The sequence below is a fragment of the Magallana gigas genome, chromosome 2, assembly GCF_963853765.1.
Source record: "Magallana gigas chromosome 2, xbMagGiga1.1, whole genome shotgun sequence".
Lineage (NCBI taxonomy): Eukaryota > Metazoa > Mollusca > Bivalvia > Ostreida > Ostreidae > Magallana > Magallana gigas.
Window position 1 is genome coordinate 24519442 of NC_088854.1, and position 72089 is coordinate 24591530.

At 33.1% G+C, this 72089-nt stretch overlaps 7 protein-coding genes across 8 annotated transcripts; 4 read left to right on the forward strand and 3 right to left on the reverse strand.

Annotated features, from left to right (window-relative positions):
* Nucleotides 1–5297: 5297 nt before the first annotated feature.
* LOC105321225 (palmitoyltransferase ZDHHC12-B) lies at nt 5298–8165 on the reverse strand. Its single transcript, XM_066075790.1, has 6 exons — nt 7948–8165; nt 7622–7758; nt 6960–7099; nt 6705–6875; nt 6292–6458; nt 5298–6012 (listed from the first exon to the last, which is right to left on the reverse strand). The coding sequence occupies exons 2-6, from the start codon at nt 7734–7736 to the stop codon at nt 5691–5693; spliced, it is 915 nt and encodes a 304-aa protein (XP_065931862.1). The 5' UTR covers nt 7737–7758; nt 7948–8165; the 3' UTR covers nt 5298–5690.
* A 247-nt stretch (nt 8166–8412) lies between these two features.
* Nucleotides 8413–13865, forward strand: LOC136272866 (uncharacterized). The gene is made up of 6 exons (XM_066075789.1): nt 8413–8658; nt 9276–9719; nt 9908–10002; nt 10172–10408; nt 10667–10736; nt 12225–13865. The coding sequence occupies exons 1-6, from the start codon at nt 8512–8514 to the stop codon at nt 12318–12320; spliced, it is 1089 nt and encodes a 362-aa protein (XP_065931861.1). The 5' UTR covers nt 8413–8511; the 3' UTR covers nt 12321–13865.
* A 2691-nt stretch (nt 13866–16556) lies between these two features.
* Nucleotides 16557–33771, forward strand: LOC105321223 (tyrosine-protein kinase Abl). 2 transcript variants are annotated; one of them, XM_011419477.4, is made up of 11 exons: nt 16557–16885; nt 23230–23403; nt 25249–25547; nt 25717–25912; nt 26020–26181; nt 26870–27047; nt 27288–27472; nt 29533–29685; nt 29948–30037; nt 30159–30275; nt 30550–33771. In XM_011419477.4, exons 1-11 carry the CDS (start codon nt 16771–16773, stop codon nt 32676–32678), a joined length of 3798 nt encoding a protein of 1265 aa, XP_011417779.3. In that variant the 5' UTR covers nt 16557–16770; the 3' UTR covers nt 32679–33771. The 2 variants fall into 2 exon arrangements, with proteins under 2 accessions (XP_011417779.3, XP_065931863.1); XM_066075791.1 differs by having other exon boundaries at nt 23230–23402; nt 25245–25547.
* Nucleotides 33772–34612: 841 nt separating this feature from the next.
* On the reverse strand, nt 34613–39774 carry LOC105321222 (exosome complex component RRP4). The gene is made up of 8 exons (XM_011419475.4): nt 39609–39774; nt 39406–39510; nt 38046–38181; nt 37049–37114; nt 36435–36503; nt 36127–36303; nt 35174–35302; nt 34613–35065 (listed from the first exon to the last, which is right to left on the reverse strand). Exons 1-8 carry the CDS (start codon nt 39722–39724, stop codon nt 34985–34987), a joined length of 879 nt encoding a protein of 292 aa, XP_011417777.3. The 5' UTR covers nt 39725–39774; the 3' UTR covers nt 34613–34984.
* Nucleotides 39775–39944: 170 nt separating this feature from the next.
* Nucleotides 39945–40988, forward strand: LOC105321221 (N-terminal Xaa-Pro-Lys N-methyltransferase 1). Its single transcript, XM_011419474.4, has 2 exons — nt 39945–40164; nt 40467–40988. Exons 1-2 carry the CDS (start codon nt 40012–40014, stop codon nt 40971–40973), a joined length of 660 nt encoding a protein of 219 aa, XP_011417776.1. The 5' UTR covers nt 39945–40011; the 3' UTR covers nt 40974–40988.
* A 629-nt stretch (nt 40989–41617) lies between these two features.
* Nucleotides 41618–46575, reverse strand: LOC105321218 (F-box/LRR-repeat protein 6). The gene is made up of 10 exons (XM_034443691.2): nt 46263–46575; nt 45753–45923; nt 45448–45634; nt 44889–45020; nt 44134–44247; nt 43491–43634; nt 43247–43350; nt 42897–43062; nt 42603–42757; nt 41618–42443 (listed from the first exon to the last, which is right to left on the reverse strand). Exons 1-10 carry the CDS (start codon nt 46415–46417, stop codon nt 42311–42313), a joined length of 1461 nt encoding a protein of 486 aa, XP_034299582.2. The 5' UTR covers nt 46418–46575; the 3' UTR covers nt 41618–42310.
* A 218-nt stretch (nt 46576–46793) lies between these two features.
* LOC105321217 (2-aminoethanethiol dioxygenase) lies at nt 46794–48836 on the forward strand. Its single transcript, XM_011419471.4, has one exon. It carries the CDS (start codon nt 46879–46881, stop codon nt 47611–47613), a length of 735 nt encoding a protein of 244 aa, XP_011417773.3. The 5' UTR covers nt 46794–46878; the 3' UTR covers nt 47614–48836.
* The last annotated feature ends 23253 nt before the right edge of the window (nt 48837–72089 follow it).

Below are 72089 nucleotides of genomic sequence, written 5' to 3' on the forward strand. Positions count from 1 at the left end.
TTTTTCTTTGGAAGGATAAAAATTGTAATGTTAAGAATATTTTATTGAAAAAAACGATTACGCCCTGTCCTGAAGCTTTAAACTGCACTTATATTGTGACATAAAATAAATGTTTCCTTGTTTATTTCTACAGTACGCACACACACACAATGTACAGGATAAGAGAACTATAATTCAGGAATATTTTCCCTAATAATTTAAATCTGGTAGGGTGTTGATAGATTTAAATATTAAAAGTTAATGTACGGTTCTAGTTCTTGTCAAATTGTACGTAAATTCGTTATATTTACATCTAACGCTGTCTCGTCATTACCTATAATGAAACACAGCCAATATGTACATTCTTCCACCTAGACAGAGTTATGCAGACTCCGAAACGACGTAGTCAACATAGCAAGAATCCGGAAGAAGTTCACTCAATATGTTTACAACTTCCTGCAGCTGTCTTTTTAAAACCCTCATGTACGACATTAAGTGTTTATCAATAGACTGTATTTACTCCAGTTTGGTTTGATATGCTGTTTGATAAATATATTAACCTGCATATTTGTTTTCAAGAGCTGTTTTTTAAGGTGGGTCACTACCCAAATGATGTCATAATTATAACTACGTACATTATACATGTACACTGTATTGAAAATAGGAAAGGATCATTAAAGTATATACGTTGTTTTGATCCTACTGTAGCAGCAGTGCTGACTGTAGTTCTTTTTTAATTGCATGTCTAAATAGTTTTGATTTTCAAATACATTTACTTTCCAAATGTTGCATTGGTACATTATAGTATACATGTATTTACAATCTAACGTCTACTTAGCATGTTTACCTAAATTTCTTACGGAAACTGATTGTAATTCATTTAAACAATAAATGCTTTCATTGGTGATTCATTCGGGATATGAAGGTAGCGACATTGCAGAAAAAATACATAACCCGCGTTAGCGGGTTATATGTAAATTTTTTCTGCAATGATCGCTACCTTTAATACCCGAATGAATCACCAAAGAAAGCATTTTATTCACTAAATCACTGTTAATGTACGTAAGTACGTTAACTAAAAGAAACAGCCAAATCGTCTCCTGTGAGACTTTGAGTCTGACGTCTTCATGATTATTTCGTGCAGTCCGTGATTTTTCCTAGGTTGTTGTAGGTCTCGACCAATCGATAAACTGGACGTGTCAAGTTTGGTCCTGTCACTTTCTTGTCAGTTTCAGCCGCTGTAGATTTCGACCAATCGATAAACGGGGCGTGTAGATTTCAATCTGGCTGTTTCTATAGAGCTATGAATTAACTATAAGTTTCCGTAAGAAATAGAGGGAGTAATACTTGGTAGATGTAAATATATATGAATGACTAGCCAGAAATCTACGCAATCCAAAGCACGAGCTAACTGTCAGCGTAAGAATTATACGAATTCTTCTATGTAATTTTCAAAAACAGTTAAAATGTCAAGTAGCCATTATAAATAATCAATAATTTTTACATCGTTCATTGATGTCCTCTTTTTATAACTTTGGTGCATGTTTATTTGGTTTGATTTTTTCTTGATCGATCAAAACTTAAGCTACATAGAGAGCACGAACTTCACGGACTACACGGGCTGTCCTCAGACTTTCAAGTAGACCGTAGTTACCATGGAAACCGTCACAAATATGGAAAATTTGCTTTTCCTTCTATGTAACAATTTAATCGACAGTGATAATGATAATAAAATGCGTGAAAGTGGGGATGTGGGTTGTTAAACATATTTTCTGTAGAAAAAGGTATTAGCGTTCTTGCAATGTAATATACGATTTCGCCTACAATATAGCGCTTTTCAATGCAAACATCAGACATTTTTCAATATTCTACAATATATAGTTATAGTCTGTCCCAAGATATTTATGCTGCATAGTTGAACGATTTTTATTAAAAACACACATACCTGTGACTGAAGTGCAATTAAAATCGATGAAAGGGAAAATTCCCAAGATAACTTCATTCACACATTATCATTTTTCCCTCGTAAAAATTCACAGGAACGAAAACAGATTTCCTACGGAGATTTATAATGGGGAATGTTGACATCTTTTCTCCATTCGGAAATACTCGGGACACCTCGCGCAATTTTTCAACGTTATCATCCGGGCGTCTTCATCTCCTTGGCAATGGAAAAACCTCGTAGACTTTTTATTTTTAGCCGTGTACTGATACCCGACAAGCTAGAGGGGGCGTTTCAAAGGGGGAAATCTTGGGATTTTTTCATACTATTGAATGAGCATCGTCTGAACCAAGAGGTATTTATAAATATTGAATAATTTAAGAAAATATGCGGCAAAAATATCTTGGGACAGACTATAAAAATATATTCAAAGAAACGCAAAATACACAATTGCCCATGTTCTACTCTGTCCCGAGTTTTTGCTTCCACCACTTTTTGCTTGATATTTCGATAATTATAAATACCTTTGTGCTCAAACTACGTCCATCCACTAACATGAAAAATGTCCAGATTATCTGTTTTGAAACGCCCCCTCTACCGCTTCAGGTTTTAATACACATCCAAAAATAGAAAGTATACGGGGATTTTGCATTGCATCAGCCATTAATAAGCCCGGATGATAATGTTGAAAAATTGCACGAGGTATCCCGAGTACTTCCGAATGGAGAAAAGATGTAAACATTTCCCAATACAAATCTCCGTAAGAAATTTGTTTTCGTTCCTGTGAACTTTTATATGAGAGAAAAATGATAATTGTTCAATAAAGATATCTTGGATATATTCCCTTTGATCGATTTCAGCTGTATTTTTTCCACAGGTATGTGTATTTTTATTAAAAATCATCAAAAAGTGATGGAAGCAATAACTTGGGACAGAAAAGAGCGTTAATTATCATTTCAAATTTTGGGACAGAAAAGAGCGTTACTTATCATTTAAAATTTTCAGATTTTGTTAGGGATATATATAGAAAAAAAATTAGTATGGAATAAAAGTTGGATATTTGACTATATGAACTACTACAAACTAAAGAAACCCGATTAAAATTATGTTCTACAGGTATTGTATAATAGTGTACGTTTACATTGAACTTGATTAATTTTGATCTTCGTACTGAAAATTAGACAAATATTTTAATTTGTGACATTTCGAATACAATCATGCATATAGCAACATATATTAAAAATTAAAGCATCCCTTGAAATAGTTATTTCTGGAATATGAGCACACCCGATAAAACGAGATCTTTTTAATAATACTATAATTTATTTGTACATATATTAATTGCAATTTGCCGGAAGTTATCACGGTTCAGAATATCCACTCTCTACATTGAGTTCTATATTTTCAATCTGACAATCTTGTTACAGGTTTCCTGAATTTATAACAAATAAGTGGTAACAGACACCATATATTAAATCAGTACTTAGGTTTCGAACTCATATTGCGACAGCTACCTGTGTCTATAGTTTTAGTAACAGGTACATTGTAATTCTTGTTCAAACACGAATGTAGGCCAAATGATGGGGAAAGGCGCTACACCTCTCTCCAGTGACATACTCAAACGATTTTAAAGTGCTTTCTTTAGTGATTCATGCGGGATATTAAGTTATCGACACTGCAAAAAAAATAATACATAACCCGCTTACGCTGGTTCTGTATTTTTTTTCAGCAACGATCGCCATCCTCATTACCCGCATCATCAATAAATCAGAAAAATACCATTTTATTCAATGCCAACATCTTTCTTTTCACAAATTAATAAATTGATCGTAAAGAGTAAGTAAAAGTAACTAAAATATTGTTAATGTACATCAGTACGTCAGATAAAATATTTAAATGGGAATTTGTGTCTCCTGTCATTTTCTATTGAACAATGAATTACCACCAATTTTCGTAAGCCATGCAGGGAATCAAACTTAGCTGATGTAAATATATTCTAATAAAAGCGTGTAATACACAATAAATTTTATTTCACGATTGGTTACCCGGAAACAAACGCTTAAGTTCTTCATGTTGATGTCATGCGATGCTATTTCGCAAAGCGGTAACGTACGAGTACTTATCCTCTTGCAACGATCCATTTCATAGCTATTTTTAAATAATTGTAAATGTTTTGAATTTTTTATTCAATATGAAGTTTACTATATCTCTTTAGTTTTTAGGTGACTTAAAATATATGTAAAATTGGTTTGCTTTGTACGGAAGCCCGCACGAAAAAATATTTTATCCGACAGCCGCAAGATAATTTTTGGCGGCCACCATATAATTTTCTGGCGACCGCCAGAAATATTTCTGGAGGCTGCCACTTACCAGTATTTTATCTGGCAGCCACCAAATTAATAGATAGCGACCGCTATATGGTGGTTGTCAGATAATTATGTCAGATAAATTAAGTGGCGCCGCCGGATAAGTAATGTATTGTATTGTATTGTTTATTAGTCAACAGCTGTGCAGCTCATAGACATATACAATTAATATACACATGTTATAATACATATACTGGTCACTTGAAAAAGGCAAGTTTATACATGAAGTTTTCTGATTACAAAAGCATTCTTAATATATTTACCTAAATTGCACAAATCCTTTACATTTTGTGTTGACAATAATAGAATTAATTTTAAGACAGAGGGTTTAATATAATAAAACATATAATGAAACCGCCGCATATTTTTCTTCACCTGGCACTTATGAGCTTTCGTATCTTCGGTAATGTTTTGAGAACTACCAAAAATTAATATTTGCTGAAATATATTATGAATGAAATATGTATACTTCTTATGAGTTTTCTTGGCATGAATAAAATCCCACCAGAAAAGACATTTTTAGCTCTTTGTTTTATTACAGAGAGAGAGAGAGAGAGAGAGAGAGAGAGAGAGAGAGAGAGAGAGAGAGAGAGAGAGAGAGCAAGCAAAATTTCACATTTATATGATTTTTTGTTGTTGAAATAACCAAGTCAAAATATATTTTTTCAATGCGTTTATATTGGGAAAAAAGAACTGTGCATGGTTTGGTAGTTATTTGTGAAAATTTCTTACATGATAGATACTTATTTAATCTATTTGGTTACGACCTCTCTCTCTCTCTCTCTCTTTCAATTTCTGGTATACAGTAATTTCTAGTTTTTGTTTCTTTGTTGTTAATTATTTGTCACTTTTAGCAAAAATGCCGATTGCTCAACATCAGCTCTAAAACATTATAAATTTTATTCTAGTGATGTTTCATATCCTCCTTTTGATGAATGTATTAGCTAAGTATAATTTGTAGGATTAAAATATGTTATGAGATATGGTATACCAATGATTATTAAACAAAATAGAATGATATGTTGTCTTTATTATGCATTAAAGATTTAAACATTTCTTTGGATTCTTTGGATTGGGATATGTCAATATAACAATGAGAAATTTACAACATAAATCTATAATAGGAACATACATGTAGTAGATTAGAACAAGTGAATGCCATATGTATACTATTTAAATTCTGACAAATATTCAATACAACAGACAATTGTACTCATTCTTAAAATAAAAACAATTGGAATATAAAAAAAATTTGAAAACCTACTATACATACTACAGTACAAGACAATGCAACAATATAAAAAGATATTAAATTTAAAGCATGATATGGCAAGTTAAATAAAACAACACAACTGAGAGTATATCTCTTTCTGATAAATAGTTGATTGGTACCACCACTAAGTCTACACCAGTCCATTTTGCTCCACTTTCCTATCATACATACACTCCCATTCTCTGTATTTGCAAACAGTGAGAAAGTTATACATATTCATAAAACACCCTTCATCAAATGGGTGAAAGTCATCACTCAGGTGCTTGAGATAGGTAATGCGCTCCCTGGACACAAGCTCCCAGGTGGTTAGTCCACGGAACATGAGGAACGTGTGGAATCCCAGTAGACCAATCACAGTGAAGCCCCCAAACGACAAAATGACCATGTTTATAAAGAACACCACATTTGTCTTCCACCAGTGCTTCCACTCCTGTTCATATTGGAAGTTTGTCCTATAATGATCAGAAAAGTTTATAAAATTTCCATTTTTAAATAATGTATTTAGTTTCATTAACTGTTAAAATGGTTTTAGACCATCACAAATGTATTATATAAACAAGTACTGGTATTAGATGAAATTCAATTGGAAATATTTTTTTTTTGTATAATTTAAAAAAATTGAACTTAAATATTCAAAACAAATTCCTTGATAGGACTAAGAAGTGCTTGCAATGTTAGCTTCCCATGTGATTGGAATTTGCACATACTGTGTAAATGTAACTTGCACTTACCATGTGATTGCGAAGGTCCAGATTACGAGGACAGAGGTGAGCAACAGGAAGGTCCAGAAGTACTTGTGGTTGCCCTCCCCCACACAGGTGTCCAGCCAGGGACAGTGGTGGTCATGTTTCCGTACACACTGTTTGCAGTCCTCGCAGTGCTTACTTCTCATCGGTTGCTGCCATAGAAAAATAGTACATGTATAATAAACACTGGTTGTTAAAAACTCGAGTTTCTGTAACAGATAATGCCTTGCTTATCCCCCTTAAAAGAAACAAAAGCACCAAGTTTATTACATCAGAATTAAAGATTACAAAATTCTTAAATAAATATTGAAAATCTGCATTGGAATGAACAGATTTAGCGATAACGTACATGTTTAAAACATTGAAATACCATAAAACAACAGAAGTTTGGAGATTACCTCAACTTCACAATAATCACAGTATCTAAACCGCTGCTTCAGAGCCTTCAACCTTCCCTCATTCACTGACTGTTCAATCAAACCAGAACTATCTGACTCTTGCATCATAGGTGTTGTGTCTGATACATCTTCATCTGTGTCCCCATGATCTTCAGGGTCAACTTTTGATGTCTGTAATAATTCATCAAATATCAACAACAATCACCACACTAAAAGAGCAATAACTCTCCTAAAAATGCTAAAACTGTCTCTTACCAGTTTGGAATTTTTTGGTCCAAGATATCCAGGATTTTTCAAACAACTGACATAATAAAAAATCAGGGATGCTAGAACAAGAAGAATATAGCTACATCCATACACTAAGTCTTCTCGCTCAATAAGGGCTTTCTTCAATGCTAAAAATAAACAATATGACACATTAGCATGCAATATTTAATAGTAATAATGACGCTGAGAGGGTTAGTAATATAGATGGGGAATTTGAAATGATAATGAGTTACTAGCTCCACCCTCCAATACTCTGTCCAAAGATATTTACCATATGTAGCACATTTTCTCAAATCATTAGATATTCATATATACCTCAGGGTTCAAATGATTTTATTCAGTTAATAGCATAAAAAAATCCCATGATATCTATTTTGAAATGCCCCCTCTAGCTTGTCAGGTTTCAATACACAGCAAAAAATAAAAAATATATGAGGATCTTCTATTGCATGACATGAAAGTACCCCAGATGATAACGTTAATTTATGTGACTCTGGTGTCCCGAGTAATTTTGAATGGATAAAAGATGTCAACATTTCCCATTATAAATCTCTGTCAGAAATTTGTTGTTATTCCTATGACTTCATCTTGCTTAAATCTTCATTTCTTGGGTAGACGTAATGTTTAGAAGCGTACAACTCTATACTTACAAGTCTCCTTATATAGGAGTGTTGCAGGTACTCCGAGGACAAGTAAAGTGTGAGCTCCTCTTATTAAGATGTGACTACCACATAAAATTCTGCGACCAAAGATTTTCTTCTTCATGTCTTTTCACACTTCAACATCACTATTTCATAAGTTAAAACACATTCAATATCATTATCATGTTACACAAATGAAAATAAAAAAGAAAGATTTAGTTCTTAACACTTTCAGCACCAGATCTTATGAAACTATCATATGGCACTAGAAAGTTTAGACATAGCTGTAGAAATCTCACTTTATCATTCAAATATGTATAGACATGCATTCTTACCTTAAAGGAACCTTTTATTGGTGATAAATATGAGCATATTATTATTACAAATTCCTTTTTCCTTCTGCAACAAGACAGAATTTCGATCCCGACTTTCTATGTTTGGCAGCTTTGCTTACTTTATCTATTCGTAAAGTAATATATATTGTTAACAAATATTATTAATTTTTAACTTAAGCTATATTTACTTTGTATTCAAGCAATTTTTGCCGCTTTCCATGAAATCGTTACTGTTATTTCATTTAAAATCGGGTATGAGATGTCAACGTAATATATTTACTAATCAACGAAAAAAATTGAGAGTCAAAAGAACAGTATTAAAAACCAATAAAAACAATGTTTTACTACACTTCATTAATATGACGTATTATTATGATAGCATGATATAAAATGTGCACTTGAATACTTCTTTATTTCTTTTTACATTGAAAAGAATTTTTGAAAAATCTAACAAGTAATCCTCTTTTTTCGGTTATTAGTTTTCTAATTGACCCACGAGAAACCTATAGAAGAACGACAAGGACAATTTTTAGTTTTGGAGCAACTCCTTGATAGGAGTGACAGATGATGGCATTTCATATGAGATGTATCAGTCAGAGGATACGCGCCTGTAGACCTGCCGTCGATTTCCTACAAACACCTGTCCCTGTCCACACGGACAAACGAGTGCAGAGTGCAGTCACCTGTGTTCAACAGGGGCCTCATGATAGGGTATATTTTTTGTTGTCTTTGAAATTGATGCTTTAGATTATTTTTTTTTTTACTTTTCACATGCTTATTATATTAATCATTGTGGTCAATGTTTTATCCTAACATTTACAGGCCTATAGCAGTGGCATGCAGATGTAGAATCATGAAATTCACTTTAGCAATTTGCATGATTTGTGTATAGTTAGAATGATGTAACGATCCAAGCAATGGGATAGGCTCCCTGAAATGCATAAAACAATACCATTTCATGAAGGAATATTTATAATATCTTATGAAAATTTATATGCATTTACATGTATCACACAATTAAGAAATGGCATTGATATAACTTATTAATTAAATCATGATTTTTTTTTCATAATGTCTCAAGGTCATTTTTCTCTTTGAAAATATATAATTGATAAAACATTGTCTATAAAACAGGTCCCGTGAGTTGTAGAAATTGTTCAATTAATTAATGTCCCAAGCATACAATGTTTTTTTGCAATTTGTTTGAATTTTTTGTCAGTTTGCACTACTGCATTGATTTCATCATTCCTGATAGAAAATTGTAGGGCGCTATCAACAGTTTTTTCCTATATAATGTGTAGTAATATTTACTATTCATATCATTGCAGGTTTCCTTAAATCATTGGGAAAAAATCTGCCTACCTGAACCACCAGCTAATTCTATAAAACAATTGGTGAAAAAGGAAAACCATTTTGGAGCTCCAAAAGACTCTTTTGATTCTGACCCGTTTTTTAGACATGACTTGTTTGTATCAAACAGAAATGCAAAATCAGGAAACAAGAGGTTTGGTCCACACAAGGAATCACATGGATTCACTGGCAATGTTGGTACAACTGATGTGTTGCAAAACTTAGAATCTAGGTTGGGACTCCACTCACATTGGGCTATAGAGAAAAACTTTCAGAAATGCTGTTCAGTCCCACAGGAAGAAAAAGTTCTGTTTTCTGAGGGAGGAAATTCTGGAAGAACTCCTTCAAATTCAGATTTTGAAAAGGAGCGGGCAAAGCGAGAGGAATACCTCATAAAAATGAAGGAATTTTTAGAGAAATCGGTAAGAAGCTTTTGAAGTGAATGTATATGATAATAATTTAAAAAAGGATAAATTCTTGTTGGCCAACTTGGTGCTTTAGATATGCTTCCATAAATGAATATGTTATATATTCTTTTCCCATCTTTTCTGTAAAAAAAACCTCAGAGTATGTTGTGTAATAGTAAATGATTTGTCTTGAATGTTTCCAGCTTCCACCAATCTTTGAAATAGGTATATCTTTTGATGCTTATTCACCCAACATTGTGCTCGAGAACAATTACTGGGTTAAAAAGGAAATAAATCTGTAAGTATACAGAACATTCATGCAAATAAATATTCATGCAAATACATATTCATGCTAATACATGTCTTTGTTTTTGTATTTTAGAATAACAATACATGTTCACATAATATATACATAAAATTTAAATTACTATTTCATTATTTTATGAATCAATTGAATTTTTTTTCAGTGGGCTACAGAACTATAAAATACAAGTTTACAAACTGCGAAGCGTTACTGCATTAAGATTTATACATACAAGGATGTGTTTACTAAGTACCTCGTGTGATTTGGAGGAGAACTTTGTACGAGTCCGATGGAGAGTTCTGGGATTGAAGCAGTTGGCTGCATTACGGCGCCTTCAAACATATGGAAAATTCTGGAAGATTTCAAAAATTCCAGATAGACAACTAGAGAAAGATGCAGTGTATGTAAAAATCACTTTTAGTTTCATAGAAGAGATGGTAACTATGGGAATAAATTGACCAAAATTGATACATAAATTGTAGGTTTTATACTCATTGTAAACACTGCACACAAGAGTAAATATTTTAAAATATCGGTAGTATTACTAAATAATTGAATTATGAACAATTTGCATTATTTTTAGTCCTGTTTATTTTGTGCATTGTTACCGCAAGGTCAAAACCTATAGTAAACAACAAACACATTTTCTTTTCAACAGATGGTATGATGGAATTTCGTATTATTACCTCAATGAAGAGGGTTTAGTTAACAAGCATGTTATCACACGGGTAAGTCTTTTTTAATTATAATCTAAATGCATTAAAAATATTATTTTCCACATGACTTATTTTCTCATGTGCATGACTTTCTTTCTGATGTACATGACATATTATCTTGTCATTCTTGTGCACACAATATATTATCTCATGTGCACAACATTATCTCATGTGCACAACATTATCTCATGTGCATGTCATAATGTCCCATGCACAACTTATATTATTTGCCGAGTGTGTTGCTATGAGCTCAAAGGGTAATAGAATGGATTATAAACTGCATGAGCTCAAAGGGTAATAGAATGGATTATAAACTGCGTCTTTACCAATCAGATTTCAGTATTTAACATGAACAACGAATTGTTACAAGTGCGTAAATTATGCATGTACGGTTTGTCGCAGAATTCTTGTCAAAAAATTTAAAAGCAGTAAAATTTTCTTTAAAATTAAGACAATCATAATAATAAAGATAAATAGTGCCTGTTTTGGAGGGCAACAGTTAAAATTGACACTCCTTGAAAACCATTGTCACCCTCCGCTTCGTGTTGGTTGACAATGCTTTTATTAGGGGAGTGTCAATTTCAACTGTTACCCTCCAAAACAGGCACTATTTGTATAATATGAGGCAAATGGATGAACAATTTCATACATTTTTTTGAAGTTTTCATTTACCATTTTGCAACATATAAATTCATTATTATTTTGTTTCATTCCATTTAACATTTGCAACATAGAAAAAGTAAAACAAAGCAGCACTTTTGACACACTAGATTCTCAGGATAAAGAACGTCAATTAATTAAATCATTAATTATATAATTTACCAGATATTTCAGATACTCATTATGAAATGAGGAAAACATTCATGACTGCAGGGATTTTTTCATAAGTTTCCTTTAAAACTAAGCGCAAACTGTTGCACAGTAGACCATCGGTGTACCAATAATCGAGAGAACACTAAAACCCTTTAAAAAACTGTAATAGTACTTTAAATTTTCATTGAATAATTTAACATTATACAAGTATATCCAGAATATGAAAATAATGTCATATGCTGTTGACAACTTAACAGGTTCAATAACTTGAGTAAACTGTTGGAAAATATATACATAAATGGAATAAATCAAATAAAGATATTTGATTCCATAAAAACATAAATAAGTATGAAATAATACTGTATTCAAAATAAAAAAATTCTCAAATTTTAATTATCATGTTGTGTATTTAGGATACCGGTAAATAATTTTTTTTTTTAAATATGGGCAAATATTATCATGTGTGCATGACATATTATCTTGTGAGAATGACATATAATCTTGTGAGAATGACATAATATCTCATGCATGCAAAATAATATCGTGTCATTGTTTCTATACTTCTATACTAAACCATCAATGAAAAAAAATCGAGTAAAGATGGTTAACAAAGGAGAACTCAAACTTCAGAAGTAATTGTTGTTCATATATTGATGTTGCATACTCATGAATTGTATTTTTTCACAGGTGGAAGAGGATAGCAGTAGCAATGTTGCCCCAGCATTGTCCTTAAAAGAGAAAGTTGCAAGGAAGATGGGAGTCTTGTCCTCTAAGCAGATTTAGATTGTCACTTGTTCTAATCTTAGTGACCAGACAGATGTGTTTACATTATATGTATACAGTCAGTGCATGATTGTTGTTAAGTGCTAAAACATTGTCATATTTAAAAGTGCTCAGACTTTGTGGATGTCATTGCTAATAATAGATACTTAAGCTGCTTTGTTATTGGTTGAAATTCACAATACATTTTACTTCTTTACTGCAAATATTGTGTTTTGATTTTTTTCTTCTTTTCTTCTTTTCTCCAAGTTATTTGAAAAACTGTGGTGTATATAATCAGGATCTAACTTGTGATGCCGATTCAGGAAAATATTTTTGCTAAGAATATCGATAAAAGTTATTGTTTGCGATATCATTGATCAGTCGTGTTCAAGTAAATGTGTATATATGTAACTGTTAAAAATGAATTGGTGAAAAATAGATATGTTTCTCAACTGTCTAATAATTTTTTCAGTAACAGAAAGCATTGAGAACTGACAAAGTGCTAAGCATTGAGAACTGACAAAGTGCTGTTTGCTATATGTAAAAGTGTTATAAAAGTATATATTAACTCGTTTTCTATAATAGACCGATTATATGTGCAAGGGTTGATCAGACCAACATGTATTGGTTTTATGCCATATATGAAAGAAAAACACATTTAAACAGTTTTATGGAGGCAAAATAAGTTAGCAAAACAAAATGGATTTTATTTTATATTATTTGTGAATCTTATTAACTTTTGGGACTGTGCGAATAAACTAGCTTGTTTAATACCTGTAAGAAGTATTACAAAAACAAACCACACAAAACTACAATAAGATGGGTGTTTGTTGCTTGATTGATTTAACTAAACCTTTTAGCTGTGATTTTTTACATAATAGTGTTAGCAAGCATAAATCATTATTGAAGTAGTATGTTATTTAAAATTCTTTACAGTGATACAAAATAATTTGTATAGTACAAATATGGATAAAGCAAAATCATGGATATTGTAAGACATCCCTGTCCTTAATTTTTTTTAATCATTCTTATCTAAAATGTTTCAGGAAACAATAGTGAAATTTTAATTAAATTTAGAATATTTACATTTGCAAATATGCTTCCTGATATGAACCTATAGGATAGCAAAAACATTCAAATCTGTGGGAACTTTTTTATGATATGTCACAATGATCACAGCATGCACTTTTCGCTCAGATTATTTTAAACATGAAATCTCGGTAATTTTAACAATTCTGAACGATTTGCCTTTTTCAAGACAAGGGCTTTATAAGAAATAAACAATGTGAAACATGAGAAAACTAATATTTGAGATCAATTAAGAAATGAACAGCATTGCTAAAAAGTTCAACGGGATATGAACTTGGTTGACGTACTTATTTTGCATGTTGAAATAATAAGTCCAAGTAAATATAATTGTCTAGCATGTTACATTAAGATCTTGCAGACAAACAGTGAAGATAATGTTGCGTCTTTTTTTTTTATGTTATGTTAGAAACTGTCTGGTAATTAAGTTTTCTTTTCCTAAAAACACTTTAAAAAAATAAAAATATTATCTTGCATGTAGACATATTTTTTTGTGTGTATTGACATAAACTATCTTGCATTTAAGGGGCAGAAATGTCCCCATACATTTTTAAACCAAGAATATTCAATAGACATACCGGTAATTTAACATCTTACTATAAAAAAAATGTATTTGTATCATATAATGTATGTTTTTTCATAACTAGCAAAATAGCAACAGAAATCTAGTTTCCTTTTAGGGAGTTGATTTTAATCAACTCTCCTATGCAGTTACTCAGGCAAACCGAAAGTGAAACAGTGTTTGGACCTAAGCACAAATCAACACCGCTGACAACATTTAGTTCTAATCAATAAATTCGATGTAATGAGTTCTTAAGCATTGTTCATCAAGGAAACTCATTTATAGATACCTTGTAAATAGTCAGATTTTAAATGGTACGAACAATTTAGATATTTTTTGAAGTCGTACATTTTATGTATTCCTGCGCCAGACGTTCAACCAGACGCTCGGCTGTCTCCGTAAATCTCCGACAAGCATAGAGTCTCTCTTGCTTGTCGGAGATTAACGGATACAGCCGAGAGTCTGGTTGAACGAGAGTAGAGTTCAATTTTGCTTGGTTCCATACAATTTCTCATAACTATTTCGATTACTAATACACAGTTAGATGGAATAATTCTTTGAATATTACATATCATGATTGTTATTGGGTTTTCACGAAATTCCTGTAGGATTCAGATTATAAAAATGTGCGTAATTCAAAAACTTAAAGGAATTTACTTGCCACGCAAAATAACATATCACATTATTCGTTTATTTTAAAATAAATAACAATCGATAAAATCAACTCCCGTCAGTACTTCAGTACTTTGATTGTTTTTTGTTACAATCAACTACTATAACTGTGCTATAATGAAAACTATGAATTGCTTTAAGCATAACCATAGGGGCCACAATACATGGCACAAAACAATAACAAACTCCATTGCTTTGGCTCATACAAGTCTACTATGTATACATGTAAAAAATGTTTAATGCACTAGTTATCATGCAGTCCATGTAATTTTCTTTGCATGTTTATGAATACACAATACACAATGTATTAACCCTGGATTGTTTTATCTTAAATTTCATGCTTGAAATAAGATTTGGTGTAAACTTGAAAAAAAAAAGATTCTTGAAGCTTCGGAGTATAAAAGGGCTTGGTATAGTTAAATAAAAACCCGGGCCACCGAATCATTTTTTTTCAGCAAACAGTGACATAGCTTGACTGCAGACATAAGGACAAAGGGGTATCACGTACAAGTCAACATAATTAAATGTTCACAATAATCAAAATGTATAGGATCTGGCTCAGAACATATTTATAGTTGATATAGAAAATTGACAAAAAGATTGTTAAAAAAAAATGGTGTTAGGAATTACAACTGCTCTGTAAAATTGGCATATATTACATGAATACAGTATGTTGGATGTTAATTAGTGCAATTTTATTTGGCAAATATACCAGCAGAGCAATCCCAGTTTATAAAGCCAATAACTGATAAATATTTTCAACTGAACATAACACAGACATTATATTTTTTCATAACTTTTATACTGAGAACAATTGAAATGTATATAGATTAAAAAATGAAATCAACTGATTTTTGTTTTGTTTGTGAAATGATATTATAATAGTGAATATGGTACATACCGGTATGTAGGTATGCATGTCTTGAAACATGAAATGAAAAATGGCTACCGGTAATTACATGTGAAACAGGAAAGAGAAGGAGCAATTAATATATTAACTCACCAGAACTAAAGGGACTGAACCTAAATTGGCCACCTTTCCATTGTTGGAAACGTAACTTTTGCAAGGATTAAATAGTAAAAATTATTATCAGTTGTAACCCCCTTCCCCGGTAAGATTCAACATACCGAGATGAATCATCCTTCTCCAATCTCTGTATTGTTCCACTGAGCTTTCATGACCCTGGGCCACAGCATTGATTCTTACAAGAGGGCGGAAAATTGTGAAAAAAAAAGTGGGGCAAAACAAGCATGTACCGGTAGCATCGGAGGGAGAACAGGGGCCTGCCCTAGCTCCTCCCCCTTTTCTCGCAGGAAACATTTTTCTTAAATTTACATATAAATAAATGTGTTATCATGGAGTTGTTGAAGTTGAAGTGAAAATAAGTTAAATAACAGTGAAATTGAAGATTGAATGCCCAATATGTTCATAAACAGAAGTTCTGTTTTTATTACACATAAGTAGGCCTATTTTGTGATACAACAATTCAAGCATGCATCCCGATTATAAAATTTAAACAAAAATTATTACGGAAACAACAAAAATATACATATCAGGAGTTCAAGAAATAAGTACAGTTGCTCAGGTGAGCAATTTGGCCCATGGACATAATGAATATTACTTTGACGCATAACGCGATGTAACAGTCTGTCATATAATAACGTTATATTCTAAATAAAACTTGCTTAGGTAAATAATGACACTTTATTTGCAAACAGTCTTTAGCATCTACGAAAACATAGCGTTAAGAATGATATGTATATTTTAGTAAATGCTCAAAAAATTCTCTACAGTCTGTGACAAAAACATATTTTGAGACGATTGCGCGAATACGACTCGCCGCATCGGACAGTTTCTATACTCATCGTTCTTCTTAAGGCATGTCCGTTCGGGAAAACGAGTTTCGGATGGGATACATTCGTCAATTACTGCCTCGTTTTCGTTTGGAAATAAGACCAACATGGCGGACTCGGAAGGAAGGAAGTGAATACGAGGGAATAGATTATCGACTTTTTCCCTGTTGTGTCAACCATATGAATTTAAGTATTTCCTCCAAATTTGCTACCTACTACTTAACTACAATGACGTGAAGCGGTGCAGACACCATGCAAGGAGAAGGGGGCTAGGGAGTAGAAAACCGTAGGAGAGAGATGGGAGCCCAACAAGGGAAAGAAGGAAATCCTAAACCGGCCAAATCCAAGACAAAGAAGGAACCGCCCCCGGCCAAGATTCCCCAGGGGAACTTTTTCCCTTCTGACCAACCCGGTAAGTGGTAGTTTCCGGACGCGTCCGCAACACGGATTCCATGTTAGATCTAACATAGGAACCCGGAGTACACAATGACTCACCCTACGTCAGCCGTGCTACTGTGTCTGGAGCAGCAGACATAACAAACACAGGGTGGTCAAGCTTCTGAGGGACATTTTCAGTTCAGAATCTCTAGGTTTGCATGAAAAATTGAGATCTCTTGAATTATTGAAAGGAATATTGACCTGTACATGATGTTACTGCACACAATATAGTTTTGTTTAGTTCTTTGTATCTTTTGCCATGTCCTAATGGTAGGCCCCTACCGAAATATTGGAATTTACCAACATGATTTTGAAGATTATTAATCAGTGTCAATAGGAAAGTATGTCAGGATTGATGCATAATACATTGAATATTATGTCCAAGAACATATTCATGATCCAGCTGTTATCTGCATTCAGTTAGCAGGCATTTGAACTACTTCAACTCATGAGGCAGGGATGGCATTATATTATTGTCTATGGAGAAAAATGTCTTTTAATTTAAAAATAACATAACATTTTTGTTTTTGTAATCATATACATGTTTGGGGGAGGTATTCAAGACCAGGCGTTGTTTACACTTGAACATTATTGTTGTGTATTTCAGAAATCCATGATCATGTACTGCTTATGTTTTGATGTAATATCATGAATATTATTAGAAACTGGGAAATCTTGATGAAGTTCAGTGTGTCCGTGAATTACATGGTCTCAAACTACTTTGTTACAAAGTATCATGAGTATGCAGTATCTTTATTTCGATATTTTCAGATCATTGTATTGTAACAGATTGTAAGGGTGTTCACGTGAATGCATAAAATTCATCAAGTCAGTTAGACCCTTTGGTTTATAAAAAATGCTCTGTCAACTGAGCTAAAAGGTTAATTCACTAGTTAGTGACGGTAGAAGCTTGGCAGTTCATAATCCATATATACTCATGACTTTCTTCCTCAGATTCTATTGAATTTCCAAATACATGTACTAATAGAGTCAAACGAAACTTCATTCCAGTCCAGGTGGTTTCAAACTTAAGATCTTTTGACTAATATACAAATGCTCTACCCACTGAGCTAAAAGATTAACCCACCCCAGGCTACCTAGTGGTAGTAGGGTGTAGCAGTAGCCGCAGTACTAAGCCTAAATGTACTGTATTACAGTATGAACATCAGTTGGGGGGGGGGGGGTCTAGAAATGAGAGGTTATTTATAAATAAGATAATGGTAACACATACAAAAAGAATTTTCCATTATTGATAATAAACAACAAAGTGCCAGACTTCAGAACAATACAGGGAAATTTCGATCAAGCTTGTAATTGCTAGAACATGTATTTCATTCATTTCTTATTTTTTGCACCATGACTCAATTTTTAGAAGTATCAACATGTATAAGTACTAAACTGCTTACTGATATTTATTATGCTGAATTCCAGAGGCTAATGAGATAAAAAAGAAGTTCAGATGTTCTCTGTACCAGTCTGCGTTGGTCACACTGGTTAATTGTTGATACTTTATAGTCTTTAATGGGTGAAGAATCAATTAAGAGTTTAAAACTGGTTTAAAGATACCCATCACAGTCTATCACATTTTAATTTCATTCTCAATTTATACTGTTCACTGACATTCGACAGACCATGGGCAAACTGATCTCATATAATATTAAATGTTTTAAATGTAGGCTTAAACTATATTTATAGAGAAAACTACCAATGACTTGCTTGTACTTTATATGTTCTTTGCAATTTTAAGAGCATCTAAGTGACCATTGGCCTGAAGAGGGTCAAGTGTTATCAGGCTCAAGGTTTGAATCTTCATCCAGAACTTCCTGTTTTCCAAGTTTATATGATAATGTCCGACTAAATGACAATTTATTTGCTACATCTAGTCTTCAAGCTAGTGATTGATAAACAGTATTTTGAGGATGGAGGAGTGAACCCACACCTAGATTACTCATCCTAGATCTGTAGTTTACCTCTTTGAATCTATTCAGATATAATGGGAAAGTTGTGTTACAGCTAGTACTTGAATAGATAGTTTTGCTGAAAGATATGTTCGTTTGTGGCTAGTCTATTGTCCAGCTGTTTAGAAAATATTAATCTATCTTGATTTGAATCTTCATTTCATTTCTGCAGGTGCTTGATTTACCACTGATGTTTTCCAATTTCATAGGGATTCTAATCATCATTTGATGTATAAAATACAATTGTGGTCCAGTATACTTGGTTTTCTCTTGCATGGTTCTTCTGACCTGATGATTTCAAACTCAATGTAGAAATACTGAAATAGCATATTAGACATGTTCAATGTGTTGAGGGTTAAGTGAAAGATTTTGCTAAGCTTTTGTTTCAACAATCCATTAAAGAATTCATGAGGCAGCAAGTGCACATTTTATTCAGTTTGACTGGATGAGTAGACATTTTTGCATGTTGTGGAAAAATCCAGCATTTGTCCTCCATGTCTCTTGGCTAGTCTTTAGGAGTTGCAGCTTGCAGCTTATTTTGGTTAATTAACCGTATTATACATTTAGCTGTTGGGATAGATGCCACTTGCATATCTTTGTTGTTACAGAATTTCAACCATGGAATTTTCAATTTTTCAATTATACAACTGAGCCATGTGCAGAACAGATATGCTGAGGACCTTAATTCATGTTTGAAGTTTCTTGAATGTTAGATTTTCTTCAATACACATTCTTGAAGAGGTTATGTAGAGTGCTCGACCCTTTTTCTACGTTTTATGTTTAATAATACAGATGTGTATTCAATGTTGGATGTCTATTTATGACATGTGGTTATTTGTGGCCTTATGGATAAAGGTATATATTGTAATATGAACTTGATGTTTACAATGGTCACTTTTAAGAGGAATTTGAGCGATTGTGTATTTAATAAGCTATTGTCAAGGGCAATGGCTTTGTTGAGTAATAACTTCAAAACCACAAAACCTCACAAGTGTACATATATCCTGATATGTGCTCGGTTTTATAAAGGGTTCAAGAACTTGTTACATATTTTCATTAAATGTTGTGTAATACCGTTAATTGAAAGGCAAATCAATGCACAAATACGTACATGCAAAACTTGTAATTTTACAATTTGTCTTACTAAAGTATTAGTGATGTTGGTCCAACAAGTACAAATACAGACAACCATCCAGCATGTCATAATGTGAACTGAAGTAAACATTTTAAATACTCTTTTAATACCATAACATCTTAAACAAATTATAACAATTTTGTTATTATATTATGATGAGGTAAATTTTTTTTTATTAAAACTTGATTTTTCCTTTGCCTAAAAATTTTGTTACATTTATTTCTGAATCAAAAATAAATTACACTTGTGGGGTTTACTGTATGCATGTAAATTGTACTTTGTGATTCAGAAAGAGGGATTCATTTTCAGTTATTGGTTTGTTTTCTCCATAAATGTGTGGTTACTACTTAGAATACCTGATACAGGACTTTGTTTGAGCTTGGAGGGATAATTAATATGTGGTGTTTTATTCCCTCCCTCACATTTCAGGCTTTTTAAATCAAACTAAGGTAATTTATTCATTAATTGAGGAGAGTTTTGCACCTAGTGACTGTCAAGTTTTGATAACATCATTTCATTCAAGGATTGAGAGAATAGGTCAGCAAGTAGAGCCATATATTTGAGACAAGCCCTGTATAACACTAAAAGTACTTGATGGTGATCGAGATTTGTTGATTGATTATCACAGGTAGTCAATTTTCTAAGGTAAATCTGTGATATGAAAATGTTGAATCTATCACAGGTGTGCTTAGTGTAACACCTGAGCTGCGATGTACACAGGTGACATGATCTTTCTTATTCATTTTAAACGTACAGGTATACACTACATGTAGATGTGGATAAACAGAGAGTTACTGGAAGGTGTTTACTTTGTCTAACAATCATGGTTTAAAGGGCAACTTTTGGAATCTTATGACCTAGTTCATAGAAAGAAATTTCCACTGTCGGCAAATTAACAGCATTTAGAAGAGCGTCTTGCCAGCTATTGCATATCGCTAAATATCGTATATGTCAATTTGAGATTTAAGAGTAAGTGGTAAATTCAGGAATATCTTAGTTTCACCCCAGCTACACAGCAGGGAAAAAACAAGTCTGATTTAGTCACAGTAGGAGTCGAACTGCCTAAAGGAACGAAGAAAATTGCTCAACAATAAAAAAGATACAAAAATGTATTGTTAACCTTTTTATGTTTAATGATGAGACTGGTTTTGGAGCTTGGTGTATTTGGCATATCATCAGCATGCTGGTCAGCTCTCCTCACCTGGACAGGTGCATAATGACACACCTGTGTATTGTTTGAGCACAGTACATATACACATGTAGTGTATATGGCAGTAGGAGGACTGTCCTGAGTCATGTGATCACTGACATTTAATCCTTCCCAAATCACAAAATTAACCCCATTTTAAAAGCAATAAATGTCATTTGATACACACCTACTGATAAGATCATAATGTTTACATGAAAAAACCTGATTTATAGATTGAGGATGATTTGACTCTAAGCATTGAAGATTTTCTTCTTTCTTTGAGTAACCAATGTATTTATGAATGAGCTGAAACAGCTGCTACATTTTTATGTCTTTGTTGTCACATGACGTACTTGACCTGAAGTTGATGGACAGGGAAGGTGTCGGCCATTAGTGAGTAGTGCAGCCTGATCATTATTCAGAAATAACAGATTGAGAGAGGCAGTGTAGCCAGTGGCCACTGAGACGGAACATTTCTGTGTGTGTGAGGCCTGATGAAGAGAGACACAGAGACGACAGTCTACTGTGTGGTTTGGTAGAGGGTGTGGTCATTTATGTTCTATGAACACAAAAATTAGAAATAAAATGGCATGTAATTATACATCAAAGTGACAGCCTGTTTATATATGGGAGAATTTAAAATGCGACATACATGCAGAGCTTTTGTATTATGAGAGCAAACTTATTTTTTTACTTCACTGATATTGTACATGTAACCAAGCATCAGTCAGCCACTTCCTATTAATGATCTCTTTGTGTAATTCATCAATCACCTTAAAACCTGAAGAAAGAGGTATTAATTGTATGTGGAATGAGAAACCACCAGTGAAATATTGATTTTTTGCTATTTACTGCATGGTGCATGAGGCGCAGGGAATTGATTCTGGTGTAAAGCCTGGATGTGATTTTTTTTACTTTGTTCAGAATATTACTCTGACCTTTCTTCACTGATTGCTTATTAGTATGAGCAAAATTGTAGTACATGTAATAGGTTTTTTCCTGTACAAGATCTGGTCAGAAAAGGAGTGAAAGGTTGCAGAATTTGATGCTTTGATAAAGCCAGTCGAATTCTGACAGTGTAGATAGCAGGTCGGTGACCATCAAGCTTTCCGATGTGTCAGAAGAAAAACCTTGATGTCTGCCATAGAAACAGACAGATTGCTGCAAATAAAACAAGCTTGCCTGAGATCATTTTGATAACTGAAAGGAGCAAGTTTCTTTGTGTAGTATGTTGAAATCTCTGTGTATGTTTTGTATCAGTCGAGATACAATACCAAGTGCTTTCTTGCACTGGAGAGTTTTTTTTCTATACACAAGATTATGTATATGTATTCAGATTATTCCATATGCCTGATTGCCCTGATGAGAGTTTACAGAGTAGTGTGTAATTGAACAACAGACGGGTTTGAATAATGAGAATTTATGTATATGCAGATAATAGAACTCAACTTACAGATAGCTGTGTTAAGGAAAAAGAAAAGTTGATTATGCAGCCATAACTCTCAGATTATGCTTGGCATTCTTATAGGTTTTTATCACAACAATGAGATAATCAGGAGAATTGAATGATGTACATGTCATTATCTGGTTCATGATAGATGTCGCTTAATGAACTGAGTGTCAGTTTATAGGAGAACATTTGATAATTGAAGTGGATATTAATTAACAGTCATTTACCAGTTCATGTACTTTTTCTACATGTTAGATAATCATTCATCCATTGTTCTATAGTTTTAATAGTTAATAGATGTACACTTATTTCCTTAAATTGTGATAAAAACGCTAGAAGAAAAAACTCTACGTTAATTGAATTTGATAATAGAAAAATAGGTGTTCTTTAATATTACCTGTTAAATAATCATACCGGCAATGTACTAGTTTGAATACTTGAAAGTACATGAATGTATTTCCTTGTAATTGAAAAAAAATAAAAGCGGTATAGATATTAATACCAAACTTTTCATGTTGATTTAATCTGATTTTTGTTAATACTGCTTGTTAAAAACAGCTATACTTGACTTTTTGTTGACCTTCAGATACACCGACCTTGACGACCCGGCCTCTACCTCCATCTCCTCTAGGTGACTTCCTGAACACAAAATGGATGTCGAAGGAGAACCTGCTAGCACAGAACGAGGATGATCCCAATTTGTTTGTGGCTTTGTATGACTTTCAATCAGGGGGAGACAACCAGCTCAGCATTATCAAAGGTACCAGTCTTATTAGCCCCAGAACCAAAATATCTTTATGTCGTTTTGATTAAGAATGAATCCAGAAATTTCATTCTCTTTGAATAGTACATTTATTGTCTATCCATGCATTGAGAAGGAATGCTAAAAATACAAAATGTTATCATCTTTATTGACTTTAAATATTATATAACTTCTATGAGTAAGACGGTATACCAGCCTGAGCATGATGCAGGTTGATTGCCACCATAAAAGTACATGTACTTGGATTCTTAAGGGAAATCAGTAATTGAATAATAATTGAAGAATTATTAAAGAATGTTCCAATATTTGGCAATTGTTTTGAGAATAAAAAAAGTTATTGTTAGTTTCTTAAATATGTTGCTGTTGTGAATCAGTTGTTGTTTTTCTGTAGAAAAGAGATAACGATTTGATTGTTGTGTCTCTAAAATTTCTTCAACGTTAGTTTGAATTGTTGAAAATAGAATATGAAGTTGTTGTATCTCTGTATAATTGTGTTGTGTATAGACAAAATAGACCTGGCTTTATCACTTGAAGTTGTATTATCCATTAATTCTTTATCTATTACCTGGCAACAATAAGACATCATCTCAATTATCTGTCTTGTTCAATAAAACAGCATTACAAGAACTGGTATATCAATCAGGAGAATGCACGGCAGAGTGCATGAGGGATATTGATTTTGGCTTGGTCTTCACACTTGCTGTAGGTGTGCTCAGTATAAACACTGCCATGCATCTTAATGCTGCAATACTGATGTTGTCTTATCAATTGTGCAGGAAATCTCTGGCTACAATTGACTTTGCTGTCACTTAACACAATATGGAGCCCTTGTGTGGGGTGATAAGAACTGCATGTCTGTGTCGTTAGATTAATATTAAAATCTGTAGTTTGACAGATAAGGTTTATAATGGGAAAAATATTTAGAAAAAGGGGGACAAAACAAAATGATATTTTGGTTTTCAAGGCATATTTTCAAGTACGGGTATACACAATTGTATTTTTAAAAAAAATATGGATCTGGGAGTGTTTATAAAATTTCTCACCAACTAAGTAACTAAAACTAAAAGTTTGCAGAACGCTAAATGTTTTAAGATGATGTATTTAAAAAAAATTAAATTTGCTGTTAGAGAAATGAGAATTGGAAAGGACATATGATAATGGTAAGAAAAAGGTGTATAAGTTCTATAAATTAAATACAGCATCTCAATTTAGGTTTTAGGGATCCTTTACTGCTATTTTGTTGGCATTAGATTGTTTTTCCTTGCAAAAAGGTTTGTCTAAATTGCTAGCTCAGTGGTTATGTATCAAGACTAGAGAACAGCAGGTTTTGAGTCCAATATGGCTGGGCTTTGTGTTTTACATATTATTCAAAATACCAGGTAATCATGTTTTCAATAAACCCCCCCCCCCCCTCTGCAAAAAGAAAAAATGAATAAATATAAGAAAAAAATTAAAATTTCATTTTCAAAAGCCCATATTTTTGTTTGAAAAGCAATCCTAGAAATCTGGACAAGTTTGACAAATTTGAGAATATCTTTCAGTATGTTGCAGCATCTTTAATAGTCTTTAGATTTTAGATGTACATTGATCTGCAATAAAATACATGTACCAAATAGTGGTAGCTTGTGAAATTTATATCTCAACTGAATGCTTTAATTTTGTGAAATTTCTACTCTGTAGTGTGAAATGAATTAATTTCTTTGCTTTAAATTTATTTCTATATTGTATTTTTATTTTTCAAAAATTATTTTAAATTTTGGTTTGCTTGTGTGTTGTTTGTTATTTATGTACATGCATGTGACTTTCTGCTACATCTTTCTATCACCTTGCACTTTGTTGAAGGGGAACAAATCACAATCTTGGGGTATAACAAGGGTGGCGAGTGGTGTGAGGTCAAGAACAAAGCTGGGGAGATTGGCTGGGTGCCTAGCAACTACATTGCCCCTGTCAACAGTCTGGACAAGTTCTCCTGGTACCATGGACAGATCTCCAGAAATGCCTCCGAGTACCTGCTCAGTAGCGGCATCAACGGCAGCTTCCTTGTTAGAGAAAGTGAAAGTAGTCCAGGTCAAAGGTCAATCTCTGTACGGTTTGAAGGACGGGTCTACCATTACAGAATTAGTGATGACTCAGATGGAAAGGTAAGTTTAGTGTCTTTTGTAATGCTTTAACATACAATTGAACCAAATAAATTACATATTTAACATTTACATGCAGTATTTCCCATAAGCTAGAAGAATAAATGAATGGATTTAAAAAAAAGTTTCTGAGACTGATATGTGTACTAGTTCTGGATGCAATGTTTGTTAGGTTTACGTGACAGCTGAGCACAGATTCAACACTCTAGCTGAACTAGTCCACCACCACTCCATTCACTCTGATGGTCTGGTCACCACTCTCCTGTATCCAGCACCAAAACGCCAGAAACCCACAGTGTTTGGCCTCAGTCCAGAGCCAGATAGGTGGGAGATAGAGAGGACTGAGATTGCCATGAAGCATAGGCTAGGTCAGTAGGTCAGGCTGGGGACAGCAGGATTAAATGGAGCATTTTTTCATTTTCTTTATTTTTGAAGGAGCAACGGATTTGTTAAGATCAAGATTTATTCATTGCAGGTGGAGGACAGTATGGAGATGTGTATGAAGCAATATGGAAGCGCTACAATAAAACAGTGGCTGTCAAAACTCTGAAAGAGGACACCATGGCTCTCAAAGATTTCCTGGAGGAAGCCTGTATCATGAAAGAGATGAAGCACCCCAATCTAGTCCAATTACTAGGTAGGGATTTGTTTTTTCAGAGTCCTTGTTTCCTTTTTTGTGCTGATACATGATGTAGATTCAAAATTCAACTTTGTTTTATCATATTTGAAGTGTTGGTAGGTTTTGAAAACAGGGCTTTGACTGTTCAAGACAACTCCTTCTAAACAAAAGTTTTTGTATTTTAAAATTTAACCAAAGTAGAAATTTTTGTTCTTGATCTGACCTGTGAGCACAAACTTTGTGCTTTTTTTCAAAGAATGAATAGTGTAGAGGAAATGTGTCTGGTAATTTTACAAAGCACAGTTCTTTGCAAATGTTGATGGCCGTAGTCAGTATATTATTTACTGTGGAATCATTAGAATTCGTCGTGGCTCAATTTTCGTGGTATTCGTGGGTATCCCTTCCCCACAAATTTAAATCCTCAACAAAATTTTTTTTTTGGAAAGAGTTATCTTTGTTATTTAAACAGTAACCAACACATCCACGTAATTACATCCCCGCGAACGAGCGAAGAAGTCACAATCCACGAAAATTGGCCCCCATGAATTTAAATGATTCCACAGTATATGAAGTATTTGTATAAAGCAATGAAAATTAATCAAGAAAAAACCCTCATAATATTATGATACAACCGGTAGCCTATAGGATAATTTTCTTCATTTAAAATAAACAAAGACCTTATAATATACAATATATTTTTTTGTAGGTGTTTGTACACGAGAGCCTCCTTTCTACATTGTAACGGAGTTTATGGCCCAGGGTAACTTGTTGGATTACTTGCGTAGTACCTCTAAAGATGACATCGGCCCTACAGTATTGATGTACATGGCTACACAGATAGCTTCAGGAATGGCCTATTTGGAGGCCAGATGCTTCATACACAGGTCAGTGGTCTTATTATACATTGAGGAAAAAAATGAGACAATACTGGAACATGTTACTGCCCCTGCATGTAACATTGCTCAAACGTTTTTTCACTTATTAGCCATATTTTATGATTTTTATGTCTAAATATAAAAACGAATGCATTTATATTCTATCTGTAAATGATGCCAGAAATGGATGATGATATATATTTACCGGTACATTTAATTACAATGTACATTTTTTGTGACCTGTTACAGAGACTTGGCTGCCAGGAACTGCTTGGTGGGCCCAGACCACCTGGTGAAGGTGGCAGACTTTGGTCTGGCACGACTCATGAAGGATGATACTTACACTGCTCATGCTGGGGCAAAGTTTCCCATCAAATGGACTGCCCCAGAGGGCCTTGCCTTCAACAGATTCTCCACCAAGTCAGATGTTTGGGGTATAGTTCACTTCTCAGTTTGTCAGTAGTAACACTCTATCTACTGTAGAAGCGCATATTTACGTTGGGTCGGAATTTCGTTGTTTTTAAATCAAATAAAATTTTGTTGGCATTTAATTTCATCATATCGTAATCTCTTTGTATGGTGGCATATCTCTGCCCCTTGTGTGCAAGTTATTTTTCTATCACATGTCAACATGCAAGATAAATATGTTGACATGCAAGATAATTATGTCGACATGCAACAAAACTATGTTGACATGCAAGAAAATTGCAATTAGATAAAAATTATTCAAAATCTCAAATATCGCCCACCTGTGACATCCTAGATGCTAGATGCTACCTTTTTATGTTGACCTGCAACTTATTTATGTTAACATGCAAGATAAATATGCTGACATGCAACTTATTTATGTCAACATGCAACTTATCTATGTCGACAGGGAAATTATTTATGTCAACGTGCAACTTACTTATGTTTACATGCGAGATAAATATGTTGACATGCAACTTATAAGTTGTATGTCAACATATATTGTAACTTAGTCGGATGTCGACATAAATATGTTGCATGTCAACATATTTATCTTGCATGTTAACATAAATTAGTTGCATGTTGACATAAATAAGTTGCATGTCAACATAAAGAAGTTGCATGTTAACATCAATAGGTAGCGTATCTAGCATCTTGGGTGTCACATGTTGGCGATATTTGAGATTTTTTATAACTCTTATTTGATTGCAGTTTTCTTGCATGTCAACATAGTTATGTTGCATGTTGACATAACCATCTTGCATGTCAACATATTTATCTTGCATGTCAACATATTTATCTTGCATGTCGACATAATTAGTAGAAAAATAACTTGCACACAAGGGGCAGAGATGTGCCACCATATCTTTGTAATCATTAATACTTGGAATAAAAATTCGTCATGGATTTACAGTCGCACCTGTTTTAAGCGGCCACCTGTGGGACAATGCCAAACTGGCCGCTAAAGACAGGTGGCCTCTTATTCCAGGTTTCAAATTAATGGGGAAAAAACATCGAGTATTTTCATTTTGGCTCTATTGGACAGATTTATTAATAGCATCTGTAATGGCGGCGTACACAGAGATGGTGAATGCACAGCTCGGATTGCTAAAAAAACAGTTTATATTAATTTTAAATGGCCATTTTAATTCCATTTATCTATCAAGGGATTAAGAACAAAACATTTTCTGCTAAATACGCCCAAATGATAATTTTCAAGGGATTAAATGCAGTAAACAAACAGAAGTAGCGTTTCCGTACAAAGGCTACTTACTGAACTACGATAGCTGATGTTTTACCTTTTAAAAAAGTATCAAAATTCCATTCTTATATATATTAAGAACCCGTTTTATTATCTCAAAGAAATTTTCTAGGAAAAAAAGTGCATATTACCGGCTAATTGCTGCACATGTTAAGCTGTTCCGCGCAAGACTGGCCATATACAATGACTTTGTAATGAAGTATATAAGTACGTGTCGATATATAAACAACACAAAACAGGTGTTATGATAATCAATTTTGACATTAAATCTCAGCAGACTTCAAATAACACACTCAATTATTTGTCATTAACTCATTATCAGCTTTCGAAGTTTGGCTTCTTTCGATACGGGGTCACATGTCAGATTCAAAAGTCATGTGACAAAACAGACAAAATGGCCGTTGAAAACAGGCATGTTGAAGCCACGGGACCTAAAAACAGTGGCCGCTGGCCGCGTTAGACAGGTGGCCGCTTAAATCAGTTAAAATATAGTGTAAAACTAAACGGGCGGGATTAAAACTGGCCGCTCATGGCGAGTGGCCGCTGATTAAAGGTGGCCGTAACAGCAGGTGCGACTGTAATTTCGTTGATTTATACTGCCAACGAAAATAACGAAATTGAATCCTCAACGAATATTTCTGCTTCTACAGTATAACAAAAAAGTTCTGAAAAGCATATCTTGAACGCAATACAGTACTAGATTTGTGTTTTGAGCTGAAATGGCAATATGCATAATAAAGGGTAAACCTGTTTTGTTTTCTTTAGCATTTGGGGTCCTTCTTTGGGAACTGGCCACCTATGGGATGTCACCTTACCCAGGGGTTGAGCTGACAGAAGTGTATCATCTGCTAGAGAGACAGTATAGAATGGACCGGCCAGCTGGCTGTCCTGCTAACGTCTATGAACTTATGATGAAATGTTAGTACCATTTAATGTGAAAGAGGGTGTCTGTATTATTACACTGTATCTAAAGGTTAATTCATCATGTAATAAGAAAGAAAATAGGTATGTTAATTGCATGTTCTTTACTGGAATTTGAATGATTATATATTCCAAAGATTAGTAAATATTGAAAAATAAGATGTATCATAGATATAATTGATTCAAGGACAGATATTACAAAAATAATTTGTAACTAAACATACCTGTACAAAGGTTATTGAATCTTTCCTCTTAATAGGCTGGCAGTGGGATCCTAAGGACCGACCTACATTTCAAGAGATCCACAACTCCTTAGAACACATGTTTGACAAGTCAAGTCTAAATGAAGGTAAGGCATTAAGCAACTACCGGTAACTGTTTATAAATATATGTAAACATTTTTCATGATTTCCTCAAATGTTTTGGTCATGTATGGATATTGTAGATGTTATTGCTTTCTTCTATTGCAGAAATCGAGAAAGAGTTGGAGAAAACAGACTCCAAGAAAATTCCAATTCTACAGTCCTCCAAGAAAAGGAATGTAGCAGAGAGTGACCTCATAGCAGATGGAGGACAAATGAGTGCTAGTATGTATTGTTCTGTATTCACAAAGGAGTTGTGTTTTGTAAATACTGTTATATGTACAGATAAATTTCATGTTACGATAGGAAGACGTTGAAGAGTAACATTATATGATATTAAATGGAAAAGTAAGATACACATATATTTATTGTTCCAAATGATAAAGTGTGTTATGGAGAAAAGTTGACATCAGATTGAAAAATTTTGTAATCAATTATGATTTGTTACCGTAATTCAAAGTAATTGCAAAATTTTTAACGCCTTTTCTGTCTTTTTTAGGTTCCACACCATTAACTGGAAGAAAGGTTTTACCCTCCAGGAATTCAGATGAATCACTGCGACAGGTGTCTGCTGTATTATCAAACAAGGCCAAGAAAAAGGGTGGGGTGGCACCCCCTCCTCCACGAAGGACCACATCTTGTAAAGAGGAAAATTCAAGTATGGAGAGTGAATTAAAGGCCAAGATGAAGCTTCAAAAAGCCAAGATCGAAAGTTCTGGTAGTAAAGTGGATTTCTATGGCGAGAATGACTTGGACCAATCCTCTGTTAGTGACTTTGGACCAACAATTTCGTTGCAACCATCCAAGCGTTTAGAACTGGGATCACCGAAAACGTTCCAGAGAATGGATTCCAAAGAAGGAATGAGAACTTCAGAGGATGGAAGCATTGGCCAAAACAGTTCCGACAGTGTTAAGCGAGCACCTATAGACAAATCAAAATACATGATTAATGTGGATAGTGCAACTAAATCTCCTTCTCAAGGAGATAAAAACGCTACCCGGAAATTCTCTATTCCTTATCATCGAGAACTAAGACTAGCTTCTGATGTTGAAAACACAAGAAAGTCAGACAAGGAGACCAACACAAATTTCTTAGAGGAGAACAAAGACTTTGGTCAGGTGCAAGTGAAAGGTAGAACGTATCCTAAGAAAGCTCTACCTCTTCCATCACATGCTCTTCAGAGAAAAAAGTCAGGTGAACCATTCAGGAGAGTCGAATCTGAAAAAAGCAGTACAATGGTAGCCAGGAGTTTAGACGCGGAATCTGATCAAGTCACCATTGGTCGATTAGATGTGAACAATGTAACAAAAGCTATAAGTCGTTATGGGACCATTCCCAAAGGCAGGCGGATCGAAGCTTACTTAGCCTCCATGGAAAGCAATGTGGAGCAGCAAAGAGTAGACAACCTTCCCACCGTGGAAGATCACGATTCTGGAACAGACACAGCAAGCATCGCTTCATGTCCGGTGTTGTTACCAGAAAGTGAGAATGGACCAGCTGTTGATCAATGGAGACAAAACCAAAATGTGGTCCCTCCTGATTCTGTAGAAGGAATAAAACCTGAACCTAATGTAAAACCATCTGCTGTTGTTAAGTCACAGTCTCATCATGTGATAGCTGAGAATCAAAATTCTCATTTTAATTCCCTTCTTCAAAGACAGAAATCAGACTTAACACACACTGGTGGTGCTTTAGACTCTTTTTCTAGGCAATATCCTGATCCAGCTCAGAAACCAAAACCTAGTCCACGATTATCCAGAATGTACACTGACCCCCCGGATCAAGAAAACCATCATGATAAGAGCATGGACCAAGTGCCCCCTTCCTCTATGTCCCAGAGTTTGTACAAATCTCTTCCTAGCTACTCTGTAGACAAATCTGGAGACAATGTATTCAATCCCAAGCTTCCCTCAGAAATTAAGAAACAGTCAGATTTTAATTCCCCTAACATGAGGCCACATCTCGCTCAAAAAATGAGGTCAGCATCAATTGGTGATTATCCGTACACTGAGGAGGCTGCTGAGAAGGAAGACAAACAGAGTGCTTCAGTGTTATCAAAAGTAGCAATGTTTCAGTCTGCAGGCCCAGACTTTGGACAGTTTAAACCCTTTGCTAGAGGAGAGCATGATAGGAATTCAATGAGGGAAGGAAAAGCAAGTAACATTGATGACATTATTGGTAGTAAACCAAAACCACCCCCACATAGTATGCAGCAGATGTTTATGTCAAAATCTACATTTGATTCCTTGGAGCCAGTGCATGAAAATTATCCACATGGAGGGGGAAATTCGGATTCGGACCTTCCTGTCGTGTCTCGTGACAGTATTCTTAATTTGTCAGAAGATGTCTTATCTTCTCTTCAAAACTTAACCAGCACAGGAAACAAAAACAGCGCAAACTTTATGATCCTGTATGAAAAAGTTCTACAGTTTCATGACTTATGTTCTCAGTTCTTTGATTCCATGCCCCCTCACGCTAAGTTTCACGCCAAGGAATTATTATCACGCCTACTGACTCAAAGTGAAAATGTCAAAACCATTTGTAGTTCCAACCCCTCAATGGGAATGAAAATTATTAGTGATGTCCATGCCTCTATCCAAGAAACTGTGGATCTGATAAGAAAATGAGCTTTGAACTTGCATGTAAATCCAGTTTTAATCTCTGAACAGTGAAATTTGTCAGGTTGTATTCCTGGGGCATGTGTACTTTTTAATATGACATACATGTATATATGTATTTTTACTTTTAATAGCGTCTCAGTTTATCAAGTGCTGGCATTGCTATTCCACACAAACATTGATTTTTTTTTTTATATGAAATGGCATTATTTTTCACAGCATTGCCAATGTATTACTATACACTAGGTTGTAAGTTGCATTCAGTGGCCTGATAAGGTTGTCTATAGAGTTATGCCCCTTTCTGATTTTAAAAGAGCATGTTCCAGAGATCTTGAGAATCTTCCATGTATTTTAACCAAGGTGTCATATTTTGTGTGAAACTCATTTATTCTCATCTGTAGGGTTTTCATCATTTTTTTCGTTCCTGCTCTGTAGATAGATCACCAGTGTAATACTGCGGCTGATTTCACAACCTTGAGGTTTCTTCTCTACAATCTTTTGATTGGTTAGCTTCTTTATTTGCAATATGAACTGTCGTATACAAGCGTAAAATATAAATTTGGGACAGAGACAAAACAAAATCTTTTTATTGAATACTTTTAATTTCCTGCGATGGACATCTTGAAATTGGACATGATCTAATGGTGCAATATAACAATTATTTTTTGAGTTTGAAAAAAGTAATAGTATCATCATTTTCAAATTTGAAACATAAGGAATTGGTTGTTAAAAAAGAGGTATTAAATGAATATTTTACATCAGAATGATTGTTTTAGTGATTGGCAGTCAATATCCAGTATATTTTGGTTTAAAATAAAACACAGCTTTGCTATGTTTGTACATGTACAAATATTTTCTGTTTATTGTCTGTAGTGTGTGTAGGGTTAGCTCCAATTGTTTTGGAGTACCACATAAATGAGAGAGAATGTGGGATGATTAAGTTATTGGAGAACAAACCGTTGTAGCAATGTGAATGATAGAGGACTTCCATGTTCTTCATACATGTCCAGAAAGCAAGCTTTATTTAACTTCTTTTTAATACTCAAGGTTACCATAATTTGTAAATGAATCTTTTCAATGAAAAATACATTTATATAAGTGATCAATTTGTTTGTTGTTTTATCAAAGTCACTCGTTATTAATTACCGGTAGTCGGAAATATCAGACGTTTGATATAAGATATTTTGGTTAAAAGCCAAAACAGATATTTTAGACAATTTAATAATCTTCAGAAATGGTATGAAGGAGAAGTTTTAATATGAGAGACCTAGTTTTAACTTTTGTATTTTGGAAGATTACTGTAAACGTATTATATTTGGCTTGTACGATATTTAGTTTTTGAACAAATTGGCGTGGATTTGAATTAGACTTTTCTGAATGTGACTATTCTTGTACGTATATTAATGGCATTTAGTGATAAACTTGATTTAGCGGAAGCCGAATTCTGCCAAAAGCGCTAAAAAGAATACACAGCCAAATGTAGTACGTTTACAGTATAAAGGCAAGCTCAAAATTTACATAATCATAAAATAAAAAGCAAAGCTGTTTTAAATTCTTAATCCATTCATAAGGAATTTGATTTTTGAATGAATCACTTTGAGGAACAGTTTGTCATGGGGTGTGGAGGATCCTTGAACTGTAGGCCTATATTCTGAAGACAAACTGATGTTGACAATAAAAAGGGATTAACATTGACAATTCCAAAATGAACGAATCAGCTACTGTACCAAAAGAAAACATCTAGATAGCGCATTACGCAAAATATTTACAATTGTCTTTGAAACTGATGAAAATAATGTATTTGGTAAATAATAAAATAAATGTTGCATACATTGCTGCATAGTGTGTATGCATTTCAATTTTCTAACTGTAATATGTAAACCAATATTAGCAGTTTTATTTTTTTTCAACATTTTTTACTTTCAATCAATAGAAGAAAAGGCCACAGCTCATTGGTTTTATTTTCAGTTCATTAGTCATACATGTACCAGTAATGAAAAAATTGTAGAATGAAAATAAAGGAGTCTTGTATAACAAAGTGCATGTACTATGCATGCATTAACCACATGATTTAACAAAATGAGTAGATTTGTGAGCTTTGCTGTAAAAGATACTGTCCATGTATACATGGAAACAGTACACTTGTCAGGATATATATACATGAACACAGTCTTTGTGGGAGTGTGATCAATTGACTTGCTACTTGATGGTCAGATTCTAAGTTCTGTACTTTGTATTACCGGGTAATAGTGTGGTCTTCCAACCATTCAAATTCCAAAAAGAAAATCTTTCAATGCAAAATTTAAGTCCATTTATCATGTTCCCTCTATTTCCAGTCTATGTTGTGTTTGTTCAAGGATTTCCAACCCAATTTCTGGTTTCAAAATATCCTTAATCTGAAAATAAAAAAATATAGTATTAGAATTAAGTCAATCACATATGAAAAAATACTTGTCAAAAAGTATAAAAGTTATAACATGTCTTACATAATAAAATATATATACCTTAAAATTAAGGGATGCTTCATAGGTATAAAGTACACTGGTGTCATACAACTGCATTTTTTGAGCAGCAAGCAGCTGCACACAATTCCGTAACCTAGCAACCACTTCTCTGTCTGACCTCTGTACCGGCTAAAATTTGAATGATACTAAGTTATATTTACATTTTTTCTTGTAAAGTGTGTGGAAAGCTACTGCATAAATAAAATCATAACAAAGACAGGGTACTAACACGTTAATGAGTTTAATTATGATGACACAAACACTGAATGCTAGCTGTTTTAAAAAGTGCAATGTCACAAGCGAAAACCAAAGTTCACACTTTTGGCTTTCACAGTAGCTCTTCCATTAATTTGAACTTACCCTTATGATAAAACAGGAATTTGAGGTATAAATCACACTTGCAGTCAAACGCAAGAGGTTAAAAAAATGTAAATATTAAAAGCATTAAATCCTAATTTTTTAGATTTAGTCTCGTAACTGCAAAGGAATGTGCAAACAAATTTTCACACTCTTACACACATTATTCACTTTGTTGCAATTATGCAACTAAATCTGTCAAAAAATGAGGATTCAATGCTTAAATGAATAGATTTTATTTCAAATTCAAGGAACATATTACACCCTTTATTGTACATGTCCATAATACCGGTAATTTGAGTCTGTTATGATAAATGTATGCATGATGCAAGTGTCAAAAGGCTTTGCAAATTGAATTATATTTTCTGGGAAAAATGGGCTTATGAAAATATTATAAATAGCATAATAATTTTAATTGTTTATGTAGTTTTGCAAGACAAACAACTCCAATGACATTAAAAGTTAAATTTTTATTAAATGGCAGGGAAATTGAACAGTGTGTGATAAACCAATGATTTTATTAGTAATAAAAAGTAAATTTGCAGACTGAAGTAGAATCCAGACAAGTACATAGATGATGTTTCTACATTTGTTACCTTCAAATTGAGCTCGTAGCCCCCTGTCTGGTCCATCTCTTCTGTTTCCGTCGGACAGATCCACACATAGCCATTGTTTCCCAGAATAATGGTGGCTCCACAAGGTAGGTGATGGAAATGTGTTTTTCTTCGCTTAATCAGAGACGGAGAAACCTGGACCAAAGTTCCTTGTCCAAGCTGTGAAAATTTGTGAATACATGTACCAGTATTTGCAAAAATATATAAACTTTACTAAAACTATATCATAAAGTACAATTTTTATGAGTCAAATACATGATGATTGAAAATTCTCAATAATTTATCCCCACCTTGCCATATTTGAGACTTCTTGTGTGCAATGAGAGGGAGCCATCAGCAAACACAGACTGGACCTCTGCCTGATTATAAAGGTCAAGGACAACAAAAATTTTTTTCCTTCAAATTTTTGAATGCACCGCACTAACATCATCAGATTCAATACTGGTGTGTAAAAGTAACATTGAAGGTCAAAAGTCTCTAGTTTCTCTACATTACTACGGTTACATTAACAATTATACATGAAAGATGTACATATAGATTCCTCTTGATTTCTGATGGGATATTTTTTTTAAGATCCATGCTTTGTATTTTCTTTATGTCTGAGCATAGACATGAGGATAAATCGCAGAATGAATAAAATATATATTTATTTCTCATAACAAGTCATGAAGATTCCTTTCACAATTTTACAGCAAATGAGTTGAAGTCTTGGGAACCTTTGAGTTTCCTTTGTACTACCATCAACAAATACGTAAAAAATAAACATGCCAAATTTAAAATGTGCATTTTGTCATTCACCCAAGTTGTAATTATTAAACATTTAAAAAAATAAATCATCTGTGACCTCCTGCTATCAGGTTGTTTTTTTTTTATAGTGTTTTAAATCTTTAATTTTCTAGGATACACTAATTAGGTCACCCTCCTTAAGGTACTCTCTCATCATCTTTTCGTCTTCCTCAGATCTTCTTCTCTGTTAAAAGAAACATGCTCATGTAATTCTGGACCAACACACCTGTAAATCTACAAAGTATCTAAAACAATCCTTATCAATAGCTTATGGGTAGTTTATGTATCCTGAGTAAAATGGATTTTATAATTCAGTTGAACCTCTGAGTACCTTGAACTTCCTTCACCTAGAATACCATGGATATTCATCAATAGTGAATATAGGACATTCAAATCACTTTTTTCTAATTATATTATAATGGGACCTACATGATTTGAGTTTTTTATTCATTTTTTTTAAATGGTTTACTTTTGTATTTTGAATGATTCACCAAAATTTGCATGTTAGAAGTCATGTTACAAGCGAGATATGGAGGAAGGAACTCGTTGTTATGTAAACAAAGCTCGTGTCTTATATATTTGTTTATAAATGATGTTATTAATAAGTAAAGAAATTACCATTTCTTTCACAAAATTTCTTTGACAAAATAACTTGTGGCAAACAAGATAAACTGATTCAATGTGTGTATGAATAATTTTATCAAAAAGTAACATAGATTGAAACTTATCCCAATACAATACATATGTAAACAGAGATATGGAGGAAGGAACTCGTTGTTATGTAAACAAAGCTTGAGTCTTATATATTTGTTTATAAATGATGTTAAGTAAAGAAATAACCATTTCTTTCACAAAATTTCTTTGACAAAATAACTTGTGGCAAACAAGATAAACTGATTCAATGTGTTTATGAATAATTTTATCAAAAAGTAACATAGATTGAAACTTATCCCAATACAACACATATGTAAACAATGACAGAACTTGAGCTTTGTAAACAAAACTTCTGTAACTCGCTTGTAACTCAGTATTGGATTTTCTTCCCATAAAGCTGAAATTTTTTTTTTTAGAATAACATGCACTCCTGAATGTCTGCTGCCATTAATAAAACTCACAAGTTCTCCTCCAGGTAGATTGACAGATGACAGAAGGAGAGAGGAATCTAACTTTGCATGAGTCTCCACCTTCCATCTTCTCTGCTGGACTTCAATGATCCTTCCTATCACCACATCCCCTATCTCTCCATTATACCTAAATAAAATACAATGTAGTGGTGAACATTGTTGATTATGCAAAAATAAACTAGACATCATTAAGATTGTGAACATCTCAAAAGGAATTACTTTAATAAATAATTGATTTAATAATGCATTAGTTCAAGCGCATCTTTTTTTTCAACAAGCACTATATGAGTGTAGTATAATGTAAAGAAGAGAAAATACAATTATGGTACAGATACGGATTGTACACATAGCTCTGTTATGCCTTTGACAGATGACAAAGAAACTTGGTTCAATGTCACTGTACATCCCTTACATGAAGACGGTCTTTTTGTAGAGTCAGAACAAATGCTAGTAGGCAAATGGGAGAGAAAAATGTGCTCCTGGAATGGATTTCAAAGAGATATTCTATGACCTTCATCTTTAATCTACAAACTTGGAACATGGTCATTACACACCATTTTCCCAAATTCACTCTTAATCTTAGTATGAGCTAAATAGAACCAAATAGAACAATTATATATGTATGATCAGAAAAAGGATTCTTTTCAGCAATCTGCTGACTTTTAACTTTGACTTAGAAACTTTATTTAAGGTTACTACACATCCTTTACTCAATAGTTTAAGGTATGAACCAGATTGGGCCTAGTGGAGAAAACATATACATTGGACATATCACTTGAATGGGACAGACTGTTCAGTATAGGGCATGTGCAGAGTGGGACTCAAATAATGTCAGATGGCATGTCCTGTTATGTTTTGTTTTAAAGAAAAAAATCTTGTAATGGGAAAGAAAAAATTACAATGGACTGGACCAAGACTGAAACACTAGCCCTAGGAAATAATCAAATGACACAAAGATTGAATTTGAGACCATAAGACTGAGACTATATGCAAAATGCTCTAAACGAGTACCGGACCTATTTCATGCTTGTGATTAAATTCCTCCCTCTTTAAATAGTCTCCATCGTAAAATATCAATATTGCAGGGTCAAAAGTCCTTGGTGGGGGGTTCATCTTGTCAATTCCAAGGCTGGTCACAGTGCCAAATGTAACGTCACAAAAGGGATGGGGGAGACAGTCTTAAAGGTCAGACCACCTTGGGGATTTCAACCTAGTCCTCCTGACACCTGTCAGATGCTTTATCAGCTGACTTATCTAGCACTGACAATTGAACATCTGTGACAGTCGCACAGTTTGGACCAATTCTTAATTTTATGATTGCTTTGAGCAGTGTCTGTGAATCTATACATACCTTGTTTTTAAGGGTTTGACACAAATCAGTTTGTTGACCCGTTCCACAACCCCTGCTACGGAAGCTAATAATCTGTCGTCTTCAGAATTATAGGTCCCATGTCCTCTGTTTAAAAATATTGTGAAAATTTATTATTTTAAAAATCGTTTAAATTTTTGTAATCCAATTACCATGATTAAATTGAAGAAATTTCTGGGGCATACCGCATGAAACCTGAATCTGAAGTAATTATATCCCCTGGTGTAACTAGATTTTCAATCTCCTCTACGTGTGATCTTGTATCTCTGTCCTTCCCAGCCGCGCTGACCCTAATATCCATTGTGATCGAAAGACGAGGAAATTCTGATTATAGCATATGTTCTTATTAGATAACTAAGACGTAAAATGCTTCGAGTTATAAATATTTCTTATTTCATAATGCATTTAAAAATAATCTGAACACAATACTCTATCATATAACTCATAACAAATTTTGATAGCGGGTTTAATAAAATTTAATGAATTCATGCACACGTCAAACCAATGGATCAGTTAAAACTAATTTAGGTTCAAATTGACTAGATCCGACATACTCCAAATTTGAAAGAAGTGTGCAACCAGAAAATCATGTCTTTGGATGATGAAGGGAAGTTTTATGGAGATGCGAAAAAGTACTGGGAAGGCATTACTCCCACAGTAGATGGAATGTTGGGAGGTTTTGCGAAAATTTCACCCACAGATATCAATGGATCACATGCATTTCTCCGTCCCTTTCTGATGGTAAGTTTTAGAAATATAAAACACATGCACTATCAGTGATAATACATAACACGCTTCTGACATTGCTTTGTTTGTAAAAGATTTTAGAATAAAAAAAACAGTTGACAGTTAACGTGACAAAACACTTTATGGCTGGTAACATTAAACTTGAAAATCCATTAAAAAGACTCTGATTTAATCATTATAATCAAAGACTGCATTGAACCCATAACTATGGAAGAGATGCTTCAGATGGTTAAGTGTTTCATTATGTTCAATGTATCAAATTTTACATTTAATGCTTCATTTTCCTTTCATATCAGGTCGGAGGAGGCAAAACTGAGACCACTCGTGCTTTAGATTGTGGTGCTGGAATAGGAAGGATAACAAAAAGGCTCCTACTGCCAATATTCAAAACAGTGGACATGGTAGAACTGAATCAGAAATTTCTGGATGAAGCAAGATCTTTTATTGGAGAGGAATCCTCACGTGTTGACAAACTATTTTGTTCAGGTCTACAGGACTTTACTCCTGGGACTGGTACATATGATGTGATCTGGACTCAGTGGGTGCTAGGACACCTCACAGATGACCATTTGCTCAAATTTCTACAGCGATGTCAGTCAGGATTGACCTCTAATGGAATCATTATCTTAAAGGAAAATGTAGCACAAGAAAGGGATTTTGATGAGCTAGACAGCAGCTATACAAGAACACGGGAAGAGTTGGACAAAGTGATTTCCCAGTCAGGACTTAAGATTCTCAAGTGTGAAAAACAGAAAGGCTTCCCCAAAGGATTGTATGATGTGTACATGTATGCATTGCAATAAAGAATTTTAACTCTTGCTGTTTTAAAATTTCTTTAAAATACATGTTTGGAAGAATTTGATGGATTCTGCACAAAATTGTGTGCATTCCTAAGTAATACATGGATAGATTAATGGTATTCTAATTCATGCAAATTATTTTTTCCCCTTGCCCTATTGTCTACATCTGACTTAAAGTTCATAATAAGTTTTTAGCTAAAATCAGTTATTTTGACTATGTTATGCCTAAGAAAATGTTCTCATTTGTATCAATATAAAAGGAGTCTAAAATTTTTGCTCTTGGATTTATTCTCTCTATATACAAGTAGAGTTACACATAATACATGTAGCATGGTTTAGGTAGTTTTAGAGTAAACACATTCTTGGGACAAAGTTGTGAAACATTGAAATTAGCAATTTTCACATTTGCCTCTTTTACTCCTTTACATATGTCACTGCAATATCATTTGAATAGGATTTTGACATGCTCTCAAGGTGTTGCATCAATGAAAAGCAACCAGAAAGAGTTAACTACATAGCTGTCAATGAAATCATGTACTAATGAATTCTTCTTAATTACACAAACAAGGACTCATCTTTGTAAATCTTTATACAACACTTTACCTGAAAAATGTTCGTTCATGGACAATGTCTCTATAAAATATATACTGGATACATGTATTTATTTTTCATGAAGGGTTTTTAGGTTAATTTGCATTCCATAATAGACAGAAACTGTAAATAAACAAACCCATCATATTTCACAAACTTTCCAATCAAATTATTCAAATGCATAACTAGGAATTTTATGTACAAAATTATTCAAAAGTAAAACAAACACCTGAACGCTTCATAAATATTTTGTACAAGACACACAAGATCAAGAGAAAGGTTTACCGGGTAAGTGCAATATCTGTACATGTAATACAAATGATGTGAAAATAGCACAGCAGACCTGGAAACAGTTGTAAAGTCTTATCAAAAATACAATCCCTGACATTATCCCCAGTGCAAAAATAATATTAGTATACAGAGGCTTTATGTAAAATGATGTCTATTATACATGTGTAATTAAATATATGTAAACATGAATTCATCAATGGTGACACCAGATATTCTGTCGCTATAAAGAAATGAAATTCTGAAAAAAAACCCTGTGTTTGAATACCGCTAATTGTGTCTCGGTGAAATAACACATTCACGGAAATAGATATGTGAACAATATACGCGCATTCACCACAACACCGCACTAATCACTTTGTCTGCCTTTTAATTCCACTAAGATTTGGCTTCTTATTGAAAGGAAAAAGAAAGCTGCTACAATTTTTGATCAAAGTACCAAATTTTATGCTGGAGAAGTTTCACTTGATTCCACAAAATGACTTCAGTTTTGCAATCTCTTTGTTTTTGTACTCTCGCTTCATTCCTCTTGGCAGAGCACGACACGATGACAAATTAATGTAATGAAGTTTCTGACAGTGACGAAGAATATTCCTGGAAAAAAAAATAAAAAGATGCATGGTTGAACGTAAGATTTTTAAAAGCATTATTCCTTTTAACACAAATGAAAATAATCTGTTACAAATAAAAATAATCTGTTGTTGTACATGCAAATTTTCTTTTGCTTCATTACATTCACAAGTATCTACTTACTCAACACTGGACTGACTGATATTGGTTTCGGCAGCATTCACCATTTCTAGGACACTGGTACTATTAGGAGGAAACAACTCTTGGAGACCAGTAGCCAAGTCGTCTCCACTGAAGATATTTTTTTCAATATGGAGGATTCTCAGAGTGTGTCTACACTACAACCAACAAAAGCAGGCTATTCAGGGAAAACTAACACATTTAAAGAAATAAGTTACTTTTACAAATGGAAAAAAATCCATACTTTATATTTTCAGCATATTAAATATTAATTGTTTCAATCATGTAATAAATTACTTTTTGAAGCAGAGGTCCAAGTAGATTATTCAAACGTATAGGCGAACTAGAAAGGTAAAGTTGTTCTAATTCGGTAAAAGGAAGGCCCAAAAGGGGTGTCATATCCTCCATGCTCCAACAGCCTCCAAGATCCAAAAGCTTTAATTTGGAAGATTTTACAAGTATACTATATAAAATAAAAAATATCCCAATTTATTAAAATCATTTAGATAATGAAATATAATGATATTCATTTACATTGATATTCATTATCATATAATGATAATGAAATTCATACACTACATAAACTTTACCAATTATATCAAAAAGGAAAATGTAAGTAACAGACATGTTACAAAATGATTGCATACTCATGTACAAAAGCTGTGTTAATGCCACCACTTTTTGTGGAGTCTAAGCAGCCCAAACTCAGCTCTGTAAGTTCTTCAAATCCTGGCAGACACTCGTTTGTTTTCTGTTCAACAATGCATAAATATCTTTGTTAAATTGATGCTTATGTTGTACATTCAACATGTTCAAGCTGCATAAAATGCCATTTATCTTGGTCTTACAGTTACTTTAGAAATATCAGTTAAAATTTGATTAAACATGTACCTTCAACCTGAACTTTGAATTTCCCAATCGAAGGACTCTTAGTTTTGTACATCCTGTCTGAAACTTATGTACATCAATGCTCACATAGTCTCCAGAAAATCGACAGTTGGACACATCAAGCACTTCTAGACATGGACAATTCTCCTGCAAACAGACACAAGGAAAGTTATTCTGAAAATTACAAGATTTACAAATTGTCTGTAATGAAGAACTTGTATACATGTATAATGAAACTTTTCTTTGAAATCACGATTCACATATTATACCGGTATATACTAGTCTATTAAATAAGATGTAGACAATGAGATTATTAAGGTATTCTCTTTATGTCAAATATCTAGAGATTTCAGAACAATAGATTGACAGAACACTTTAATAGATATACAGTACATTTACTAAACAGCTAAGATGTAATTAGTATTTGTTATCGAACAATAACAGCAAAATACCATAACCCAAAATTCCCTCAATTCTAGTTATCTCAACTAGAAATATTAATCTATTCCCTTTGTCATAATCAAGTATACTATCTTAAAAAATACACTGGCATTGCCTATTTATCTCATGAGTAATTAAAGTGAGTTCATTTGAGATTTATAGAATTTGATGATGATAGGATTGATATTGAGAAAAAATTACGTACAAATATATTGTTTGCCAGGGCTGGAAAGTTCAGGTAGTAGTTTCCACCAATGTGTAATTCTCTGAGTTGTGGCCCATGCTTTGTAACAATGTCTTTGATAGCATTGACATTGATCTGGGAAATGGATGCAAAAGAATATAAAACATAAAGTTTTAATAAGTTCTCTTTCTCATACCAACCATACATAAAGACAGTAAGGAAATACTTTGAGACACATTCTAGCTCCTAACAATTATGAATGTTCTTCAAAAACTTTGCTAAATTATTCAATACCCAGTACCAGTGCTGATACATGTTATAAAAGAGGTAAAATGTTCTGTTGATATTTACATCATGGATATATAGTCAAACTTTGATATCTCAAACTAGATGGGACTCAGGGTTGTCTCTAAAAATTGAAGTAGAAGGGAGAAATAAAAAAGTAGAAGGGGATCTGGAGGTCTACCTTATAGCTAGATTGTGTTTGAAATGCAATAATAGCCGGGTAATCACGTCACTTTAGGCGGGTAAATTCCCCGCCTCCTGGGTCTTAGAGACAACCCTGCTGGGACTGTTTAAAAACTTTGAGATATCCGAGTATTTGAGATTTCGAGGGTAAAATACTGGTTGGGACTTATAAATCATGTCGACATATGCATTGCATTTCAGATACCAGTGTTCTGGATATCAAAGTTAAACTATTATAATTAAACATTTTTTCCTAAATCAAAACATTAAATACATTTACATGTACATGTACTAAGACAAATACATACTGATGTGAAGGAAACATCCAGTTTCTCCAAATTTGGACAACTGTCCACCAAGGCCATGAATCCATCCTGAGATAACTTTTTACAATGTGTCAGATTCACACCCTTCAATTCTACACAGTTCCGTAAAACCATCTGTAAGAAGGATATAATATATGATCAACTCTAACAATGGTACTTGATGGATTCAATTCAATTGCATTCCAGTCTTCTTTTTTAATCTTGAAATATTCACCAAACTAATGCTGGATTAAATTATTGAACACTCTTATAGGATTGAATTATGATTGTGTTTATTTTGCCAAAAAATACAATTCCATGATAAAATTATCAACCGGTATATGGAGTCATATAATTTTTTTTATTCAACTTAGCAATATCTGGTAAAATTAATTTTTTTTTTAATTGTGAAATTGTGTATTTCAGAAAACATACATCTGTAATCTATTTTACAAAATTTTAAAAATTCGTAAGCTAGCTCATTAAGACTGCAGGTAAATTGCATGAGAAGCAATATTTTGTCAATTCTTGCCATAATGCAGATATTTCCTATGGATTATACCTTTAACTGATCATTAGTTATAGTCCAGCTTGTAAGGTTAAGATCTGTGCATTGAGAGAGCCTCTCTTTGACCAACCACTTCAAGGTATTTTGTTTGGCACGTATCCATCCAAAAGACAAGTCTACTTTTTTCCACAATAAAGGACGACTCGCCAAATCATGCCACATCTTGCATACTTTTGATGCTCTAAAATAAAAATATAATGTGTGTTACAAATTCCCAGTGCACTAAAAACATTTTAACATTTTCTAACAAATCAATTACCTTAAAATATTAAACCAATTACTGAATTACATGTACAAACCTGCAAAGAAAAGGCAATGGACCAGAATCTTTTATGGCAATTTGAAAAATGTAATTCCATATCTCTTCTGGCAGGCTGGCACACAAAACCCCCTTTTTCACGGTATCAGCTGACATAGCAGGATTCTCACTCCTCTGTTTGTTATCTCCTTTGCTCTTTTTCTTCCTTTTCCTGTTAGCAAATTCCAAGAAAAATAATTCAAGCACTCCATGTATGTATGATGTATGAGAGAAGAGAAAGCATCACTGTAAAATACAGATTTCTGAATATATGAATATACTATTATACAATTGCAACCAATACCAGCCTTGGCCCACTGGTTAATTTTGGTGACTTGGGCTGATGCAGGGTGTGATATAGAAAAGGGTATGTACATGTATCATTGTATCCTTTACAGCATCTGCATCTTTGACTTATTTTCAAGCAATATTAAATCAGAGACATATATTTATGTCCCTGATTAAATATGTATATTGTCAGATATACATGTAAATGTGAAAATTTACAAACCGGGTCAGGTTGATGTCTTCTTCATCTGATGGTAAAAAATCTGAGTCCGAGTCATCTGAAGGCCATTCCTCGCCCTCTCTGGCAGAAAAGGAAAATAAAATTTGGTTCTTGGGATCTTTCCTTACACCAAGAATTCCTTTGTGACATCTTTTCATTTTTGTCTCATAAGTTTAAAACACTCATCTATTTATGACAATCAAGCAGACTGTTTCCCACTGTCTATCAATAAATTAAATGTTTTATCCCCGGTAAATTATTGTTGCACAATGTTTTGAAAACATTCAGTGTAGTTTATCATTTTTGAAAGTTAATTCTATTATATCTCTACTCAAACGTTTAAATGACTTTTAAAATTGTTTGTTCGTTCCTAAAATATTCGTGTTGAAATACTTTTATTATTTTAATGAGGAGATACAAGTCAATTATCATTAGTTTACATTATTATCTTAAAAATATATATCCATTTTGTAGATGTTATGTATTACGCCGAGATATACTTACGCCGAAATAATGAAAAGTCAACGTACAAGTTGTCCACAAGCTATCTAACTTTAGATTCTACTTTCGGTTTTAAAAAACCATCTGACATTTGGCATTTGGAACATTTTATGTAAATATGTCGTTCCCGATACAGAAGGCATTAAAACTTGCACACTCAACGTTCTCGAAGTTGTCTAAAGGGATTTTATTCGATTTAGATTCGTTGTCACCCCTCAGGTCTCAACTGAATCAGATCAGAGCAGTTGATGTTAACTTTGAACCATCTGTCTTTCGCAGAGACCCGACGTCTTTTGACCAAGCGCCTGTAACATACGTGAAACTGTACGAAGACAGAATTATAAGCGTTGGAATATTTGTGATGAGAAGAGGAGCCAGGTTGCCCCTTCATGACCACCCTGGGATGTTTGGCTTGTGTAAGACAATCCATGGGAAAATGAAGGTCAATAGTTTCAGCCAAGCAGACCTCTCTGAAGATAAAGTACGGAAGAAAAAGAGTACACTTCCTTCGAATAGGATAAATCTAGTCCCTGTCCACAGAAAAGACAGCGTGGTTTTGTCGGAGGAAGATGAATGCTGTGTTCTCACCCCAGAGGAAGGGAATTACCATGAGATCAGCCCTGTTGGAGATATGGCAGCTTTCCTGGACATTTTAGCACCTCCGTATGACTATATGACCATGACCAGAACATGTCAATATTACACACTTTTAGAAGACAAAGACAAGTTTTTAGAGGACAGTGATAAATTGAACGAGTCTTCTCCTGTCCAGTGGTTATGTGAAATTCCCGAGCCCAATGATTTTTGGTGTGATACTTCAGACTACACAGGGCCACCTTTAAATGTTTTATAAAAGACGCTTTTGTTCTTTCACAGTATGCACATGTTTCTTCCTTGAAAGTGCTTAAAAACATTGATATTTTTTGCAACACAATTTTCCAAAATCCCCTTAGAGCATTATTGTAGATGATAGCATTTCAAAACCTATATTTATGCAATTACAACGAATATTGTAACATTTTCTGATGTTAATATCTGTACCTATTTCAAAGGGGCTTTTATGTTGTCTGGTTATATGTAATATTATATTATATTTCTTATTTTGATCTCTTCTTAACGTGTTGTTGTGTCAGTTAGGATAATAAAACACGAACAATTGTTTATGGACATGGTAGTGTCATTTGTAATGTTATATTGAATATTGTACTCTTCAAATTTGGGTTTTCATAAGAAAAAAAAAATGCATGATCAATTTTGTATCTTTTACGGTTGGACTCTGTATCATGTAGGTAGTGTAACAGTATATAGAATTCATCTAAGCCATATACATGTACATGTACTAGTTTCTTTGAAAATTTTTATTAGAACTGTTTTAACAAGAGCTTGGACTTTCTGTGGAATGTTACTATTTAGTTTGTTTATCAAAAAACCTTTAAAATGTTGACCTCCTCTTTACTAGTTCGCTAAGAGAGGCTCAGTAATATTCATAGACTGTTATAAACCGGAATGTTGTTTTCCATGATTTGCTCTGCTGTGAGAAATTGACGCGTTTCAACAAAATTAACATTCTTGGATGAAGTCGGATGAGCGTCATTGCGTTCAGTGTATTCAAAACTATAAGCCAATGACTGGACATTAACCATGAGTAGACCCCCATCATCAAACAGAGATTGTCACATAATGCCTTAAGTTAAAGCTCCTGTTAAAATGGTTCTAAGCTAGGTATCATTTATTGGGATGAGCATGGCATATTTTATCAGAGTTAGCATAATTATGTAACATTAATTTTTTTTAAAAATCCTTCTTTATTTTCATTTTTAGCTATTCAATCCAATACTCTTCAAAATTTTATATGTGTTTACTCTTCAAAGATTTTTTTTGTGTTGAACAGAAATTAGAATCAGGAATTTAACAATGCTCTACCTGATAGATACCTTGCATTCATTTAGATTAAGAAAAGAATTTAACCCCAGTCCATTAAATCATGCTTATTCTTCTTTCTTCTGATGATATACTCCATTTGTGTGATTTGTTAATAACTTCTTTCACTCATAAATAAAAGAATCGAGCATATCAGTACTTACTTACCTATCCTTTCCGTGCCCCGAAGGACGCATATCAGTTTTGCCCCATTCTAAATAAAATAAAAATAAAAAAGCCGACAATTATGTTAAAGTTTTAACAAGTTTTTTTTAAAAATACTGTATACCAGAAGGTACATGTAGTCATTTACCAGTCTGATTAAAACTAACCCCCACCTCCCCCTCCTTACGTCATTAGAACCTGACGAGTGTAAGGAGAAGGGGGATTTACCTGCAAAAATGAAGAATAAAATTCTTTTTCATGAATTTTCAAACCGCATTTAACATGTAGGCTATTCTTTGCTTGACAAGTGTCAAATTCGCATATTTTTATCACCTTATATCTGCGGGGGAAAAATCAGTACGAGAAAAAATATTATATGCTGCATATTTTGATAATGAAATATAATATAGGATTCTGTGCATTAATGTTATACCCTTTAATGTATTAAGATTATTCTGTATTACAAAGGCAATTTGAATTTCACATTTGTGACCCGACACATCTTACGGAAGAGGTGTCGGCGAACAAAATCCTTGAAAATGGAAGGTGATTTAACACATATAGCAACATGAACACAAAGCATGGTATTTTCCAAAAACGGAAAAATTAGCTGCAACGAAGGAGATATGTACATGAAATTAAATCATTTCATTTAAAAAAAACTAAAAATATCTTAGGCGTATACTCAAACATTAGATTTTTTAAAAACAATATATATATATAGAAGATTTTTTTGAAAAAATTCTCCTCTGCACAAATAATGTCTATTCAGTATTAGATCGATTACAAGATACATTCTTGAAGTATATCGATACGAACTGGTGCATGCGTACCAAAGTTTTCAAATAGTGTGTCCCCCCCCGAACTTCAATTCCTGGTATTATTATAAGGGGTGGACCCGTGCTTTATAATCTAAGTATAATAATAAGATCCAGTTTTTATGAACATAATCTGAAAGTGATGGCCCACTTTGTATTAAGAATGTAAATTGAAAATTAAGAAAAAAAAACAAACATTGAATGTTTCATGAAAATGATAGAGGACCGTAAACTAGTGGACAAAGTATTCTGTAACATTTGGATTAAGGATTAGAGATAGAGCATGTGGTTTAGATACCATATGAAACTTTTGAAAATGTTCTTATTTTTTCGTGATTGTTATATAATAATCTAACCTACTAAGCTTGGAGTTTATACTTTTGCTTGATTATGTTACAAAGCAGTAAACTGAATTAAATTAAAATTATATAGAATTCGAAATTGTTTTCAACATAAAAACAAATTGGCATTTGTTCCATCTTATGTATTACAAGTTATTTTACCCACCCCCAAATAAAAAATTAAAAATGACAAAGCAATCATTAACTACGCCCCCTGTTTTTGTAGTCTCGTCCCCTCGAGTCTTCTGCCAGGGACAAATCGAAGAATCAAAAGCATGCTGGGAATCTCCCCCCGGTAAGACATCAATCCAGGCCGATGATTGAGTCAGAGTGTTTGCTGAGTAAAAGCAATGAACTGCTGATCGTTCGTTATTTTATGTCACTTCCAATATTTGTTCTCCCTGATTGATATCTTGACCAACTGATGTAGATGACCAAATTCTGCTGTTGATGAGACCAACCGATTTACACTAACAGTTCCCGGCCTGGCGAAGCATGGAGCTCGTAACAATGGATGATCACAAACAAAACAATTGCCATGACAGCTAGTGCATTTAGTTGTTTTATACAGCAAAATTCTTATAAGAATAATTTGAACTGAATTTTTATTTAAAAACTATTGATTGGTTATAACGCCGAATTTCTATTTAACTACATGGGCTAACAATTAACAATTAAGGTATCTAAAAACTGCACGCGAAGTGACAGTTAATTAATAATTTTCAAAATTAAACAATAGCAAAAAAGAAACAAACGATTGTGACACAACATATTCAAAAGACACTTTAAGTGTTCCTAATATCATAAATGTAAAAACCTACAAATAAGAAATATATTTTTGAAAATGAAATACATGCCAATTTAAACAAACCAGGTTGTTTCATAACATTGAAAACATGAGAACACAGGATGACATGATAAAAAACGAAAGTTAATGAAAAAGTTATATCACGGATGCGTTAAGAATCAAATCGTTATCCCTCATATCACAGGCAAACGAAATCCTAACCCAGGATCCCCCTCCCCTGTAAAATATTGCTGGATCTGCTCATATCTTCTTTAAAATATTAGACCACACAGTGAAGGAGGCTTGGTAGTCAGCTACTACTAGTAACCCATGAGATCTACCTTAAACTTTTAGATACAAGTTTTATGGCTATTGTAATCATTGTTTAAGGGGAAAATTTAAAAAAAAATTGTATATTCATGAAAAGCAGATTAAAATAGTCTAAAAATGGCCATGAGCATCAAGTTCTCCTCTAAAATTGGTTTGGCTAAGGAGGCTGGATGGTCAACAATTTAACCATCAGATCTGGCCAAACTTTTCAGATGTAATTTGTTTGGCTATAAGCTATTTTTAGCAAAGAAATAGTTAATATATATTTACCTTTTAAATTTCGGTATTTCCCTATATTTTTACGTAGAGCTCTTCTTCTAGAGGAGATTAATACAGTTTAAAAAATGGCCATGAGTATCGAGCCTTCTTTATATAAAATTTATTACCTCTACTGGTGACTGAAATAAGTTAAAGTAGATATGCTGTTTTGTTGTTTGATATAGAGATGAAGAGTGCCACGCAGATAATAAAACCCTGAAGCGACGTCCTTTGAAAATGGGCATACTATTTCTGTTTTAAAATATCGTGTAACTTTGAATTTTCTCGAATTCCACTTACAAAATTTATTTTATGATAAAAAGTAAAAATTTGAATTGAAGTTTGTGATGTACCTTATTAGCAAGTTAAACATTTACACATTTGTATATTATCTAAACAGTTGGGCCAAATTTTTTAAAGATAAATAAAAGTGGAGAAATAGAAGTCTATTGTTCACAAACGTGACGTCATCGACAGGTTTTTCGCCGATAATCTAGATTCTTCTCAAAATGTTCAATGAAAATGCTAGTATACTCGTATAAGTACAATTGAAGAAAAACCACGTTATCAATGTGTTACGATAAATAAGAAATTGTGAAATAGTAATCAATAATACGTAACGATTTAAAAAATGGCTGAATCTACTTACAAAAATATGAAATCGTTTATAAATACTTATAATCCAAAAATACCTATAGAGATTTTTAAGTAGTCTAGATAACTGAAATATATAATTTGATTAACTCAGAAAATTACGGAATCTGGTATGCATAGAATCTAAAAGAATTTACAGGACACTACAATAAATGTAATTCTTGCAAGTGTTTATAGAGGTGGCCAGTGAGCAGTAAAAAGATGGACAGCTGCGACCATTTGTTGTACAAAGTTCACCAAAAGTCAGTTACGGAAAGGTTCAGATATACGTAACTTTAGGTTAGTGCGATGTATTTCCAGTTTCCCTTTGTGATTCAGGAGGAATATTTAACTCAATATTCAACTCAAATCAATATAACGTGGGATTTCAGGTCTTTATTTTGGGAAACTGATGTCTGTTTCTTATCCTTTCCTTACAAACCATTCGGAATAAAATTTTATTCTAAATCAGTTCTACGCAAATACACAATTTATTCTAAATTTATGCTAATTCTGTTGATTGGCCGCTCCTTATCCCTTTAAAAGAGATCCCAAACAGTTAATTTCACAATCATTAATAAAATATAAAGTTGTTTAATTTCTAATATTTGCGTTACAATCACTTATTCTGTTCTTGAAAATATCGCATGTATACTGCATAAATATTATATCGGAAAATATGAAGACGTTTCATTTGGGACAAGAAATGGCAGTGAACGTAACGGATTAATTAAATACCCACAGCAATTTCTGTTTAGATGAAACAAACAATAAAAAAAAATGATGTGAGGTACATTTTAAACAAAAACTAGGCCACCTTGATATGCAAATGAAGAGAGCGAAAAGCTATTTATAACGTAAAAAAATTCAATCCAAAATGATTTGGAACTCTGTTTACGTTCGATCAAAGGTTAAAAGGGTCAACATAAAACAAACTGTTTACAATTAACATTTTCCTCCCGATTCATCTATATTGGAAACAAACAAACACGCAAGCACCACGCAGGTTTGCAGATCATGACGTGTAGATGACTAAAACACCGATACCTCCCTTACACTTACGTATCTCCGGAAAAAAAAATTAAATCAGGGGAGGGAGGGAGGGGGGGAGGGGGTCTTATCAATCATGCGTAGGTCAAAAACAAGTTCGAACTTCAGTGTTGTTATCTTTTAAGAAAATTATGAAAAAAGAAACGTTAAATCCGCGCTTTTTTTTCATGTCAACTTCAGAAAGGTTTACACTCTTCTTTATCAAGACAATTAACCCTGTATGTCTATTGAAAAAAAAAATATGTCTGTTTTTAAAAATAATTCTTTTCTACGTTTTTTTCAATAACATAAAAACTTTTTTTTTGCATCAATGTCATTGCTCCGTCGTTCTATTTAGCGATGAAATAAATCAAACTGCAGATAAAAAGATGACAATATTTCAGCTTGACCAGAATTATCCAAATCTTTGAAATGTATCGATAGTCTCCTTTGTTGAATTCATCTGATACGATAATCCCCGCTTGTAATAATGTTCAACGAGAAAATCACCAATTTGTTTCTATGATGGATGGTACTAAACGCACGATAAAATTGAATATTCAAACTAATTTTAACGCTAAACCCATTGGTTCACTTCAAACACGATCGATGGATAATGAAAATCGCGAACGGGTGACGTATAAGTTTCCGGATTGTCGCATGAACAAAGAACTGTGCTGTGGGAGTGATATTGAAGAAAAATATCCATATGTGCGCGTGAGATCTGGGTGCTGCCGATGTATATATACAACATAAAGTGAAAAGAAAACGTCCATAATACAACAGATAAAACGGTAAGTGATGCTTGCTTTTTTACTTTTTTTTTTACTGTTACTTTGTTATGAAATTTAAAAAAATCTTACGATAAGCAAGAATTATCATCTTAAGTTCAAATTGATCTCAATAATAAACTTGTAAAGAATGTAGATTGATTGAAGTTAAGATTTGTTGTATGAATACAAGTTTCTTTCTTTTTTTATGAATCATTAGCTTTTTTTAAAATCATAATTATGAAACCCTGATTATCCATTTAAACTATAAAAAAATAGTAACCAGAACTATATGCATCAATGTTTCGCGCTCTTTTGAACATAAATCATGATGTACTAATTAGTCATCTCCATTAGTCTTTGTAATGAAAATAATCCAATCAACTTCATCAAATATAAATGCTTTGTTTGAATTTTTAGTACGTTTTAAATCGAGATTGCAACAAAAACCCAAAGCGGGAAATGATAACAAAAGTAAAACGATACCAAAATGTTAATTTTCGCGTTGACACTTAAATGCCGGAAATGACTTTCAAAGTTTTGAAAATAATCATAAAAATCACATAAATGTTGCATTGGGCATATCGTTACAATCTTTTTTTCATTTCAGAAGAAATCGAATCGTTTGAAAACGAATTAAATACCAACCATAAGAACCTCAAAGTTTAGCATACGATTTAAAAAAAAACTTTCAAAGAAAAGAAAAAGCAATTAATATTGGATTTTATTCAAAATTTTCTGCTTCCGTTAAAGTTTTGTTTGTCCAAAAAATAAATGCAGAGCATAGCGTCTTTTTGTCGCTGGCTTGCTCTCCATCATTTGTTATTAGATAAATTTCTGATTTTATGCCCATTTTTGTCACTGCTGCGGTGTTCTCCTGGATCATACAAATGAAATGACGTTCAGGATAGCGATTAATCCCCCCGAAACGGGTGATAGAAATTTGATATTAAATCTGAAATAGTTCCATTGACTTCTTACAACTTCTGTCTTTGTTTGGGAAATACATGGTGATTTGCGATGCAATGGCAAGATAGACTTAAACGTTTTGCTGAACTAGTTCCTAGGATTATTTTGGGATTAAACCTCTTGTCTACCAAGTGATTAATTTTATATTTTAAAATAGATAATCCTCATTTGGTTATGGAAGTTTCCGATTGTCTGTTCTTTCTTGAATTCAAAAGGCACTTCAAGTGAAACATGATTTTAATTAGATTATTATATTATGAGAAGGCGTTAAGGGAGGTTTTCGAATTGAGCTTTGACAATAATAAACACATCATTAGCAGCAAATTCTATGTGAATGAAAATTAAAAGGAAATATTTTTGATACAAGAAATATTCGCGAGCTTCTTAGAAGGTTGCAAAACGGTTGTACTGTGTCATCTCGAACAAATTAATATCAATGGCATTGGTCATATGAGAACTTAAGTATAATTTAAAATACTGTAAGACCTCGCACTCGTAAAATTTCGAATAAAAATCACACTTTGAAATAAATTTTGTGTGTTTAAGAGGAATTTAACCATAATACTATATACAGTTCTTTCAAGATGCTAACGAGACAAAAGCACATAGATCGGTTTCTGTAAAATGTCCTTCTGTTTTTCCCCCACTTAATCTTAAATAACAGTTCATGACAATACGGGAAGAAGAAAAATCCTTCATTTGGTAAAGTACATGATAACTACATGTACTAGTATTATAATATTGTGGATTTTTATACAGTTTTTCACATGTTTGTAATAAGCTTATGGGTTACTATGACACAGGTTTTTTTAAGAATGGGAGAAACTGTCTTTTATATTATCAAAAAGGAGTGTATTGCATACAATCATGAATATAAAATGAGAAAACATGTATAACCAAGAGTAATACTTTGCCCAACATATAAATACATAGCGGACAAATTTAACTTCCATTTCTGTTTAATACTCAGCAAAACAAATGAAAGAAACTTACTAGTATTTCTTATTCTTTAAAATAGCCATAATGCAAAGAAAACTTTGTTCACACGATGATTGTGTAAGCATTTTATAGCCACCACACTGAAAGAAATTATTCTTAATCAAGCTATCATAACATAGTATTACACCTCTGATTTTAAAAGATGTTCTGCTAACAAGATACGTTAATCGGGTTTGATGCACGTGTGCAGTGTGAAGAACACTTTTTGACAATCTCCCACTTAATAACAAACCAATTTTAAAATCGATTAGTGCAACAATTATATCGTAATTGAGTTTATTTAAGAGATTAATTTGGCTTCTCGGGGACAATAAATACAGAGGTAATTTTTCCTCCGCCGATGAAATTTGTTCAGTTTTGCGACCCCAGGGTTGTTTGAACAGGGTACAAGGGCAGAGGATTGGACAAGGATAAATTATCTTCATCATCAACTGTCACAGTGATGGAAGACCACAAACTTCGCCCATACAATCCACAATTATGCATAGTTACTGTGTTCTTTTTCCTCAGTTGTTTGTTTTGGCCTTTTTTTACTATCATTGTTTGCTTTGGTTTAATATGGCTGTTTTAATTCTGGGCCCAACTCAGCGTTAGAGACCAACCATTATATTTCTTGGCCGAAAAGATATACACTATCAGATAAGGTTACCAAATTTTTGGTAAAATTTTGAAAATAATTCTTAACCTGCTAAAAGGTAAGTTACACTTCAAACATCGACTGGTACATACCTTGAAATGAAAACTTGTTTTGATATGTGTGTATGCTTGGGAAAAGTTTATTTCATAAAACTATGTCGGAAAAAAATATATATTTATATAAAAAGACATTTATTTGTAAGCAGTGTTTGGTTGTTTATCATCTTTCATAATGAAATCTTCCCTATAGATGTTACATTACATCGATCGGTATTAAAAAAAAAACCCAACCAATCAAAGACAGTGAAACACTTAAGCAATTGTTATACTTCAATTGGTCTTGTTTCGAGCTCTTTTGATCAATGCATATTTCGTGAAATATTTATCATTTAGTGTATATTTTGGACGTCTTTACAAGCCTTAGGGTTTCTTGTTCGGACTCTCGGATATAATTCCATATCATAGTCATGGATTTAGGCTCTGAAATTACAAGCGTCATGAAACGGAACTACATGTGACTAATTTCTAACCAAAGAGAATGTAACTATATATTTGTCCTCAAGATCACAAAACCTCACCACTTATTATACCGCAATTTTCTATTTAAAGGCCGTGAAATCAATAGCTAAACTGCTCTGATCAACTTTGAATCCCCAAAAACCTTCTCACGTTTGTCAAAGAATCAAAAGAGTCTTAGCATTGATTTGAAGAAATAATTAGGAACAAGATCAACTCTCGGCTGTCCTTTTTATTCTTCAAAAAGAAACATAGGCCTGCACGTTCAAGAAAGAAAAACTTAATAAAAAAAAAATCATATACCCAAATGTCCAGAATTTGCTTTCATTGATTATGTGACTAAGTAATCTATAGAATGGGAGGACTTGATTGAAATTTTAGAGAAATATATTACCGCGGACTGCAATAAAACATGAAGACTAATGGACTGAACACTGTCGATGAGTAAGTTTGAGAAAATGCCCCCACCAGCTTATCACATCTTGATATGCTCCTATTATAACACCGATGTTCGCGAAAAGTGTATAACTCTCCCTCGAATGTGCCTTTGCATCTTCTATCCAAGAGTTATGGTATTCGTTAAATTAAATAACAAGTGCACTCTTGTTTTTTGACTGCAGGTATTTCTTTAAAAAAAAAAATAAGGTACATATATTGACTACAAAACCACAATGCCTCATAGTTCACCTGATTCACACTTCCGGCGATATAAAAAGACAACGCCGAACTTGTTTTAGGTATCAATTATGTTGGTCAAAAGGTTCGATTCGTGGAAATAATTCTGAAATTTGATCGTTTTTGTACCGTCTGCTCAGAATGCGTGACTTGGATCTGTAATCATCGATATTGGATATAATGACAACTCTGATTCTGTCCGGAATTAAGCAATGGCTAGGGATCCACCGAGAACGGTTTTTTTGGGCGATGGGCATCGGTGTGTGATGATGGGATAGCCCTATCAAACGAACGATGGTCTCCCTTGATCAAATATCTACAGATCTTTTCTTATCCTGATGAATTACAATCCTGATACTCAGGACGAATCCGACTTAGTTTGACGTTATATTTGACGTCATTAAATGTAATGAAAAGGATGGTCGATTTACCTTGTTATACCAGTTGATTTCTAAGCATATATTAAATACTGCGTAGTATTTTAAAAAAAAAATTCTTTTAATGGCAATATCTTTTCAAAAACACTGTCGAAAGTTTTCAAACAACGCAGTAAGCTTTTATAAAATATTAGAATGCAACGATAAAGACACGAGAAAACAACAAAAAACGACACAAAAATATAGAAACAAAAATGACAGACAAAAGAAAATTTCAATTTTTAACTACAACAACAGCAACAACAACAAATATAAAATTTAGATTTATGGCGCTGTGATCGATGTCAATTTACATCTGACAATGGCAAAGCAATAAAGGTCCGATTACTCGGAAATCTGTAATTAAATCTAGAATGGTTGACGGTAAAGATCACTCAACACATCACAACATTTCTGGAAAATTAAATAAAGACATTCACTAATGTACTGTTCTTGCAATTTCACAGCATGACTGCCTACAATAAGGGGCCACACGGTGAAACAAATTACCTTCGTATTCTTGCTTTATTTCATTTATATCAGTAGTAAAAAAAATTCTACCTACTTTTAAAACTTCTAAAGGCAAAGTTCATCAGGCATTATAAAAAGGAACGAATTTTACAAAAAATACCAACAAGATAATAAAAGTGCATATCTAACTTCCAAATGTGGATCTATGTTCAGTAATTAACTCTATCTGTTTTTTGTTGTTGTTTTTTTTACAAAAAATGATTCAAGATTAAGAGTAGAATGTCCGTAAGGCAACCAAATTGTTTACTTGAAACAATTTAAAAAGTCAATTATTTTTTTTAGCTGAAAATTCGAAATTTCCGAACCTGTGACAACAATGCTATATATCAAATCAGGGGGAAGATTATTCCAGTAAAACGGAATCTCAGTTAAAATCAAAATATAAAAATGTCATCATAAATCTGCGCTCTCCTAAACTCTTGTGTCAGTATTATGTTCATATATTCAAAAGTTAAAAGAAAATAGAGAGTCATTATATTACAATGCTTGATACATCTTCTAGCACTTTGATCTATTGAATTCCTGTTTTCCCATATATGTGGTATTTGAAAGAAAAAAAATCAGTAAAACTTGTATCCTTTTAACCAAAAAACCCAAACCGTTTCGAAAGCAAAATTGTTTAGATTTTATATTTAGTTTTGAGTAGATTCACAATCTATATAAAAGCAATGATCGATAAAACACCTTTCTTATATTTTCAGATGAAGAATTCTTTGGAGCATTTGCTTATCTCATCTGTGCTAGTTCTTTGCCTTTTATTTACATTAACAAAAGGAAACTCACATGCACAAAACAGCATAATACAACTATCAAAACTCTTCAGTAATTTACAAGACATCCACGATGCAAAACAGACCCAAGAAGAAAATACCAAAGATCAAGTTAGATCAGACACCAGAAAACAGCGTGGTGAAATCGGACTAATTTTAGCCCTAGGTGCTCCCGTCCATGTGGAGTCCCTCCAGCATAACGACAAAGACACACAGACAGACACAGACAAGAGTGCATGGGACGTTGATTTTGAAGACGATCAACAGGATGTAGAAAAGCGCCAGGGAGCATGGGATTACGACTACGGTCTCGGAGGAGGGCGATTCGGAAAACGGTTTGATTACAATTTTGGTGGCGGCCGGTGGGGTCGTGACGTTGATCATGTGAAACAAGGACAAGCTAAATAGAACAGTAAACCCTGATTCCTTTAAGAAAGCAGCTTTGGTTTCATTTTTGCGGGTACTGCAATAGTTTTTTGCCGAGGAGTAGAAGAGCATGAAATCGATGGATTTTCATCTTCTAAAATTTAAGAGACATTTGTGCTGTTAATTGAAGAAGCGATATTGAAATTGAAATATTTTCTTTTATGAAATCAAACGCTTAACCAAGGTACGGGGGTGATATTGTCGGCTTTGTTTGCAATATACATGCTCAGGTTACATACTGTGACACATACTTTGAAAATATCATACTGTAATAAATCACCACCCGTACCAGTTATTAAAGAATGTAGCTTTCACTCAACTCTGAATACAAATAAAAACACGAAAATAATTTATAGTAATAGGCGTACATATATCAAATACTGACAATCTACAGTGTTCTGTAAACTTAATTCATGTGTACTTCAGATGAAACACAGAAAAAAAAAAGTCTTGCTACATGTATATGCAAGTATACTATAGATCATCTCTGTAGAAACATTTAATACTTGTCATCTACAGCGTATCTATCTAGATGTTTGAGATCCATTCTTTTCCCCTGTTTCTTGCTTTTTCTCCTTTTTTTTTCATGTCACCTCGCCACACATATTTATTATTTTTTGCAGTGACGTAATTGATAATTTTTCTTCGTATCAAACTTTTCTAAAACAATTTTGTCGCATACCTTTAATAATATTTATCAAACATATTTGTGGTATATTCATATTTATTATTATTTTTTTCAAAAAATCAACAGATTGAATTTAATCTTGTGTGCGTGCCCTAATGTCGAAACAGTTAAAATAAAGCCTAGTAAATGTGTTTCTCTTCTTTATGCTACCGCAGATAAAAAAAAATGCATTGTTTTTGGTTAATACGTCTGCCCTTCAGTAAATATTGACCATCAAACATACCAGATTTGCATGTTAACTCTTCAAGGTTAGGCACGCCTAATCAACTGTCACTCCATTTTCAATTGTACTGAGAATGTAAGTACGTTATATATATATTTATATTGTCAAGTAATTTTTGATCGGAATGGCACAATTTCTTCGACCAGCCAGTGAATGCAATGAAAAAAGACAATTGAGGAATGTGTCATAAAATTATTCTATGGGGAATCAATCAAACAAAAATATTACAGCTGAAGCAAAAAATTAGACCCTCTTTCCCCCCAAAAAAGGAAAAAAAATATGATGGTATTAAACGTGTCGTCACATACTGAATACTAGTGCATTAAAATGCAGACGATTTACACTTGAAAAATGGATTAAAAAGATATTTTTCATTTCACCTGTTTGAGTTGCTCTTTCTTTTCAGGCAATCTACTTCTTTGAAGATGCTCGAAATATCGAAATTATATTTAAACAACTGTTCCACAACTGTTTAGATAAAAGTAATGATCACATTTATTCTTCCTTTTGTTCTCTTCTACTATATAAAAGAGGTTAGATAAGAACTTACCTTCTTCAAACAGTGTGCGATAAATTTCTTTTTTGTTTCTGCCATGACCAAACGAAGGAAAACAACCATCAATTATCTATTAACCACCCTGATCTTTATATTTATATGACTGTGTTGCAAATGAAATAACTTCGTAAATGTACACATTTTGAAAATATGTACATGTATTAGAATAACATGCAAAAATGATTGGGACAGAACATACACACTCTGAAAATTAAATTATATGATAAATTAATGGTTTGTTTATTTCTGCTGAAATATCATATGTGTGAATATTACTGAAAACATTTGACCAAGAGAAACCGTGTTTTTTTTTGTGTGAACAGTATTCATAATTCATTTGTTGACCCTAAATTAATAAACACTACCTATCCAGAGAAATGGGGTACTCTATATGCAATATTTTGCAAAAACAATTGTTTTTTTTTTTTTTGCGATAACTATAAAAAAAATCAAAATCCACATCTTTATTATATATATAATTGATATGCAAAACACAGCTGTCCTATCTTGAAAATAAGGAGGAGTTATAGGGGTCCTCTTTATGCAAAGTCAAAAAATGTCTGAACTCAGCAGCTGGTTCTTTTTTTGCATAAATTATCAAAGCTCAAAATTAAAGTAATATAAATATCTCTGATATATGTACATTTGATCTACAAAGACGAAAAACGTCCTATCTTGAAAACTGTTGGAGAAGTTATTCGCACTCCTTTCTGCACACCCCCCCCCCCCTCTTAAATACTTAAATACTTGAAATATTTAGTTAGAATTACCGATACTAGTGAAAAATGTTCCAAATGTAAAGGACAAGGCTACTATGAAAGTTTTGAGAAGTACAGTCGATTAAAGCTTATATCATGTTTACATATTACCAGGCGGACCACGATTATCTTACTAGAGATACTATAGCTAAATTTTCACAAGAACAATTTGAATGTCCGAGGGCATTCTATCTGAACTGTATAGGGAACAGGGCTCTTTTTAAAAGAAGTGGGTTGCTAAGCAATTTAAAGTCTGGAGTAAGGCTTTAAAACCTAAAATGAATGGCTTTTAAATCACATAGTCAGATGAAATTGAAACACGGATTGACCATGCTCTTGAAAACAATCAGAACAACTTAAATCATAATAATTATTTACATAAAGATCGTAAGTAAACACTTTGTTATTAAGGTTACAAGAGAGGCCACCTGTAGCTGAACTGATGGCAAAGCAAAGAAATACATGTGGACACACTTAATGGAAGCTCTAAGTTCAAATATAATGAACTGATCATATAATTAAAATAAACGCATTCGTTTGTCTTGCCAATGGGGTGTGGCTGATTTCCATCTAACTGTCAAGTGGTCAAGATCGATGTAGCGATTTTGACCTTGGCTGCGATCCGAGTCCTTGACCTTTGTCGGATATCTTGATCAATTTCGGTTTGGTAGAGTTTCCCCCTAGAGATTTTTGTTGGTTGTTGATTCACTTATAGTATTGAAAAAAATATGTTAAATCACTTTTTTAATTGATTGCCAAATATTTAAAACAATACTGAGGCCGAAATGAACAGTGGATTTGAGCGAGTACAACCTGTCGTTAGAACAACTTTGACACCAACATTCCAACAGCTCGAGTGTTTTCCACAATCGTTACTCTCTTCTTTGAGTTTCTTTCTTGATTTCAGATTTTTAATAAAGACTAACGTCAATTGCAAAAAGTTGTTATTTAAATGAAGCAATGCATGCTGAAAAGCAACATTTTTGTTTTGTTTTTAGGTCTCCTACGAATAATTGATTTCAGTTCGTTAATTTATTTTTTCTGTGCTATTGTAGAGAAGAAATATTGGTTACAATGTGCTGAAAATTTCATATCATTTCTATTTCAAGTCGTTCTATTCATCAAAGTGAACACTTTAAAGCTTTGTTAAGTGCACTATTTAAAATGCTGCGCGGATGTCTCGTTTTTTTTTCAATATCCAAATTCCATCTTTCGAGCAACATTTAGTTTTACGGGTCTCTGCCAAAGGCGATTTGTCTATAAAGACCCATTTATTTTACAGCTAATCATTCACGCTTTTTGATTTTCGAATCAACACTTTTAAAACTCAAAATACTTACTTTTAAAAAAGAAAATCGTTGTTATACTGTAAAGAATTTCCCAAAAGAAATAAATGATCTGAGCTAAAAGACTACTGATAACTTATATTCGAAAGACCCACAACATCCTAGTAGCATTGTTACCTCTTTTAATATCATTTAGAATGAAAATTCCTATAATATGCAACATACGCTGTTACTATCAGACACTCATATTCTGACTTTCTGTTCCGGCCCTGTACATAAACTTGTATTTTATATTTTACTGCTATTATTGTCCTTTCAATTTGGTAATGATATTTAATCATTTTAAAATGAAAATGACAATTTCTATATTCTCTTAACTGCATAATTTTGAGTGTTAAAAAAAAGTCATAAAACAGTAAAACTAAATGTGTGGAAATGTGAAAAAAAAATTGAAATTCACCTACAAGAAGGCAGCTGACTCAATTGTATTTTTAACAAATTCACAAAGATAAAGCAACAATTTTTTAAATTGCTAATCTTAAATAGTTGTTGAAAGTAAACATTTGGTTGTGTGTAGCAATATTTACAAAAGCTGAACACCGCTCGTAAATAAGCACCATCACACAGAAGATACCTGGTATATAAACCTTTCAATTTCGTTTCACCCGATTGCACACCTGAAACTCTTGAAAAAAAAGTGTCTAAAATTAATGCACGGCCAATTTATTTGATGCAAGTATTCACCTGGCTTGAAAAAGTGTCTAAAATTTGATAATTTCATCGCGACCGAGTAACAAGGCGAGACATGATGTACGTTCACACAGGTGAGACATCAACAGCGAAGTACTTTGAACTGTTCAGAGGTCTGCTCCTTATACATTGTATAAGGGTTATTGGGATAGCAGCGATGAAAGAGAAATATGGCGGATGCCTGTTTATGAGCGGTGTTCAGCTTTAATGTATGTATGGAACTCTCATATCTTTAACTGGTACCTCTGTACAAAAAATAAATAATGAGATTCGTCTTCTAATTCATTACAGTTACATATGGTACATTCACTGTTTTACGAGATATACCATACCAGTAACCTCTTTCTATTTGCAATTTTGCATTGCCAGTTCTAAAGTACAAAAAATTCTGTTATTGTATTGGCAGATTCAATAAGTATTACTTTCAAAGATAACGAAAATTTAAAAGTTCTATAGTTAATAACCTTTGATGATTTATACATTTCATTATTCCATGATTGCGAAAAATGTTCTTAGAGTATCTAAAAAACAGTTTATTAAGCAACTGGAGATCAGATTTGTTTTGATCGATGATTGATCGAAAATACAAAATCGAGTATGTTTCATTTATTTGTACTTGATACTTCCATTATTTTTGCTTCAAGATATGTTAGAATTAACTTTCTGGTTTAAAAAGAAGATTTTGGAACATAATATATGGATGACATGAGGCAAATCCTGGTGTTACGCAATGTCAACAATTTGTGCAGCAATATGTGCATTTTATGATATACAATACATATAAAATATTATTACATATTTTACATGTACAGTTTCTGCAAAAGCAAATAATATTAGCAATGTATAAAATAAAAATAAATAATAAATAAGAATTAACAAATTATTGAATAAAGCAGATTCAAATATTCACTGATTTTTTATTTACACTTTTTTTTTGGGGGGGGGGGGTAAAAATATTTGATATTATTTACGGATTGTTTGATCTTCGTCAACCAAGAAATTCTACTGCAAAGTTGCACTATCAATGCAGATCCAAAAGAGCTGGACTCTGCGAAGCATGAAACAGTATGACGGTCCCATTTGTCTGGGGTGGTGCGGTTGTTGGAAGTGTTGGGCGAAATCGACGGTGTGGCGCACGTTTTGAACCTACCCGCCTTGCCACTGTCTCATTTCTTCAGCTGCTTCTTGGATGCACTCCCTGTAATGTTGTCGTTCTTTTCTAGCTGCTTCAGTGTGGTCCTGGAACGCTCTTACGACTGTTGGTTGGTGCAATCATTTATACATGCAAGCATCATATGCTTCCTTTCGCTATCACTTTATGCGCAAGGAAACTATGCGATTATAATCATATATCATTATGTAGAACTATGCACCATGTGTAAAAAATAGCAGACGTGGTGCACCTTAGATATGTCATTGAATTTGTCTTCTTAAACTTTTCCACAAAGGACAAAAATTCATTCAATAAAACGAAAATACAAATTACATTCATCGCTCAATAAGGAGATGGAAGAGCGATTACTCTGACAAAATGAATTGCAGCTAGTCTTTGTCAGAAATGTTGTTACAAGTGAAATAACTCTTGGATAGTATACTGTATTGGAAGAAAATTTCTATTTTATGCCTATAACAGTGACTGATTACTATCTGATATGAATTATGAGACTAAATGATAATCATATACATTTATATTAGAAGGTAGATTTTAATATGAAATTGAAATACTTTATTTAAAGATACTTTTCCAACAAAACTAGTCATCGAATGTAGATCTTTAATTTTTTTCCAAATAAAATAACATTTACACTTTATCCATATGCACAAACAAAATTAGAAATGAAATCTTTTTGATGTTGCTTTGTCTTTCGACATTAAAAACAGAATGGGGAAGTCCAAGTTTCAATCTAGAGGGTTAAGTAAGATTTGGAGCGCTTCAAAAGTTGTAATTAAATGAAAGTTTAATTATTCAATATCTTGGTCCTGTCGTTTCTCTTGTATGGAAGCAGCACTTAGAAAGCAACTGAAATCAATAAACAAATACAACAAGATTGAGCGAAATAATTACAACCTAAAAACTGAACTTGGCCATCTACTTAGGATGGTGCACACCTGAATATGTATCACAACAATGACAGAGCACCCAGAAGGAAGGAGAAAAGGCCGGTCTAAAACAACATGAAGGAAAAGTACAGTGCAGGAGCAGTTACAGCTGTGATGGAATAACTGGGCATCAGCAAGAGCAGCAGCCAGGGGCAGAGGCAGGTGGAGGGAGTGATTCAAAGCCAAGATATTATTTTGTTATTTTATTATTTTATTTCAAGCATGCGCTCCAACAAAGTTTTCTGAAAGATATATATTTTTTTGTAGAGCTACCTTTTGTTGATAAAAGGAAGAAACTTTTAATTTTGTCTGCGGAAATGATTCATTTCGTTTCATATTTTAATAAAGAGAAATTTTATGCATATATTCACCAAGAAATTTGTATGTATTTCAAGTTAACTTTTACAATATCTGAATGAAACCGTTGCCAATAGACTTTAATATAAAATTCAAGATGCAATTAATTGGACAATAATAACGATTTTGAAAATTCCTTTGGTGGAACATTTTTTTATTTGATAACTTCAAAATGATAAAGGTTATAGGACGTTTCATTAATGTGGTACAAAATGTGGTCCTTATACTTCGAATACCTTAGAGAAATGTAGGAACAAAATAGAAACATGATAATAATTTACATGAAAAGAAAATCCACATATTTAATTTAGGACTGACAGTGACTCGCTTTTTGTAAGTACTGAAGTGGAAAACTAGTGATAGTTGTCACAATACTCAATGGTAATGTTGAAAGTCATTTTAAGGTGCATAAGCCCTCTGCTACAAAACACGTTGACATATTTTAAATTTTCTAATGTACAATTTCCTAAAACACTATACCTTGTGATATAAAATATTTTTTTTCGATGCCTTGTGCTGTATTCTAAAATATTGATGAACATAATCATGATATGAAGAAGAGATCACATACTGTTTAGAAAGTACAATCTCTTTTAATCAGAGGATCAAATTAAAACTATACCATATATAACAAGGTAAGGCATCAAGGGCGTATAAAACAATGCATAATATGAAGAAAGCGGTGCTTCTTGCGGCACAATATTTTTTTTTTAAAGTCTACCTCAGAAATTTACGTTAATTTTGAAAGAGTTACATTTCCCGGAAAACAAAGATACAGCAGATTTGATAGATTTGTCATTTTATGACAATTTTTTTTCATAAAAAAGACCATATATACTATCTTGGACAATTCTTCTTAGTGCTATTTCTTAATGACGAAACGGAGACTTGGCCATGAAATTTTATTTTCTATATTTTCGGAAATGACATTGCTTGAAATAATGGTTATCAAAGTATCAAATTTCAAATTCCTGCCACACTGAAGACTAAGAATACTGACAGAACTTTCAGTAGTAATGTTTGCTTTTAAAAGATTCTATACTTCGAACTGGGAGTTCTATGAACTGCTTCAACACTTTGCAGTCCATTAAGTGAATCAGGTGCATTGTATATGATATTCAAAATGCCAAAAACCAAACTTTTTAACTCCAAACGCCAAAGTGTCACACGAACCACAAAAATCATTTTTTAAAAAGTTCTCTCTCTTATCAGAATATTAAAAGGCAAACTTAAAAAAAATCTTTATTTCAGACGCATCTTGTGCAACCAGGAAATTCCGCAAACACCGAAAACTCCATCAAAGTTCATACATCCACAGAGCTATTTACACGGTCACGTTTTTCATCTATGTTTGAAAAAAAGTACAAACTAAGAGGGCTTTCTCTGTTTTAAACACACTTTAGTGCATATCATAATATACACAACATACAGAAGGTTTAAACACAAATAACGAGGTTCTCGTCTTAACCAAATTTGTAAATTGAAATTACATCAAAAGACTCGGAGATTACTCAGAGTAATCTAAGAACTATATAAAGAAGACAAAATATTTGACAGATATAAAGCACATTTGCCGTTGAACTGTGAAATTAAATATAACAATGAATTCTTTTTTTATTTTACTGGTTGATTTGTTCCGACTTTAGAAAAAAAGTTTAAACTTGAAAATTTAGAGGAGTGTATTTAAACGTACTATTGATTATTTAAAATATGTTATAAAATATATGTTATAAAATATATACCATTATTGTTTGTGACTGCAGAGTTTTAATGTTAATGTACCTATCTAGACATCAGGGCGAAAAAACAGCTGGTTTCCCTTTAAGTTTTCATAAAGCTGTTTTGACAACACATTTATACCTCATATTTATTTAATGAAATACTGTATAATTGATATGTAAAACTACTGTATGTATGAGTTACTTATTCACCTTCAAAAGAATCTCATTGTTATGACAGCGTTAATGAAATCGATATAACTTAGAAAAGATCAGCTACAACAAAATTATAAATTCTACAAAATTTTCAGTTAGGTCGTTATAGCATCGGAAAAAAACCTTTATTTAGGATACAATTATATTCGCCCATCGAATCCTTGAGTATTGCCAAAGTGATTTGTCTTTAAAATTATGTAAAAAGCACTTCAAAATTTAAAAGTGGATTTGATGCTGCTAGGTTACTACATTGATATGGTATATTAAAAGGGGCGTATAATGTTCTTTACCTCAGAAAGCCTTGTACAATTGAACATTGTGATCAGACCAAAATACATTACATTAACAAGAAGTTGATTCTGTCTCACCTACTGTATTCACACAAAGAATTCACAAGAATCCTATTTCAATGCATGGTTTATGCATTTAAAAAAAACCGAATTGGTGATATTTTACACCTAGTCATCATATTTCATTTTAAAAGCCAATGAGTTTCTCACAATACACACCCCCTGGGTTGTAGCATCTTTTATAGAAGGACAGTGCCAACACTAAGGCGTAGGATACTCTGCATACTGAGAAAAGATGGGAGTTTGACAGGTTTTTTAAAGCAACATCTCATCATTACTTTGATCAAATCTTGATTGTGTGGACATGAATTGAAAATGAATAGAAACTCCTTGCATGCAAAATCGCGTGCATGGATTTCTCTTCATGGGATTTTAAACTTTTTAGCTATTCAATAATCTAACAAAATTGTTAAAAAGAAGCGTCGTTTTACCAATACACAAAAATGCAAATTTCGAGCTTTCAGATGAAAAGAACGTGCCATGGGATTTAACTTTTCAATTATAGTGCGTAATTGAAATGATTAATGTCGAGGGAAGATTTAAAGATGGAAATTAATAAACAGCTTGAAATGATAGTTTGAAAGTTTAACAAGAGGTCCATGGGACACATCGCTCACCTGAGCAATAATGATAATAATAAAAAATCATCTTTTTGGGTCATTATAAAATATCTGGACAATGTAGTAAAATAGATACGTTATAAAACTTTTCTCCAAATAATCTTATGTTAAATATTGGGCCCCTTTTGTAACAGGATGACTCAATTTTATATATTGATTATTGCAGTTCTTAAGATATTACACAATTACATGTACTTATTTATATACAATTTAATTCTGGTTGTAACGCGATTTCCAATTGGCTAAAAATTGTTTTATATCGTAAAAAGAAAGTTGCATACAGCACAGTTAAACCAACGTCAAAAATGTATAATTCACTGTCATGGGTTATCATGATGTCATTTTAAAGGTCAAATGACTGTTTTTATCTTCCACTATTTACCAAAATTAAATTTTAAGAATTGAATTCAATATTTATTTGTTTTATAAGATTTAAAATGATTTGGAGCAGATTATGCTTTATAAACCGATATTTATTAGTTTTATACGATATAAAATGGTTTGGGACAGATAACGTTTTTCATAGACCGCTTTGAAGGTTTATAATACGTAAACTGCTTCAAACCATTTTATATCGATAAAAACAAACAAATATTGAATTCACTACTTAAATTAATCTTCAAAAAGCATTGACACTCTCGTAGAGACCAACATTTGCTCAAAGCCAAGTCTTAAGAACTGAAAATCAATAATATGTCAAAGTAATACCATTTATCATAACACTTTGAGTACAGGACTCTGCCCCTCCCTAATTAAGACCACTGGTACCGTCGACGCTTTTATGATAGAAACTCCTATTAAGTCATGTGTACAACACATTCCATATCAAATATCTGAAATAATTCGAAAATACACAATTTATTTAAAACAACCCAAACCTGCATATAAAAGAGGAAAAATTTGCCATTCCACCAGGCAACTGTGACGGAAGTAAACAACTATAGGTAACTTTTGTACGATACCATCCGAGAAAATCGATTTAAATCTATTGGCGCGCAAATAAAATCCTTGGATTTTATCGTTCATGAGCGTTTATTACGTCACTATAAGATGTTGACTTCCCTCTCAGTTACCTAGCTTGTCTTCAAAAAACTAGTTAGACAAGATTTAGTTGGCTAAATGAATAATGTGCATTTTTTAAAAAAGCATAATGAGGAAGAGATATATTCACTGCAATAACATTATCCTGTGCTTGTTGAATATATAAGCAAATATATATATTATAGTAACAATGTGACCAAGGGATAGTAATGTGCATACCTTTCCTATTTTTATATGCCATGGGGGGAGGGGAGTACATTAATCGTAATTTTTTCCTTTATTGATAAATAAAAAAGGAACATGTTCTGTACATGACTTTAAAGAAATTTCTATCAAAAGAAAGTCAACAACCCCAGGGAGTTAAAATTGGGGGGAAAGGGTCTTGTTCTCAGCACCTGTGACTTTGACTTTTCAAGAATAACTCATAAATATTTTTAAAAAAATTCAATCATTACACTAGCGAAATTTGAATTTAATTGAACTGAGGATGCATCCACATATGTTACAGCTTTTCTTGCAGACTGGTTTTTTATATTCTTCGCTTTATATTCCTATTTATCCCCCCCTTTTGTGGTCTCGTTCTATCCCCGGGGTCATGATTTGAACAAAAAAACCACCTTGATTCTATTCTACCCGAGGATGCTTTTACACAAGCAGCAGCTTTTCTGGCCAATTAATTTTTGAGAAAAAGATTTTTAAAGATTTTGTAAATAATAAATATCAAAAGTTAAAATGTGCCCCCCCCCCCCCCTTTTGTGCTCCAGTTCTATCCATTTGAATATGTACTACCCGAAGAAGCTTCCACATAAGTTTCAGCTTTTCTGGCTAAATGAGTTTGGAGAAGAATACTTTGGAAGAATATCAACAAATTTTAAATAATTTATTATCTCCCCTTGTATGAGGGCTAGTTCTTAGTATCAGAAAACTTAAATCCCCTTCCCCCAATAATGCTTTGTGTCAAGTTTAGTGTAAATTGGCCAGTGGTTCTCGATAAGTAGTCGAAAGTTAAGAGATGGACGGACAACAGACTAAAAGGGATCAGAAATGCTCATCTGAGCTTTAAACTCAGGTGAGCTTAAAAACCGCACGAACGTAAGTGGTCTATTTTTCATTTGTACGCTGTTTACATGTTATTAATGCATTTCAACATACTGGTATTACGAGATGAGGAACTAATAATAGTAATGGAACATTCCGTATTAAATATTTGGAAACCAAAGTACGCACATTAAGATATTATACGTTAAATCTTCTTTCCTTAAAAAAAGGAGAAAGTACATCAAAGTCGGTATTAATTTGCACTTTTAATGCAGAGAGAAAAATTGTAATCGATCCGGACTAATTCTGTTGTCTGTACTTATCATTGCATAATCAACCTTTCATTAAACATTAAAGAGGCCGTATAACGATGATTTCTCATCAATCAATCAATTTCCAGCTATAAATAATGGTGTATTATTTCAAAGACAATGGAGACATCGATAATGTGTTTGACCAAAATTATATAAAACATGCATGATGGACACACAGGTTACCAAGCCAGTAACAAACATTTCATGGCCTAGTTTCTAATCGCTTTATTAATGAACATGTTCGATTATTGGTATGGTTTATCCGACAAGTTAGATAAAAGAATTTTTGTGTATGTTTAGGGACGGAAATAATACATATTTATGT

What these genes read in the sequence shown, in the direction of transcription:
- LOC105321225 (XM_066075790.1), bottom strand. Translation starts at nt 7,736, where the DNA reads ATGAAGAAGAAAATCTTTGGTCGCAGAATTTTATGTGGTAGTCACATC. An exon ending in GTGATTATTGTGAAGTTGAG is followed by an intron (nt 6,459 to 6,704) that starts GTAATCTCCAAA and finishes TTTCTATGGCAG; the next exon opens with CAACCGATGAGAAGTAAGCA. An exon ending in TGGACCTTCGCAATCACATG is followed by an intron (nt 6,013 to 6,291) that starts GTAAGTGCAAGT and finishes TGATCATTATAG; the next exon opens with GACAAACTTCCAATATGAAC.
- LOC136272866 (XM_066075789.1), top strand. Translation starts at nt 8,512, where the DNA reads ATGATGGCATTTCATATGAGATGTATCAGTCAGAGGATACGCGCCTGT. An exon ending in AACAGGGGCCTCATGATAGG is followed by an intron (nt 8,659 to 9,275) that starts GTATATTTTTTG and finishes ATATCATTGCAG; the next exon opens with GTTTCCTTAAATCATTGGGA. An exon ending in GTTAAAAAGGAAATAAATCT is followed by an intron (nt 10,003 to 10,171) that starts GTAAGTATACAG and finishes ATTTTTTTTCAG; the next exon opens with TGGGCTACAGAACTATAAAA.
- LOC105321223 (XM_066075791.1), top strand. Translation starts at nt 16,771, where the DNA reads ATGGGAGCCCAACAAGGGAAAGAAGGAAATCCTAAACCGGCCAAATCC. An exon ending in TTTCCCTTCTGACCAACCCG is followed by an intron (nt 16,886 to 23,229) that starts GTAAGTGGTAGT and finishes GTTGACCTTCAG; the next exon opens with ATACACCGACCTTGACGACC. An exon ending in TGGAGGACAAATGAGTGCTA is followed by an intron (nt 30,276 to 30,549) that starts GTATGTATTGTT and finishes TGTCTTTTTTAG; the next exon opens with GTTCCACACCATTAACTGGA.
- LOC105321222 (XM_011419475.4), bottom strand. Translation starts at nt 39,724, where the DNA reads ATGGATATTAGGGTCAGCGCGGCTGGGAAGGACAGAGATACAAGATCA. An exon ending in GCTACGAGCTCAATTTGAAG is followed by an intron (nt 35,303 to 36,126) that starts GTAACAAATGTA and finishes TTCAAATTTTAG; the next exon opens with CCGGTACAGAGGTCAGACAG. An exon ending in AAGCATCCCTTAATTTTAAG is followed by an intron (nt 35,066 to 35,173) that starts GTATATATATTT and finishes TTTTATTTTCAG; the next exon opens with ATTAAGGATATTTTGAAACC.
- LOC105321221 (XM_011419474.4), top strand. Translation starts at nt 40,012, where the DNA reads ATGTCTTTGGATGATGAAGGGAAGTTTTATGGAGATGCGAAAAAGTAC. An exon ending in TTCTCCGTCCCTTTCTGATG is followed by an intron (nt 40,165 to 40,466) that starts GTAAGTTTTAGA and finishes CTTTCATATCAG; the next exon opens with GTCGGAGGAGGCAAAACTGA.
- LOC105321218 (XM_034443691.2), bottom strand. Translation starts at nt 46,417, where the DNA reads ATGAAAAGATGTCACAAAGGAATTCTTGGTGTAAGGAAAGATCCCAAG. An exon ending in GAAGACATCAACCTGACCCG is followed by an intron (nt 45,924 to 46,262) that starts GTTTGTAAATTT and finishes ATTTGCTAACAG; the next exon opens with GAAAAGGAAGAAAAAGAGCA. An exon ending in TTGGACCTCTGCTTCAAAAA is followed by an intron (nt 42,758 to 42,896) that starts GTAATTTATTAC and finishes TGTTGGTTGTAG; the next exon opens with TGTAGACACACTCTGAGAAT.
- LOC105321217 (XM_011419471.4), top strand. Translation starts at nt 46,879, where the DNA reads ATGTCGTTCCCGATACAGAAGGCATTAAAACTTGCACACTCAACGTTC.